At 44.8% G+C, this 72,089-nt stretch overlaps 1 protein-coding gene across 1 annotated transcript; it reads left to right on the top strand.

The window, feature by feature from the left end:
- Positions 1-28,888: 28,888 nt before the first annotated feature.
- ADRB2 (adrenoceptor beta 2) lies at positions 28,889-30,913 on the top strand. The gene has a single exon (XM_078652998.1). The coding sequence runs from the start codon at positions 29,348-29,350 to the stop codon at positions 30,662-30,664; it is 1,317 nt and encodes a 438-aa protein (XP_078509124.1). The 5' UTR covers positions 28,889-29,347; the 3' UTR covers positions 30,665-30,913.
- The last annotated feature ends 41,176 nt before the right edge of the window (positions 30,914-72,089 follow it).

Here is a 72,089-nt window from a genome sequence, read left to right as displayed (position 1 = left end):
TAAGGCCATAAATTACTACTCAACTTTTTGTGTGATTCAGTTTGCATCACATCAGGCTCAGTGGCAACCCCCACTTAAACTCTTCGAGCTGGAGATTCACAACACTACTGGGGTGCAGGTCAAGTTGAGGAAGTCACACTATGGGAATAGCAGTTCATTTTGCAGGTCAGATTAGAGGCACAGTGACTAATCTATGCCCTCATCTGGGATTTTCCAGCAGTTTTGCAAATGTACCTCAGCCATGACCTATGACGATGCCACCAGTCAAGAGTATTGGGACCTGTATACATGTGGAATTTTAGTTCGTGTACTGAACATCATCTACGCCATCTTGCAGACTCACGTAGGAACATACGTGAGCCATTTTAGGTACCATGGTCTCCCTGTTCACGATCACCCGTCAGCGCACTTCCCTGAACCTTGCGAGCCTCCCCCACGCACCCTGGCTGTCCCCGCTCTCACATGCACAAGGCATAAGCTCTCCCCTCCCGCATGACTCTGTCTCTGAGAATCACACCCCGCGCCTGACCAACACCTTCTTTCCGTCCATGAATACCCCTCCTTTGATGACCCCTTCCTCTGAGCCCGATTGCCTGCACGAACCGCTGGTCATCCCTTAGCCTGAGGATACAGTTTATTGCCCACTACTTTATGCACCCGCCTCTCTTGAAAGGAGCCACTATTGATCATGACCTCCCCACCCTCTGAGATTCGATCAGGCGCACACATTCCGAAGGAATCGGCAGAACACTCAGCTGCGTGATAGCCCCCTCCCATTGTATGAGGGGCAAGGGCCTCTACTGTTGTCATGTGTTGGAGGGGGCCAGAACTGGGGGGTGCCGGGGATGTCATCCTCATACTTCACAATGTCTTTGTTGTAATAAAGAGCGTTCACATGTCTTGAACCAGTGTATAAAAGACCAGGTCTCAGAGAGGTTGGGAGAGCACCTCGAGACGATACCTTGTTGTCCGATCTGACGTGTTCTGATCCGTCGGAATAAAACTTGTTTCCTGTCTTCCTGTCTCCAGCGCCTGCCTCTTTATTGGGTAACTTCGTATGGTATTAGAGGCGTTTAACGCCGGGCAAATTTAACTTAGGAAACATCAACTAAATCGCCTGACCATTTTGAATTGATCTTTATCAATTGGCGTCCCTAACGCGGGGCCCATCAGCGACACGTGGATCCAGTGGGAGAGGTCCCGACGACAGAGTGAACGACTGCAACGATCGGGAGAGCTCCTGTCCGATAGACCCTCGTCTGACAGCCGATCATCTGAACTTCACTGATTCCGAGCAGACATCTCCCGAGTGATCTACGGTCCTGACTGGGAACCACCAGGAGTGCCGCGATAGCAACAGAGAGTAGAGGACGATCGGGCGCTGGAAGCGGAAGACGAGAAACTGTCCATGCGGTCCGGGTAAGGTCGTGACACACGACAAATTGCGAAATTGATTGTTTTGATTGTTTGAAAATACTAGTATTACTCATTTTATTGTCTCTGAGAGATTCTCTATTTGCAAACAAGCACAGAGTCGCCATACTCTGTTTAGTCTTTGCAGATAGTGAAGGGTAGGTAACGCAGACTTTTGTCCCCCATTGTAATCTGCCGTGCCTACTTTTCTCCCCATTGATTGATTGTTTGATCGAGCATTGAATTGTTCGAAGTTGGTTCTCTTAAGGATCTTCTCTGCCTGCAAACGGGGAAGAATAGGAATATTCTCTCTCCCTTTGCCGATAGTGAAGGGTAGGTAACGCAAGCTTTTAACCCGTCGTGCCTATTTCATTCTTCATTGATTGATTGTTTATCCAAACATTGACTGTTTGGAATTGGTTCCTTCTGGAGATATTCTCTGTTTGCAAACAGCGTAGAATAGAATATTCTGTCCAGTCTTTTGCAAGTAGTGAAAAGATAGGTAGTGCAGGCTTTTGCCCCCCATTGTAATCCGTCATGCCTATCTTCTCCCCATTGGTTAGTAGTTGGGTCAACCCGGACCGCTTATTAGAGATGAACCATACAGCTCCATTGGAAGGCACCCCTAATAAGGACATGTTTACTAAGCAAGGACTAGTCGCTATAGCTTATAGTAAGTTATGGCATAAATATACAAAAAAGAATCCCGAAAGTCAGTGGCCACTGATAGGTTCTTTGGATGAAAATAAAATAAAAACGTTAGAAGCAGCTGTAAAAATAAATAAGGCAACGCCCACTATGCTCGATAGTATTGGCATGTGGCGCAAAGAAGCAGAACAGCGAAGGAAAAGAGAAGAAGCAAAAATAGTGAAAGAGTTACGAAAAGCAGCCCATCTGGCCGCAAAAGAACTAGATGAAGAAATAAGAAGAAAAGAGGAAGTTAAACAAACACAAGAATCAGGACTGGCAGGCCAATGCCCTGTCAGGACCCCCCCTACGCTCTACCCGGAGATGCCCTCCAAACAGCGGGCAAATGACGAGTTACTGCTCGGTCCTCCATTATCTACATGCCCCCTCCTTATGCTCCCTGCCAACCTCTAGCACAACACTCACCAGTTCAGAGTGCGGTCGAGGGTAACCCTAGCGCTAGTACCCCGACTCTTAAAGCCTTCGCACCGGCCGCATTGGTAGCAACACCAGATGAACTCGAGACTGACAAACAGCTAACAGCCAGACCAAATAGGTTGAGCAAAGATGAGCGGGATGGAATCGACAAGATAGCAAAAACACTGGTAGAACGGAAGGAGAGCGAAGAATATACGATGAATATGCACAACTCACATGCCGGTAGTCATAGACGGCATTTCATTCTGCGGTTCAGCTACCACACCCTGAACGCATATGAGGATAGGTACCAGAATAAGGGTCCTGCAAAACTGACGACTCTATATAGAAGGGTCGATGTTGGAGATGGGACTGAGAGCGATGTGACGGACCTCTTCATGCAAACGCTTGAGGTCTTCCGCCACCTCGCGGAACAGAAACCAGAGGTCAAGATCACAGTCCCTGAGACGATTGAGCCCTCATTAGAAGCAGCCAACACTATGATGCCTATCAGAGAAGCCGCCCCCTACTGGGTTCCCCCAAGAGGTCAGGGAACAAACGATGATATCAACCACGCAGATGCAAAGGGGAGGGTTGTGTATAATTGGGTTTACCAACCATGGGATCGGCAAGATATTTTAACTTTAAGGCAAACCCTGCCCGATTTAAGAAAGAACCCTACAGCATTTTATACCGAACTAGGCATAGCCTTGGGCTCAACTATAATGACTCTATCGGACATTGATTTGTTTTTCGGGTTGTGTCTGCCGGCCGATGTGTGGAAGCAAATCCGGAAAGCCGACCACACGGATCTGTTCGGTCACACCTGGAAACAACTCTATGAACTAGATGGGCAGCGAGAACCCGGAAAGAAACCTGTAAAAGACATACTGGAACTCCCAGACAAAATAGTGCAGAAACTAAAGACATTGATCCCAGAGAAGAAGGTAGACTGGTCGGTAGTCACGGCTTGCCGTCAGAAACCCCAGGAAGACGTATCAGAATATTTCTCCCGATTTGAAACAGTGTTCTCCGACTACAGTGGCCAAGACATGACCACTGCAACCGGACAACACCTATTCGTGCAAAACTACGTAAAGGGGCTATCGCAAGAGGTCTCCCAAAAGTTACAGACGAGCGAGAATAGTTGGGGAGCCTCCAAACCTGCAGCTATCCTTCAGATGGCTCAGTATTACGAACACCAAAAGAACGAGAACGAGAGGGCGAATGAGAAAAAGAAAAAGGACTTAAAGGAACGAGTGATGATTGCTCAATTACAGGGAGTGACTACAGGAAGGGAACGGTATAGGGGGAACTACCAGTCGAATGCCCCTAGGAATCCACCCACTAGAGACCGCAACCCCACACCCGGTGCTCCACGAACTGACCTCGATGAGAACCAGTGTGCATTTTGTAAAGAATTTGGACATTGGAAGTCTCAATGCCTGGCCGTTCGGGAAATGATTAAAAATAAAGAGACAAGGGACATGACAAATGGCCCCAAAACTGGAGGGCAGGGGCGAGGGCAGACCCACGACACCACCAATGACCGACCTGGCAGACCAAACACATTTGACCGCCCCCGACAGAATCAGTGCCAACAGTCCGACGGCAACAATACTGAAACATTTGCATAGGACGGCCAGGGGCAAGGGAGGGATCCAGTCGAGCTCTGTGTTGACCAGCAAGGTCCTTACGTCACTGCTAAGGTCCTGGGTACAAAGTCTCCATTTTTGGTAGACACTGGAGCGACACGTAGTGTATTATCAAAGCGACTGATTCCAAGGGCACCCTTGTCTGGCTCACACATTACATCGATAGGTTTCGATGGAACACCCTCCACCAACCCCCTGTCTGAACCTATCTCCTTTGACCTAGGAAACAATCCCACTGACACAACATTTCTGCTCTCCTCCAACTCCCCTGACGCCATTATGGGTATTGATTTACTGAAACATTTCCGAGCCACTATTAGGTGTTCCCCGGATGGAGTCCGAGTCATCCTGTACGACAATCCAAGCATGTCCAGACCCTACCCCACACGACATATGTACGCCATAACAGATGCTGACCTATCCTCGCTCGATACCCTACCCCTCTACCTATGGGCCAGAAACGACTCGGATGTAGGACGAATGATGATCGATCCCGTACACATAACTGTTCGGCCAGATGCAATACTCCCGAAACTCCCACAGTACCGGATATCGCCCGAAGGCGAGAAGGCATTGGTAGCGATTATTCAGTCCTTGGTAGATGCAGGAGTGGTAGAGGAAGTGGTTAGTAATGTCTGCAATAGCCATATCCTGCCCATTGTTAAAAAGCAAGGTGAGGGAGATGAGAAAGGATACCGCTTCATCATCGACCTGCGAGAAGTCAACAAAGTGGTGGTACCACAGTACCCCGTAGTCTCAGACATCGCCACCATTCTGACTCTCATCCCGTCCACCGCCACCACCTTCACCGTTATTGATCTTAAAAATGCATTTTTCTCTATCCCCATCCATCCAGACAGCCGCTATCTCTTCGGCTTCACTTTAAAAAACCGTTCATACCGATTTTGTAGAGCTCCCCAGGGCTACACTGAAAGTCCCAGCATTTACAGCCAGGCCCTCAAAAGACAGCTGGACGCCGTCCAGCTACCAGATGGAGTGGTGTTGATCCAATATGTCGATGATATCCTTTTGGCGGCCGACACCACTCCGCTTGCAATCACAGCCACTATCCAACTCTTGCACTTTCTTGCGGAGAATGGGCACAAAGTCTCCAAAAAGAAACTGCAGTTCTGCCAGCCCCAAGTAACATACCTAGGCCATCTCCTGTCCAAAGAAGGGAGGAAACTTACGCCCGACCGAATCCAAACCATCCTAGACACCCCCATTCCCAAAACACAGAAACAAGTCCGTTCATTAGTGGGCCTTACCTCTTTCTGCCGACAATGGTTACCGAATTTCAGTCTCATCATAAAACCCCTACTTTCCCTGTTGGCCAAAGATGTCCCTTTCCCACTCCCTTGGACCCCCGAATGCCAAGCGTCCTTTAAGGAGCTGCGGGATGCCCTTTGCTCGGCACCCATTCTAGGAACACCAGATTACTCCAAACCCTTCTCCCTCTTCACTCACAAAAGGGAGGGATGCGCATTGTCTGTGCTAACTCAGCCCATCGGCGCCAAACAACGCCCTTGTGCCTATTTCTCTGCCACTCTTGATCCAGTCGCCAGAGCTCTACCTGCCTGCCTTCGAGCAGTAGCCGCTGCTGCTGTCTCTATCCGCCAGAGTGAGGGAATTGTACTTTCGAACTCTCTCACGGTATTAGTACCCCATGCAGTCGACACCCTTTTGAACCAGACCAAGACTCAACACCTGACTAGTGCACGACTGACAGGGTACGAATTGACTCTACTTGCACCCCACATCACCCTGAAGAGATGCACGACATTGAATCCTGCTACACTGCTGCCCTTGCCTGAAAATGACCCCGATGTGCCCCCTATACACGACTGTGTGACCCTCACGGACGAACAGACCAGGAGTAGAATTGACCTCCGAGACGTTGATTTTACAGACCCTGATGGAGAACTATGGGTAGATGGCTCTTGTATCAAACTCCCAGACGGCACCACTTCTGCTGCCTATGCGGTGACGACAGCTCGAACAGTAGTTGAGACAGCTCGCATCACACAACGATCCGCACAGGCAGCAGAGCTAATTGCCCTCACACGAGCATGTATCATAGCAGCAGGAACCACGGCGAACATTTACACAGACAGCCAGTATGCCTTCGGGGTGGTTCATCATTTTGGGCTCTTGTGGAGGGAAAGGGGATTCCTGACGTCCCACGGCACGCCCATCCTTCATGGAGATCTAGTCTCCGCCCTAATTGAAGCAGTTCTTCTCCCCAAATGATTAGCAGTAATCAAATGCCAGGCACACAAGAAGGTGACGGACTTAGTTGGACAGGGAAACGCACTGGCCGACATCACTGCCCGAACCACAGCTGAGAATAGGGCAATGACACGCATGTATGTGACTAGGTCACAAGCAGAAAAATGGACTGACGCTAGGGAAACGATTAAGGACATCCAGTCGGCCAGCACACCTCACGAACTGACTGAGTGGGCACGGGTGGGTCTAAGGGACGATGAAGGCTGCTGGCGGACAAAAGACACGAACAAATGGTTGCTGCCCGATGCATACTTGATCCCCATACTGACAATGGCACACTCCCCTGCACACATAGGTTCTGCCCCCATGATTGAACTCATTTCCAAAGTCTGGCACAACAACAAGATCCCCGACTCAGCCAAACGCCTGGTCCAGCAGTGCCTTATTTGCCTACAACACAACCCCGGGAAAGGAACTGTAGTACCCCGGGGAGGGTTTGGGATCCCCGACCACCCCTTTGAGGTCCTCCAGATGGATTACATCCAGCTAGAAAGGTGCCAAGGCTTGAAGTACGTATTAGTCATTGTATGTGCCTTCAGCAAATGGGTGGAGGCCTATCTGACCCGAGATAACACTGCCATGACTACTGCCAAAGTACTACTGAAAGAGTTTTTCCCTCGCTACGGTCTTTGTCGAATTTTATGGAGCGACAATGGCCCCCACTTCATAGCTGAAGTTATCCAACTAATCCTGAAGGGGTTGGGGGTAAAACAGAGGTTCCATGCGGTCTTCCACCCCCAATCCGCTGGCCTGGTTGAGCGACACAACGCTACACTGAAACTGAAACTGTCAAAGATAGTGGCCACCACAGGACTTAAGTGGCCAGATGCCCTCCCACTGGCATTACTATCGATGCGCTCCACTCCCACTAAGCACCACTTGACCCCCTACGAGGTTGTGTTTGGGCGACCGATGAACCTCTGGACTGCCCCCAAGCCGACCTCCATTCACGACGTCCCCGACGTCCTGCTGTCAGATTATTTATACAAGTTAACTAAAACGTTGTCTGTCATTCATCAACAGGTGCAGCAGGCCATCCCCGATGCTTCCAGGGGTCCCGGTCACGATATCCAACCGGGAGAGTATGTCCTAGTCCGGAATTTTCAACGGGCAAAGAGTCTGGAACCCCGGTGGACGGGCCCCTGGCAAGTACTGATCACCACTCGGACGGCTCTTCGAGTGGAGGGGAAAAAGCACTGGCTGCACGCACACCACTGCAAGGAGGTCTCCTCGACCCTGGCCACGACAGACAACGTCAGCACCCAGGAAGAGCTCCTGAACAAAGACCGACCATCACTGAACTGTTATCCTGATACCGAGGCACTTGAACTTGCAAAACACTCTGACCCCACTGTGCCATCCCGAGAAGGGTATTTCCTGCGTCGAAAGGAGAGAGCTTCGGCTAAGTAGGCCACTGACTAAGTTAAAAATCTCAGAACGGTGACCCAAAGCAACCAAGGGTTACCCAGAGAGAAACTAAACAAAGTCTGTGGTCCTGCCCACTACCGAGCACCTTGAAGATGAAGATGATGGAAGCGCCAGATAAGAAGACGTCGGAAGCAACCGGAAATACCCACTACAGGAACCCAAAGACTGACAATTTGCACCAATCAAAGAAAATCGCCTACTTCATCCTTTTCCTCTTTTGCCTCCTCCTCATTACCTCCTTCTGGATCTTGGAGGACAGCACACCCGCTCACCAGACATTGCTGGCCACCGTACAGCCAATCACCGTGAAAGAGCATCATTTGATCTCCCTTTCGCCTCAGCTCCGAGAGAGGCGCAGGGAGTTCTGGAACAATTCCTCGTGCAACTGCTGCACCAGCACAACCTTGCTACAAATGCCACGAACTGCTGGATCTGCGGGTTGCTCCCGCATGCCACTGAACACTCCATACCTTTCATCCCTTCTCCTTTCTCAGTTCACGGCTCCTGCCTCGCCTGGCTGATCCTCTTGCAGGAGAGCAACAAGGACAACGCCGCTTCTGGTCAGACAGTGTCACACTTCTACTATGGGTTCTGGCTGAACAAAACAGGAAGAACGTCTGCCCCCATTTGTCCTGCGGTCTCAGGTTCCGCCTTCCTTATGAACATTCCTGCCAAAGAAAGAGTCGAAATGCAAGTACTCCACAATCCAGCCAGACCCACCTTCTCCCACCCACGGAAGCAAACAGCTGCCACCCTGACCGTGGCTCTGTCTGTCATCAATGTCACAGGACTCGTGTGTCTTGAAGGCCAGGGAACACAGCTGGTGGGTCACAGTTCCTGCCGCACCACCAGAACACTGGTCTCAGTTGATCCTCCTTCCTTTGTTGCTTCCCCGAATATGTACTTTGTTTGTGGCACCAAAGCTTACACTTGGCTCCCAAAAGGATGGAGGGGTACGTGCTACATCGCCTTCATTCTTCCTCCCACATACGTGGCCCCAGCCTACCATCACCGGCAAAAGCGCGCCGGAGACATTGGACAAGCCGACTCCACCGGAGCACAGTTCCTGGATGCGGCAAAGGGACTTGTTCCTCTGTGGGGCCCAATGGCCAATAGCCGCGCTATCCGACACCTGACACAGGCAGTAGAAACAACCATTAACATCACCGCTGGCATCCTTGCTAACAACACGGCTGAGCTTCAGGCAGTCCGCCTGGTGGCCCTTCAAAATCGCCTTGTTCTAGATGTGATTCAAATTCCTGTCGAGCAATCTAATTTCTATTGCTGTATTTCTCAGCAACAACAATTCAATTATATAAACCCAATCACATTGACAGTAAAAAAATATAAATGGACACTTTCTCAACTGGGCAGTAATCAAGCACTGGGATCAAAAGTACATAAATAGGCTATTATGCATCAGATTCAAAATACATCAATCCAAATAGCATAGGAAATTTCAATCCAAAGTTCTTTTCTGTTTAACGAGTTCTTTATTCACTCGAGGTTTTCCAAAGTTCCACGTTTCTCAAAGGTCAAATCAAAATTCAGATTTCACAACTTCATTGTACATCAGCACCAGCCAACACGTGTTTCGTTGGGCAATTATCAATGCCAACCAACTTCATCAGGGCTGCAAGCCAAAGTAGTACAATATAATCAGGTATAAATATAATGCCACTAATTTAGAATTTCACTTAAGAAGAATTAAATTAAGTTCCAAAAGAATCACCACCTAGGTGAAAGTGTACACAGCACCCTCATTAAAGTGACATATCTTGTGTGCTTAAGGTGGATCCCAGTGTAAGAACGTAACACACAGAAAAACATTCTGTCATTGCGCCAAATTCGTACCACAAAATCATATTACCTTAATAAAAAAGATCAATGTCCTTCTAATATCTAGTAGTTTCAGCACTTATTTGGCTCTGAAAGCGTCAATGCCTGGAATGATATAGGGAGGTTCTAAGCAATATCACCACTGTAACATGATATATATTCAATAATACCAAAGACCATGTAACTACAATCTATATACATCTATTTAAACCATGCGAAACAAGTTAGAAATCAAACAGGGAAACCTTTCCCAATATCTCAAGTAGTAATAACCACAACTTCAAAAACGGTAAGTAATAAATTGTACCTCTCTCCGTTCTCACTCCCATCAATATTTAATGTTTTGGCAGTTATTTGCGCTCTAATCAATCTAGTAAGAAAAATCAAAGCATACATATTTTTATTCATCTATTTTAAAATAAACGTCTTAATACTAGTGACCCAAACTATCCCTTACCTAATATTTAGCTTGATCAACGTCCCGCACTCTTATTACGAGGTGAAGGTTGACGTGGTATCGATACACAGGGTCTGCGGGAGAAGAGCCACTTGTTACGGGGTCTTCCAGCGGTAAATCAATTTTATTAAGAACAACAGCACAAGAGCCATTCTTACCAATATCCCTCTCCGGTATTACATTAGGTGGCTCCTCGCGTGTCAGCTATCGGCGTGTTCAGTATCCGCCATCTTTCTAAAGTAGTATCACGTAAGGCGCTTCAATTACTACTCAAAGTAATGATATACGGCCGCCATCTTTAAACATGTTTTCGGCCAACAGTATTCTGCTTTAAATATACAATACGGGCACCCTCTACCTTATATTTACACTACATTATTGTCCCCATGAGTGTGTAGACAGAACTACCATATTTATCAAAATAACAAGTAATCACCAGCATAAGGTGCCACAAAATCGATCGCGGTTGCCGGCTTCCCACCGCCATCTTAGAACAGTTAGTGGTTGCATGGGAGAGATAAATAAGAAAAATCACAATTCTCTAAATTATAAACAAACACCGTATTCCTTACAGTATTAATGGAAAAAAGTATTAATCATTACTAAACGATATAATATCAATACAATAAGAATTAGAAGTAGTACTAACGTACACTGTTCTATAATTTAACCACAACTATTTTTAAGAAAAGGGCCATGTGTCTGAGTAGTAGATGTATATTAACAGATTAAATGATACATATTGAGTTCACTTGATTAGTTATGTGGTGATAGTGCGGTGAACTTCCCGCGTCATTCCTTACTGAACATTGATAGAGTTCACACATTGTCAAACATATGGGATCGTAGCATAAGCATTTGAAGTCCCCAGGTATCATTATACAGTAACAGGTATAGTATTTACAATATTTTAACACAAAAAATATAAAAGAAAAGAAAAGAGCCAGATCTATCACATTATAGTCAAAACAGTTATTATACACTAAATATAATTATTCTCCTAAGAAATATTGAAGTTCAGTATCAATATTAAGTCCTTCCTCTACAGCCCGAAGAACCATAATCCAGCGTGCCTCTCTTCGTCTCAGCTTCAGTGTTCTATCTCCTCCACGTTTGTCTAGAACTACCTGTTCAATACCATGAAAAGAAAATCTATGATTCTCTTTATCATTGCAATTTTGTATAGAATGCGACGCTATCGGATATCTGGTGTCTCCATTTTTAAGTGCCCGATAGTGTTCCACCATCCTGTCTTTGAGCCTCCTCACAGTGCTCCCTACATAAATTTTTCCGCACGCACAGGCAATAACATAAATCACAAAATTGGAATCACAGTTAATAAAGGTATCTATGTGATGGATACCTGTGTCATTATATTCAAATGTCAAGACTTTCTTCTGTGCCCACCAACACGAACTACAGTTACCACAGTAGTGAAAGCCTTTAGGGCGAGCACGTAACCATTCACTATATCCTGGATGGAAACAAGGCTTAGGGTAACTCGGGCTTACAATATTAGCAATCGACATTCCCTTTCTAAAAGTGATACTTGGGTTGTCTTTGAGATAAGGTTTAAGATCTTTATCAGCATAAAGCATGTGCCAGTATTTTTTCATAATACCGAAGATCTTATTACTACCCACACCAAAGTTCGTGATCATTCTAATGGTCTTATTTTCTGTAACATTATCCCTCTTAATTTTAGATTTAAGAGTCTCTGATCGTTCCAGTTTATGTACCCTATTAACAGCCTTATTAATGACACTGTTCGGGTAACCTCTATTCTTGAACCTCATCTTCATATCCTTGATATTATCATCAAAATCTGCATCTCTGGAGCAGTTTCGCCTAGCTCTGATCATTTCCCCATAAGGGATAGAGTTGATCTGGCTCTTAGGGTGGCAGCTGTCCGCTCTTAAGAGGGAATTACAACTGGTTTCTTTCCGGAACATACGACTGTTGAGTTTCTTGCCCTCCACAAATAATTCTATATCAAGGAAAGTCAACTTCACTTTGTCATAATGTGTCGTGAATGACATATTAAGGTCATTAGTGTTAAGAAATTCCAAAAACATCTCCAATTCATCAGTAGTACCTCTCCAAAATAACAAACAGTCGTCTATGAACCTTCCCCAATAGTATATATGATCTATCCATTGACTACCTTTAGGGCCCCAAATCCACTCCGCCTCCAACCTCCCCATAAAGAGGTTCGCGAAGGACGGAGCAAATTTGGAACCCATCGCAGTCCCAGTCTTTTGCTTATACCAGGAAGATTCAAAGAGAAAGTAGTTGTTTGCCAAAACCATTCTTGTCATTTCTATTAACATAGAGGTATGATTCAAATATTCAGCTGGTCTTTTGTTCAAAAAACTCTCAATTGCTTGTATACCATGTTCGTGTTCAATATTTGAGTATAAAGATACTACGTCAAGAGTTACTAGGATCATATCATCATCCCACACTACATCATTCATAATATTCAGGACATGTTTCGTGTCTTCTATGTGTGACGGTAAATTATGGACAAAAGGTCTTAAATATGAATCTACAAATTGGGACAATCTCTCCGTTGGCCCACCAATACCCGAAATTATCGGTCTACCCGGTGGTTTCTGTCTGTCTTTATGTATTTTAGGTAAGCAATACATACATGGGGCCTTAGGGGATTGTATCTTAAGGTAGTGAAATTCATCATTATCCAAAAGGCCTTTGTCATACCACTCTTTCAGTTTTGTGTTGATTGTACCTTTAATCCTTTCCAAGGGATTCACAACTACTTTTTCATAGTATTTATCATTTCCAAGTTGGGACAAAACTTCATTGTTGTAGTCGATACGATTCATAACAACAATGTTGCCACCCTTATCAGCACTACGTATTATTAGGTCAGGGTGATCAGTCAGTTGTCGTAGTGCCTCCCTTTCATCTATTTTCAAATTGTCTCGATGGAATGTCTTGTTTCGTTGCCCTTCTTTTTTGATTAGATTGTCTATTTCCAGAGTAACTGATTTATAAAAGGCATCAATAACATTGCCCGAGGACAGTTGTGGCGTCCATTTTGATTTATCTTTGAACCCACTAGAAGGTGTAAGACCAGGATTAATCTCAAGATCTCTAAAAAGAGAATTCATAGTCACAGGATCATCTTCTGATTCAGTCAAAGACAATAATAGTTTTGTATCATAAAGATCTTGAATAGTAATCTCAGTCAATATCGGTTTATTTGGTATTTTTGTCCTTATATTGTCTTTCAAAGAAAAAAACTTTTTCAATTTCAGTAAACGTACAAACTTATACACATCAATTTTAGTTGTATACCAATCAACATTCTTGGTAGGACAATATCCCAAACCTTTTTTCAATACATTACACATACTTGTAGACAATTCAACAGATGAAAGGTTGATCACCTCAATTTCCTTAGAATTGGAATCTATTTCCTCCATGACCTCAGTCTTTCCCTCATTCCTGGGACCGCCTCTCCTGCGTTTGCCACGGCTCCCTCTCCTTGCCTTCCTGTTTGTGCATTGCCAAATCTCCCTCCTGTATCTCGAATTCCTCTTTTGAACCTCTGAACCTCTACTAAAAAATTGTTATTATTAGTGGTATCTCCACCCTGCGCCGCAGGAGCTCCTACACTACCTCCATCAGTCGATATACTGCTAGATGAGGTATTTACAACCGAGCTTAAAGGAGTCAAGTTTCTCTTGTTGTTGTAATTTTTTTGAAAAAGATAATCAAATTTGCGCGCAAAGGTAAATACCCTGCCTGATGTATAGTCTAGTTCGTCCCTTTTCAGTTTACGGGCTTTTCTCCTTTTGATATCTGCTTGTAGGTTAGTCAAGATCTCATCCAACATATTATAATTCTTAATGGTTGCTTCGGGTAAATTTAATTGTTTAATTTCCTCTTCACATGTTTTAATTTCAATCAGAAGTTTCTCAATCTTACGTTCTGCATTGTCTATAAGTATCCTTATCAAATTACTAGAACTAGAAGTAAGCTCCTGCTCCCATTTATCCAATAAGTCAGGTTCTAAGTCTTCATAAGTTGGAATGATAGTTGATCTTAGACCTCTGGGGATGCGGTTAAGGGTAATATATTGTTTTAATGTAACTGCATCCCACCACTTATTCAGTTCTGCTCTTTTAAGTTTCTCAAGTTTTACAAATTTGGCCCTCAGACCTTCCTGTTTTACTGAAGAAGTAGAGGCTACTGCTACATTTACAGATGAGCCTGTATTTAAATTATTGAAAAGATCTTGAGCTTCTTGTTCTCGATTCATCATTATTCGTATTTACAGCCACTTGCGGCAGCCCAACCCAAGAATTACTAACAACAAAAAGGCAACTAGGACTTGGGGCGCTCAACTGTGAGTATGGCTAAGTTATAGTTTAAACGTTATTTTTCTAAAAGATTGCTACAAGACTGGGAGGAAGGTTACCTAACTTCCTCAAGTAATCTCGGATAACTCCAAGATATAAGACTAAATTCAAATTCCTGTCGAGCAATCTAATTTCTATTGCTGTATTTCTCAGCAACAACAATTCAATTATATAAACCCAATCACATTGACAGTAAAAAAATATAAATGGACACTTTCTCAACTGGGCTGTAATCAAGCACTGGGATCAAAAGTACATAAATAGGCTATTATGCATCAGATTCAAAATACATCAATCCAAATAGCATAGGAAATTTCAATCCAAAGTTCTTTTCTGTTTAACGAGTTCTTTATTCACTCGAGGTTTTCCAAAGTTCCACGTTTCTCAAAGGTCAAATCAAAATTCAGATTTCACAACTTCATTGTACATCAGCACCAGCCAACACGTGTTTCGTTGGGCAATTATCAATGCCAACCAACTTCATCAGGGCTGCAAGCCAAAGTAGTACAATATAATCAGGTATAAATATAATGCCACTAATTTAGAATTTCACTTAAGAAGAATTAAATTAAATTCCAAAAGAATCACCACCTAGGTGAAAGTGTACACAGCACCCTCATTAAAGTGACATATCTTGTGTGCTTAAGGTGGATCCCAGTGTAAGAACGTAACACACAGAAAAACATTCTGTCATTGCGCCAAATTCGTACCACAAAATCATATTACCTTAATAAAAAAGATCAATGTCCTTCTAATATCTAGTAGTTTCAGCACTTATTTGGCTCTGAAAGCGTCAATTCCTGGAATGATATAGGGAGGTTCTAAGCAATATCACCACTGTAACATGATATATATTCAATAATACCAAAGACCATGTAACTACAATCTATATACATCTATTTAAACCATGTGAAACAAGTTAGAAATCAAACAGGGAAACCTTTCCCAATATCTCAAGTAGTAATAACCACAACTTCAAAAACGGTAAGTAATAAATTGTACCTCTCTCCGTTCTCACTCCCATCAATATGGGGACTGAGATTACTATTCAAGATCTTTATGATACGAAACTATTATTGTCTTTGACTGAATCAGAAGATGATCCTGTGACTATGAATTCTCTTTTTAGAGATCTTGAGATTAATCCTGGTCTTACACCTTCTAGTGGGTTCAAAGATAAATCAAAATGGACGCCACAACTGTCCTCGGGCAATGTTATTGATGCCTTTTATAAATCAGTTACTCTGGAAATAGACAATCTAATCAAAAAAGAAGGGCAACGAAACAAGACATTCCATCGAGACAATTTGAAAATAGATGAAAGGGAGGCACTACGACAACTGACTGATCACCCTGACCTAATAATACGTAGTGCTGATAAGGGTGGCAACATTGTTGTTATGAATCGTATCGACTACAACAATGAAGTTTTGTCCCAACTTGGAAATGATAAATACTATGAAAAAGTAGTTGTGAATCCCTTGGAAAGGATTAAAGGTACAATCAACACAAAACTGAAAGAGTGGTATGACAAAGGCCTTTTGGATAATGATGAATTTCACTACCTTAAGATACAATCCCCTAAGGCCCCATGTATGTATTGCTTACCTAAAATACATAAAGACAGACAGAAACCACCGGGTAGACCGATAATTTCGGGTATTGGTGGGCCAACGGAGAGATTGTCCCAATTTGTAGATTCATATTTAAGACCTTTTGTCCATAATTTACCGTCACACATAGAAGACACGAAACATGTCCTGAATATTATGAATGATGTAGTGTGGGATGATGATATGATCCTAGTAACTCTTGACGTAGTATCTTTATACTCAAATATTGAACACGAACATGGTATACAAGCAATTGAGAGTTTTTTTAACAAAAGACCAGCTGAATATTTGGATCATACCTCTATGTTAATAGAAATGACAAGAATGGTTTTGGCAAACAACTACTTTCTCTTTGAATCTTCCTGGTATAAGCAAAAGACTGGGACTGCGATGGGTTCCAAATTTGCTCCGTCCTTCGCGAACCTCTTTATGGGGAGGTTGGAGGCGGAGTGGATTTGGGGCCCTAAAGGCAGTCAATGGATAGATCATATATACTATTGGGGAAGGTTCATAGACGACTGTTTGTTATTTTGGAGAGGTACTACTGATGAATTGGAGATGTTTTTGGAATTTCTTAACACTAATGACCTTAATATGTCATTCACGACACATTATGACAAAGTGAAGTTGACTTTCCTTGATATAGAATTATTTGTGGAGGGCAAGAAACTCAACAGTCGTATGTTTCGGAAAGAAACCAGTTGTAATTCCCTCTTAAGAGCGGACAGCTGCCACCCTAAGAGCCAGATCAACTCTATCCCTTATGGGGAAATGATCAGAGCTAGGCGAAACTGCTCCAGAGATGCATATTTTGATGATAATATCAAGGATATGAAGATGAGGTTCAAGAATAGAGGTTACCCGAACAGTGTCAATAATAAGGCTGTTAATAGGGTACATAAACTGGAACGATCAGAGACTCTTAAATCTAAAATTAAGAGGGATAATGTTACAGAAAATAAGACCATTAGAATGATCACGAACTGTGGTGTGGGTAGTAATAAGATCTTCGGTATTATGAAAAAATACTGGCACATGCTTTATGCTGATAAAGATCTTAAACCTTATCTCAAAGACAACCCAAGTATCACTTTTAGAAAGGGAATGTCGATTGCTAATATTGTAAGCCCGAGTTACCCTAAGCCTTGTGTCCATCCAGGATATAGTGAATGGTTACGTGCTCGCTCTAAAGGCTTTCACTACTGTGGTAACTGTAGTTCGTGTTGGTGGGCACAGAAGAAAGTCTTGACATTTGAATATAATGACACAGGTATCCATCACATAGATACCTTTATTAACTGTGATTCCAATTTTGTGATTTATGTTATTGCCTGTGCGTGCGGAAAAATTAATGTAGGGAGCACTGTGAGGAGGCTCAAAGACAGGATGGTGGAACACTATCGGGCACTTAAAAATGGAGACACCAGATATCCGATAGCGTCGCATTCTATACAAAATTGCAATGATAAAGAGAATCATAGATTTTCTTTTCATGGTATTGAACAGGTAGTTCTAGACAAACGTGGAGGAGATAGAACACTGAAGCTGAGACGAAGAGAGGCACGCTGGATTATGGTTCTTCGGGCTGTAGAGGAAGGACTTAATATTGATACTGAACTTCAATATTTCTTAGGAGAATAATTATATTTAGTGTATAATAACTGTTTTGACTATAATGTGATAGATCTGGCTCTTTTCTTTTCTTTTATATTTTTTGTGTTAAAATATTGTAAATACTATACCTGTTACTGTATAATGATACCTGGGGACTTCAAATGCTTATGCTACGATCCCATATGTTTGACAATGTGTGAACTCTATCAATGTTCAGTAAGGAATGACGCGGGAAGTTCACCGCACTATCACCACATAACTAATCAAGTGAACTCAATATGTATCATTTAATCTGTTAATATACATCTACTACTCAGACACATGGCCCTTTTCTTAAAAATAGTTGTGGTTAAATTATAGAACAGTGTACGTTAGTACTACTTCTAATTCTTATTGTATTGATATTATATCGTTTAGTAATGATTAATACTTTTTTCCATTAATACTGTAAGGAATACAGTGTTTGTTTATAATTTAGAGAATTGTGATTTTTCTTATTTATCTCTCCCATGCAACCACTAACTGTTCTAAGATGGCGGTGGGAAGCCGGCAACCGCGATCGATTTTGTGGCACCTTAAGCTGGTGATTACTTGTTATTTTGATAAATATGGTAGTTCTGTCTACACACTCATGGGGACAATAATGTAGTGTAAATATAAGATAGAGGGTGCCCGTATTGTATATTTAAAGCAGAATACTGTTGGCCGAAAACATGTTTAAAGATGGCGGCCGTATATCATTACTTTGAGTAGTAATTGAAGCGCCTTACGTGATACTACTTTAGAAAGATGGCGGATACTGAACACGCCGATAGCTGACACGCGAGGAGCCACCTAATGTAATACCGGAGAGGGATATTGGTAAGAATGGCTCTTGTGCTGTTGTTCTTAATAAAATTGATTTACCGCTGGAAGACCCCGTAACAAGTGGCTCTTCTCCCGCAGACCCTGTGTATCGATACCACGTCAACCTTCACCTCGTAATAAGAGTGCGGGACGTTGATCAAGCTAAATATTAGGTAAGAGATAGTTTGGGTCACTAGTATTAAGACGTTTATTTTAAAATAGATAAATAAAAATATGTATGCTTTGATTTTTCTTACTAGATTGATTAGAGGGCAAATAACTGCCAAAACATTAAATATTGATGGGAGTGAGAACGGAGAGAGGTACAATTTATTACTTACCGTTTTTGAAGTTGTGGTTATTACTACTTGAGATATTGGGAAAGGTTTCCCTGTTTGATTTCTAACTTGTTTCGCATGGTTTAAATAGATGTATATAGATTGTAGTTACATGGTCTTTGGTATTATTGAATATATATCATGTTACAGTGGTGATATTGCTTAGAACCTCCCTATATCATTCCAGGAATTGACGCTTTCAGAGCCAAATAAGTGCTGAAACTACTAGATATTAGAAGGACATTGATCTTTTTTATTAAGGTAATATGATTTTGTGGTACGAATTTGGCGCAATGACAGAATGTTTTTCTGTGTGTTACGTTCTTACACTGGGATCCACCTTAAGCACACAAGATATGTCACTTTAATGAGGGTGCTGTGTACACTTTCACCTAGGTGGTGATTCTTTTGGAATTTAATTTAATTCTTCTTAAGTGAAATTCTAAATTAGTGGCATTATATTTATACCTGATTATATTGTACTACTTTGGCTTGCAGCCCCGATGAAGTTGGTTGGCATTGATAATTGCCCAACGAAACACGTGTTGGCTGGTGCTGATGTACAATGAAGTTGTGAAATCTGAATTTTGATTTGACCTTTGAGAAACGTGGAACTTTGGAAAACCTCGAGTGAATAAAGAACTCGTTAAACAGAAAAGAACTTTGGATTGAAATTTCCTATGCTATTTGGATTGATGTATTTTGAATCTGATGCATAATAGCCTATTTATGTACTTTTGATCCCAGTGCTTGATTACTGCCCAGTTGAGAAAGTGTCCATTTATATTTTTTTACTGTCAATGTGATTGGGTTTATATAATTGAATTGTTGTTGCTGAGAAATACAGCAATAGAAATTAGATTGCTCGACAGGAATTTGAATTTAGTCTTATATCTTGGAGTTATCCGAGATTACTTGAGGAAGTTAGGTAACCTTCCTCCCAGTCTTGTAGCAATCTTTTAGAAAAATAACGTTTAAACTATAACTTAGCCATACTCACAGTTGAGCGCCCCAAGTCCTAGTTGCCTTTTTGTTGTTTGTTCTAGATGTGGTTCTGGCCGACCGTGGAGGTGCATGCCGCATCATCGGCTCCAGCTGTTGCACCTACGTGCCAGATAACTCGCCTTCAGTCTACAAGGCAATCGAACACCTTCACAGACTGTCCTCAGAGGTTCACCAGGAGCAGGAAGGATGGTCGCTTGGAGGCTGGTTCTGGGACACTTTGAAGGACTGGGGATGGAGATTGTTCACGTTTATATTGATACCAATCATGATACTGTGTGGGTGTTGCTTAGGTATTCAATGTTTACCATCTTTGTGTGCACTCATTTCCAACTGTATGTGCCCTAAGACTTTGGACTTTAAAACTGAGCACAGGAGTCCCCTGTACGAGATAGAGGTACGGGGTCTCATGGGGATCGATCCAAACTGACAAGCTGGCGAGACATGTTAAAAGGGAGGACTGTGGAATTTTAGTTTGTGTACTGAACATCATCTACGCCATCTTGCAGACTCACGTATGAACATACGTGAGCCATTTTAGGTACCATGGTCTCCCTGTTCACGATCACCCGTCAGCGCACTTCCCTGAACCTTGCGAGCCTCCCCCACGCACCCTGGCTGTCCCCGCTCTCACATGCACAAGGCATAAGCTCTCCCCTCCCGCATGACTCTGTCTCTGAGAATCACACCCCGCGCCTGACCAACACCTTCTTTCCGTCCATGAATACCCCTCCTTTGATGACCCCTTCCTCTGAGCCCGATTGCCTGCACGAACCGCTGGTCATCCCTTAGCCTGAGGATACAGTTTATTGCCCACTACTGTATGCACCCGCCTCTCTTGAAAGGAGCCACTATTGATCATGACCTCCCCACCCTCTGAGATTCGATCAGGCGCACACATTCCGAAGGAATCGGCAGAACACTCAGCTGCGTGATAGCCCCCTCCCATTGTATGAGTGGCAAGGGCCTCTACTGTTGTCATGTGTTGGAGGGGGCCGGAACTGGGGGGTGCCGGGGATGTCATCCTCATACTTCACAATGTCTTTGTTGTAATAAAGAGCGTTCACATGTCTTGAACCAGTGTATAAAAGACCAGGTCTCAGAGAGGTTGGGAGAGCACCTCGAGACGATACCTTGTTGTCCGATCTGACGTGTTCTGATCCGTCGGAATAAAACTTGTTTCCTGTCTTCCTGTCTCCAGCGCCTGCCTCTTTATTGGGTAACTTCGTATGGTATTAGAGGCGTTTAACGCCGGGCAAATTTAACTTAGGAAACATCAACTAAATCGCCTGACCATTTTGAATTGATCTTTATCATACAAATCAGCTGAATCAATGCACCTCAAAAGAAACATATAGTAGCACCCAAGTATGCACAAGTCACAGAGACAGATGACTCTCCCTTTCTCCATTTCTCCCTCTCCACTTTCTGGCTCTCCCTTTCTCTCACTCTTGTTCACCTCCTTCTGTCTTATTTTTCTATTTCTCATACTTTGGTTACTCCTCTCTTCTTCTTTTACCTTCATTTCTCTTAGCACCCTCTATTTTACCCACCTCTGCACGCATTCCTCTTTATTGCACATCTCTTTTGCATATCCCACTGTCCTCTTTTACGCCTACTTTCTCACTGTTAACTCATTATTCCCTTCTTTTTTCACCCTTTTTTTTAAATCTCAAACACATGTTCTGTTACATACCCCTATCACTTACTTTTGTTTCCCTCTTCAGCTCCAAGTGGAAGAATTGTTGTCACTCTGCAGAGGTACCACTCCGTCTACTAACCAGGCAAACATGTTATTCGCATTGGCAATGAAATATCTGTTAAAGGAGGGCCCCTAGGCAACCCCACTCCATTCCCCCACAAATAAACCTCCATGCTCCTCCATCTCACACATAATTTTCCCTTTCCCACACCTCCTCTACCTTGAACTAACATACACACACCCTCCTTCTTTCGCACAGGCTTTCCACATCCTCACCCTTCTTGTCCCCTTTCTCATCTCTGTCTCGCATACTCTCTGTTCACTCTTAAATCTAATGTGTTTTTTAATCACACATCCAAGTTCTCTCCATCTTCTGGCACCCTGATTTTGCTTCCCCCTGTCGCACTCTTGTAGTGCTACTGGGCCCATTCACTTTGTATCACTTTATTTCCTTTCACTACACCTCAGGATCATTTAGGTTGTCATCTGATGTACCTTGAATCATGCCGAGAGGGGTCGGATATAGGGGAACCAATCCATTTATTCAATGAGGACCAGGAATTGGGTAATTGACCTACAAGCTTGTAATTAGATTCATATACATAATTCTCAAATATACACTATACAAATACAAAACTATCACTGCTAGACCAAATCTCCTGAAGAAATTCAGTCGAACGAAAATCATGCAAACTAATAATTTAGTTAGAGCTATACAGAATAGTAACATTAGAATCTGCTGTCCAGAGATCTCTCTATTAGAATTCACACCCCTCATTAATGCTCAATTGGAATGCACTATCAATTATTGGAGACAAATAATGGCCAGAGGGAAACAGGATTTTTAGTTAAGGTTATATTTTATCAGTAAATTAAGAAGGGTAATTACATCAATATAAGGCATTTAAAGATAGGAGTGCAGAATAATCAAGTGTATCTCTTGCAGGCCATCAATCCATCAATTACCAAAGCTCTAGAAGAGTTCAGGAAAGGATTTGAACCTAATCAGTTCAAAGATTCTCTCCCATGAGGGAAAGGTGCCCGGGAGTAGCACACACAGTGTATGCGTCAGCCAAAGGAAAGCCAATAGAGTCCGAAAAGAAATGAATAATGAGTCTCTCAGTCTGCAAAGTGGCAAAATCTCTGTGGTGTGCGTGTGTGTGTGTCCTTTCCGTCACTCCAATGTATAACTTATTTTCTCAGGTTCCGGGTCGATACCTCCTGGGTCACCTCATCTAGTCAGACCACTCAGTACATTGGTCAGTTTGTATAGGGCGATTGTCATGCAGCATAAAGAAGACCAACTTTATATCAAAAATGGTGGTGATCATCACGTAAGCTGTTGAACCATCCAGTATGTATAATTTCTAAACAATAGTCTTTTAACAAAGGCCCATTAATGAATTCAAGAAGACAGTTTCTAATGGCAGATGTTCCCAAAGTAACGAAGTTTGTTGAAAGCAGTCCTAGAATGTGCATGGGAAATCTCTATATGAAACATAGTTTAATTTCTCATTGTAAGTTTACAAAGCCTGTCAATGAGAACAGAATCAAGCAAAATAGGGGAAATGCAGGCCTGAATTGAAATTAGTTCACATAATATGGAATATGAAATAATGAACATATATATTTTATGCTACAATCCCAGCCTTTTTAGTACAAATTCTCATATTGTTAAGAACTACCACTGAGATTGTAGCCTTCGATTTGATGAAGCTTGGGTAATTATCAAAGAGTTGGAGACTGCAAGCCAGAAAGGGAAAATTAGCAAATTCTTCTAAAAAGAAGGATTGCAATGGATGATGATATCATTTTGGGGACATAGCTTCCTGTGATATACAGAACAATGCTATATAAAGCGGGGATAAACCAATCCAGTGGTGCTCTGCCTCAGTGGTATCATTCCTTTTCATAGGGAATTTAACCAAAGCAAACATTGGTTAATTATAACATGGTTTAATAGACATGCCAAACAATATATCTTTATGCAGTACTCTCCGATTTAAATACTTCAAAGTATCTGGACAAAGCAATGAAATCACAAAGAATTATAAATCATCACATTCTTTACAAACAAAATCATGACATAAACATTACATTACAGGGACTAACTTAAAGCAGTATTAAACCATGTCCATTTATTCAAATACAGGGATTAATGATTGCCTGCTACTCAATGCGGTCAAGCATTCCACACTGGTGTTTCTTGAAGAATGATCCTGGTGAGGAAACATTTGCTAATATGGTGTACCAATGCATTTTCTCATCATATGTAATTTTACATGTTAGATGCAGTATTGTATTCTTGTCTTTCTTTTTGTCCTGAGAAGGCTACAAACTGTTATGGCCAAAACGCGTCAATTTTAAGGTTGGATGAGTATAAGAAGATAAAGGGTTTTCCTTGAAATTATCTAGTCTTTCAGAAGTGGGTATAATATTAAGGGGTACAGACCTCGCAGGACTACTAACTAGTGCAACTACCTCCTGGTGGACTATGAACTAAATAACAATCATACAAACACTTACTATGTTTTTATTGCCAAGGAGGGACAAGGCAAAACCAAAGGGGATGATGGACGAAGTGTTGAACATTGCAAGCACCGACCCTCAGTCACCTGATCTGGTTTAATCTATCATCATTCTTGAGCTCACTCTTTTATCCCAGTTCAGACATGGCCATATGCAAATCAGTCTGACCCTGTGCCTCATGGCTACAGTCCAGCCCGAACTGCCAAGCCATGTCTTACCTGGACCAGAAACAAGCAACCTGGGACCGGTTTCGAGTTTATAACCATTATCAGCCAGGCTAACTTTAATCCAGTGGCAAAGTTAGCAAGGGACCCACGTCTGGCGAACAAAGCAAAACCAAAGCGGATGATGGATGGAGTATTGAACATTGCAAGCACCCACCCCCAGTCAACTGATCTGGGTTTAATCCATCAACATTCTTTAGCTCACTCCGCCACCCCAGTTCAGACATGGCCATATGCAAATCAGTCTGACCCTGTGCCTCTTGGTAGCAGTCCAGCCCGAACTGCCAAGCCATGTCTTCCCTGGACCGGAAACAAGCATCCTGGGACCGGTTTCGGGTTCATAACCCTCAGCAGCCAGGCTATCTTGAATCCAGTGGCAAAGTGAGCAAGGGACTCACGTCTGGGCATACCTTGCCAACATAGGGAAAACAAACGGAGTGTTGAACATTGCAAGCACCCACCCCCACTCAATGGATCTGGGTTTAATCCATCATCATTCTTTAGCTCACCTCGCCCCCCAGTTCAGACATGGCCATATGCAAATCAGTCTGACTCTGTGCCTCATGGGAACAGTCCAGCCCGAACTGCCAAGCCATGTCTTCCCTGGACCGGAAACAAGCATCCTGGGACCGATTTCGGGTTCATAACCCTCATGTGCCAGGCTATCTTGAATCCGGTGGCAAAGTGAGCAAGGGACCCACGTCTGGGCCTACCCTGCCAATTTAGGGCAAACAAAGCAAAACCAAACGAGGGACAAGGAACATATGGACACAGTGTAATCCTACTTTCAGCAGGTCCCTGGACTGTAATGTCTGAGTCTTGATTTTGTTTGTTAAGTAGGTGATTATTTATTTTCCTTTGTGATTTCGCTTTCTTTTTCCAGAGACTTTGAAGTATTAAACTTGAACAGCAGTGCATACAAATATATTGTCTGGCATGTACAACTAACTATGTTATAAATAACCAATGTTTGATTTAGTCAAATTCCCAGTGAAAAGTAATGTTAACATTGAGGCAGAGAACCACTGGACCAATGTATACCCACAATATACCTCGTTTTTTCTGTATTGCATGTAGCCCAGGTAATGTGGGGTGATGTGGGCAAACCCCTGTGTATATTACATCGCTTTCAGAGATGTTGTGTTGTTTCATACCACTGCACATTGCTGATGCTAATTTGTTTCCCCAACACACACACACACAACTATTTAGGACGTGTTCCCCGATTTGCTGGCACAGGAAAGAAATAACCATCAGCTTCTGTTTCATAAGTTCACTTCTGTGGGAAAATGAATTGGAGATTTGGGCTACAATCTCAAAATGTCTACGATAGAGCAGGTCTATTAACTCCTGGACAAAGGAGAAATACTTCTGTCTGTATGATGTTAAAACAGATATTGGAGCTTGTTCGTCGACACCAAGACCAGGGCTATTCCATTTTATACTATTTTGGGAACTGCCCATGCGCAACTCAAAAAATAGAGAAATAACCTACAATTTTGACTTAGCTCTCATGTTTCAACTAAAAAAAATTTAATTATACAAAAACTCTACTTGCTCTACGAAACGTCATCTTATTTACAAATAAAGCAGAGCATAACACCGTTTTGGACACAGAAATACTGAAATATAATCTACATCTGGACCCGTGTGTACTTAACACCTTGGCCGCGGCTGTAATTCCGCGCTGGTGCTGGACATTCCGATTGCGGGCGTGGTCATGACGGCTCCCGGCCGTCATCAGCACACGCCCACCGTGACCCATGACGGCCGGGAGCCGTCATCAGCACCGAAGGGGTTAATATGAAAAGGGCATATTGATGCAAGGTACTCTTTGCCATTCAAAAAGCCTAAAGAAGCATGGGTCTCGATTATCCTCAAAATCCAAGCCACACATATGTGGGTGACAGGAATTTTAAAGACAAAAACCGCAACATTTCCCAAAAATAAAAGGACTACAATTTTACTTCAACCAAGCGCACAGAATGATAGTGCTCCTTAGCAGAGAATTGCAGAAGAGGCAGTAAGAACATATATACAATGCCATTTTTAAAAAAGCCAATAGCATGTCTGTTAATTAAATTGCTTTCTTATAACAGCTGCTAACTATTCCTGCTTTGCAAAACATAAAAAGATACCTCCTACCGTTTTCAGCTGAGCCTCTCTAAAAACCAGGACATTGGCTTAATTTCCTGAAATCTGACAAGACAGCTGGTGAAAAACCTGGGACTGTTCGGGCAAATCCGGGATGCCTGGTTACCCTACACATATGCAAGCTAGGGACCACTGGCAGCAGGGCTTTTATTACATCAGGCAAAATTCCCCTGGTGCACTGGCGCCACCAGAGGCTGGTTTTAAAAGCCCATGGCTGCTGTTGGCGCTGTCACTTTTCACAGCTCCACGATGTTAACTGTGCTGCAGCCAGCATCCGGGGGTCTCCTAGGTAGAGAGGAGGTGGAAGATGTGGAAGAGGAGAGGATGTGGCCTGGGGAACCAGGTTCGAGCCTCTGCGTTGGCTCAGCATCCAGTGATTCTGGGCAAATCACTTAATCTCCCTGTGTCTTCCAAAAATGAATGTGTCCTTGCAGGCAAGCAACACCCATTGGGCTCAAAGGGCTTTAGCCCCCCATCTTGTGTGTCAGCCCGCTGAGACATCTTCCCAGGCTGGCGATCATCTAAATGCGGCTGCACCCGAGTACTTCACAGGTCTTTAACCCCTCCGCTGCGCCGAAAGTTCCGTGCGGATGCGGAACGTTCTATTGCGCGGGCGGGGCCGGAACGTTCAGCAGACGTGCGCCGCACTACCGAGGTAGTGCACGCGACGTCCGCTGAACGTGCGCCGCACGGAAGGGGTTAAAAGACCATTTACTTATTAACGAGGCTTTGTTGTGTTGTCACCCTTTCTTATACCCGCTGCAGCTCCACTCTGCCTATTGCTGGAAGACTTAGCCCCCCCCCACCCCAACCCGAAATTTGGCTGCAGTTGCGACTCTGTGTCCTTGTGTGTAGTGTAATTGGGTGCTCATGTAAAGCGCTCCAATACCTTCGGGTCGAGTTCGCGCTATATAAATCTGCAAAACAAAAGAAAAAGAAAGGTAGAGCGATCGTAAGGAGAGCTGGAGAAAGATACAGCATGACAGGTTTGGGAGCAGGGCGGGTTTGCGCATCTTTGAAGGGCTGCTTTTGATTCCTGAGTCCGGCCAAACAGCAAGCGCTTCACCAAGGTTTAGGAAGCATTCGTCCTGTGGACAGGTTAGAGGCGAGGGCTCTGGAATGATAAATATCTGCGGCACGTGTCTGTCGGCTGGGAATGTCGCAGAACTCCTTTCCACACGCTGCTTGGGAATGCCCAGGAAGTAACACAGATTTGCCCCCGCATTTGCTTCTGCTCACGAAGCCTGTAAAAGATTCAGCGGCCCCTCATATAATCAGGTTTTTTACTATTCTTCAAATAGCTGCAGCACTACATGACTAACCAGCAGGAAACGATAAAAACAGAAAACAGTTCCATCTAGTGGCCAATAAGCGACAAGGCAGGCATTTTCTTACCTCTATCGTCATTTGTGGGGTTCTGTGACGATGGTGTTACAAGTGGTAGGTTTATCGTGCAGTCTCTCCCCGCTCAGTAGTGAAATAAATACGATATACGTCTACCTGCATTAATTAAGCTAGTACCTTCCGTTACACGGTTTAAATGGTATAGGTAATCGTATTCGCTGAATTATGATTTAGAAGGATTTTTTTGTCTCACCTGTCGGGCGAACACATTAACTGAGGTTATTTTCGTTCTGAAAATTCAACTGAATACACCTGCTCCCGGCTTCCAAATCATGTATGTTTGCTGGCAAAAGTCTGCCTTTAACTTATTGAAGTTGACGCATAGACACATACCCCTAATTAACAAAATGTTTTTAACGCAAAAATATAAGAATAGGTTGAGAAAAATAAGCTACTATCAACCAATGCCAGCAAGTGCGCAGAGTTCGCATACGGGGCAGATTTACAATCCCCTTGCGCCACCGATGGGTCACTTTTAATGGTCGAAAAAGTGACGTACCGGCAGCGCAAGAGCCTTGTAAATCAGCCCCACAATCTTTAGCTAATAGCTCCTATGGTTTTGTGCGAAATTAGCATATGTAAAGGCTCTCTCCGTCGTACAAATTTTCGATGGGGGATAACTTTTGTTACTTCACCCCCTCACAAGCAGCAGAGGCAGCATCAGCGGCGGCTCAACATTGGACTCCGTCAGCCACGCTCGCGCAGCTTACAAGCGCTAACGAGTCGCGCGCTCTGTGATTGGCCGCCGGGCAAGGTGACGTCGTGTTCCGCTCTTACAAACACACGCGCTCGCATCGCCATTGGCCAGCCTGTGACGTGTCGTCACCCAGGGGCTTGTTTGAGAGCGGTTTATAAAGCCTGGGCGGGCACACCGGGGAGGGCAGATTCGGGAGCTGAGTTTGCCGAGCAGCACCAGCGGCGCCAAGAGAGGCAACTGCAAGCAAGTGCAGCGCCGTCGCAACGAAAACTGGCGCAGAGGAGCAAAACACGACAAGTAGAAACGGAAAAAGAAAAGCCTCTTGAAAAGTTGAAATACGTGCTGAAACGATATTTGAGTTAAATAAAATATCGTTGCCTGGCTGAGACAAGAAGCTTCTGGGCTGGAGCCAAGCCACTGGATTTACCTGTATTTTTTTAATGGGTTTGAACCACCAAGTTCTGAGTAGCTGCGCTTCTTGTCTTTCGAAAGGAGCATACTGGCACTTCTCTGCAAGGACTGTGGTACAGTGAGTTACCTGCACTCCGGGGTTCCGCCCCCAAGAACTGTCTACATGCAAGGCTGCGGCGTTGGAGATCATAACTTCTGGAGGAGGGGATCTTTTCTTGGCTTTGCAACCATTCTTCAGACATGGGGTCCCCCATGGGCACGACCACCTTTGCCAGCTCACTGGTCAATGTGAGCACCACAGGAAATGTATCCACTGTCCCGGACAAGCCCAGCGACGCCTGGATGGTGGGCATTGGCATCATCATGTCAATTATTGTGATGCTCATTGTCTTCGGGAACGTGCTGGTCATCACGGCCATTGCGCGGTTCCAGAGATTGCAGACCGTCACCAACTATTTCATCACTTCACTGGCCTGCGCTGACCTGCTAATGGGGCTGGCTGTGGTGCCCTTTGGTGCCATCCACATCATGCTGGACATATGGGAATTTGGCAATTTCTGGTGCGAGTTCTGGACGTCTCTCGATATCCTCTGTGTCACGGCCAGCATCGAGACCCTGTGCGTCATCGCTGTGGACAGGTACTTTGCCATCACCTCCCCTTTCAGGTACCAGAGCTTGCTGACCAAATGCAAGGCAAGGATCGTGATACTCATGGTCTGGGTGGTTGCGGCTCTGACCTCCTTCTTGCCAGTACACATGCACTGGTACAGGACTACTGAGAAGGAGGACTTGCGCTGTTATGAGGAGCCAACCTGCTGTGGCTTTTTTACCAACCGGGCCTACGCAATCACCTCCTCCATCATCTCCTTCTACCTGCCTCTGGTGGTCATGGTCTTTGTGTACTCCAGGGTTTTCCAGGAGGCCAAGAAGCAGCTCAGGAAGATTGACAAGTGTGAGGGCAGGTTCCATGCTCAGAATAACAACCAACACGACCAGAACGGCAAGGCGGGCTCTCGGAGGTCCTCCAAGTTCTGCCTGAAGGAGCATAAGGCACTCAAGACCCTTGGCATCATCATGGGGATATTCACCCTATGCTGGCTGCCTTTCTTCATCGTCAACATCCTGCATGTGATCCGGAAGAACCTGGTGCCACTCCACATCTACAACTTCCTGAACTGGGTGGGCTATGTCAACTCTGCCTTCAACCCCTTCATCTACTGCCGCAGCCCAGACTTCCGGTACGCTTTCCAGGAGCTTCTGTGCTTGCGGCGATCTGCCTCCAAGTTACACACCAACGGCTACTTCCAGAGCAATGGAAACAGTGGCTGTAACGAAGAGCAGGATGGCTACCAGCCGGCCAAGGAGAAGTCCTGCGAGTTGGTCTTCGAGGAGACTGGCACTGCCAGCGAGGCCTTGTTAATCTCAGCAGGGGGCCTGCCCAATGGCTGTGCACGGGAGTCCCAGCAGGGCACCCACCATCACCATGTGCACCCAGAGGAATCCCCTTCTGTAGGACCTATAGACATTGGATACTCTACCCAGAGTATTGACAAGTGAACTTAATGTAAGATAACTATACAGTATCTATATATATTGCACATGGGCTGTGCCCACAATTTTCAGGATGTACAGTGTTCTTTAAAGTGTTTTATCCTTTTGTTTATCTGTGCATTGGAGTTTCAGTTCCTCTTACAGAGGGGTTGTTGAAATGGCCACTCAGCGAAACAGTTGCAGCTTTTTTGTTGCTGTCGTTTTCCTGTTTTTATACCTATAAAATCTACCTCAGTGATCTGCTAACTTATAAAACGAGTATTTGTTTTGTTTTCTGCGTTGCCGCTTTAGGCAGTCGACCCAGTGGCTGCTTGCATTGCACCAGTATCACCTTCAACGGCTGGGTGGAAGTGATTTGTGTTTTTCTGGGTGGATTTCCTACAAGAGGGGCGCGATTCAGCTCAGTGGCATATTGGAAACTGACTACACCCAACGTCCAATGCAGCAGTCTGACAGCTCTGATTGGGTGGGGCTGGGGTTGCAAGGACAGTCTTATTGGACAAGAGCGGGGGAGGATAGCGCAATACAAATCTCTTTTAACATAAGGTTCCAAATGTAGTTATTGGCAGAAATCAGGTGTTAAACGGGTCGTTCCTTAATCACTTCACAGCATCGTTTAATTCCACTAAATTAGTAGATGTCTCTGGAAGGCAATTGTTTGATTTTCCTAATGAAAACCATAAGCTGTTTTAATGCCTTGGGTCATCTGTCTGATTTTAAAGCCAGCAGCGCATGTTACATTTTTGACTGCACCAACGCTACATTTCGATGACTGACACCAAAGTTCCCGTGCCAAGCGCAACACAGTCTGAAAAGCTGCGTTTAAAATGACGGGGCTGTCTGTGGAAGGGCTGTGTTAGTGCCCTGCAGAAGAGTATTCGGTAGATCGGGGCAACCCTTGTGTATGTTTACCTGTCAATACACAATAAACTTTTTGGTCAGACGCACGTGTCTAGTGGCAGGTGTTAGTGAATCACCGCAGGATTCGCGGATACTTTGAAAAAGTTCACATATATTATTTGGCGTGTAAATAGAATAAGCTCCACGTTCCTATAGAAACAAGGTTAACAGGACACGAGACCACGCACAGCGATGGGGTCACCAACAGTTCACTGCCCCTCGGGGCTAAGGTCCAAAAGTCACTGTCCTTGGTCACTCTTTTGTGTAATGAATGTCCAAATACCCCCTTCCCCTCCCCTCAGCTCCTGGGGGCGGCCATTTTATTGTGTTGTTAATCAACATCTTTGTAAATAGTTTTGAGACGTGCACTCCAATGACCCCTTGTACACAACGAAGGCCATTGTGAATGTGGTGCTAAGCATGCTTAGGGTGAGTGACAGCCCATAAATACTGCAGAACACTCGGAAAGGGATCTCGTTCCTTCCCAGGTGTACCCCGCTTTCCATAAGGATAGAACCAGGCTGCACTGGCGTGAAAAACACGGGCAATGATGCAGCAATGCTGCGGTGGGCAAAGGGTGCATCTGAAATGGGACTCGCACTGCCCCAATTGTACCGGTCTGTAGCATACTTCCAAGATTAAATATAGTGCGAAAAGCACGCGGGTTTTTATTTACAAGCCTCTTACGCCGCCGATGCGTCACTTCTAATCCGGAGCCGCAAGGGGTTTGTAAATAAGCCCTGCGGTTTCTTGCCAGTGGCAATCAGGAGGGGGAAGAAATATGGGCAGCGGCCAGAGCCGCCGACTTTGAAACTGCGGAACCAGGTCCAAAGCGAAACCGACGTCGGCTTAATATGTAGTGATTCTGGCCAACTCACTTAATCTCCCCGTGCAAAATACATAAAAATAAATTAATGTAACTTCGTGCAATGTAATCTGGTGCTCATATAAAGCGCACTAACCACCTTGGGCAACGTTCGGGCTTGATAAAACAGATAAAACAGATAAAACAAAGTTACTGTGAGACCTAATTCGAGCATTGAAAATAATCGACCTTACCCCCACCTGGCCCCAGTTAGTTAGCTATAATCGGGGTGAAGTACCGCCTTTAAACCTGGCGCCGCTGCACCTGCTGCACTGTTGATACATTCACTCCGTGTTCACGTCACTTTACAAGTGTATAACTGATTTAAAACCTCTGCCGCGCAGCAAATGTGCTCCCGGCTGGCAAGCATTTGACAGCGTTTCTGCCTGCGTTTGTGTTTTGGGGTGAAACCCCTCGGATTGAGGTCTGTATGGACTATGTGAGGCAGTTTCAAAAGGTACACTCGGGAGGGGGCGGAATCAAAATGTACACGTTGCGTTGCACTCACAGTGGAGGAACGCGCAGGCATTAGAGACCGTTTATGATTGTGATCTTGGACATAAACAAGGGGAAGGCAGAATTATAGGCAAGCCGGACGCTGATTTGATTAAGCGAGCTACACGCGACACAAACTCCCAGAATAGATAAATCGGTGTTTTGCCGCGAATGTCCCGAAAACATGGCACGTTTTGCTAGAGCTTGCCGCTGGCACTGTGTCGCTTCTCAGAACTGTAAATACCAGGTGCAGCCGTGGGTCAAATGAAAGGTTCTGGATAATATCCACCGCGGAAGGATGACAGGCTGGGTTACCCCTGCACAGATTCAGGGCATTAAGTGCTTAACTCACCGAGCTAGTTGAGCGACTTACAACCGACTCAACTCTTCCTAAATTGATATTCATACTTGAGAGTGCGGATAAACATATTCAGCGCCTTCTGAGGCGGTTCCCTTGCAGTCAAAATTGGAAACGCCTAGAAACTTAACCGAAAAGCACTATTTCCCTCTGCGCTTGGCGGGTAAGCGGCTGTCACGCTGCCGGGCTGCCAGTGTTACTGGACTGTCAGGCGGTAAGAGTATCCGCTGACACCAGTCAGCAGGTGGCAGAGCTAGGGTGAGGCTGTGGCGTGACTCTGGCAGTTGCGGCCGGGCATTGAGGGTGGCACAGCGTCCCGTTGGCGGGAAACCAGCGATCGGATTAGTTACTGCACATGCGTCCAACGTTTCTGTGTATCTAATTCTGTAAGTTACTACTTCTCTGACCGCGTTAGGGTCCTGGCCAGAAAACGAGAGCCCGGCAGTCATTAATTACAGTACAGCTCATGAAGATAACTCAGTGGGTGGAGCAAAGTCTGCCAAGATCTACTTGGCACTTGTTGGTTTGAAATCTGACGAGGCGGAGTCTGCCTTTAAACCGTGTGATGTAACCACATTTAGTGCTTATGGAGTGAGTTGACATGATTGCTCTGGTTACACGACTGTGGCCAGGGAGCCAGGTGGAGGGATGGCATTTCCTCTAAAGAAGTAAGCCTCGGCTCAGCATGTGGAGTTAAGAGAGAGGGTTCGTTGTTAGGATTACCAGATGTGCGCTGCCACCAAGGACTGCACCTCCCAGTGCTAACTTTGCTTTCCAATCGAAACAAGCTTTATTTAACATATTAAGTCATAAAAGCACATACTTTGCTTTCCACACGTTGAGATGTTCATGTTTGTTACTCCAGCGAACCAAGGCTATAACTACCAGAATGCTTTGGAGCTGCCACAGTGATTCCCTGGAACTTGATTAGTTTACTATTTTATTTTATTTGTAGTTTTTGTAAAGTGCTACTAACCCCCAGAGCATAGCTTCAAGCCGCTCAGGGGTGTGGGTGCATACACGCCCATATGTGCCACCACATTTAACCATTGTCACAGAATGATAGATCAGGATCATATTTTATGGAACCCATTGATGCCAGCCAGGTAGCCCGTCCTTTATGTGAGAAGTGTACCAGCCGCCTGCTATCATGTATGTCCCAGAACGACGACAACGCCTTAAAAGAACGCACCCTGAAGGCCAAAGGTGGAGCGGGCTTGCTGGTCACAGGTGTCTGATCAGCCAGTGTTATGAGGACCAACTTAGGATGCATGACTTGAGTGAAATGAGCATCAGATATTGATAGCCACAAAACGGTTGAATGATTAAGCACTTGTTGCCGACATCCTGTGTGATCTGCAGCTCACGATAGTTCAGAGCAAGGCCAACGTAGTCTTCCATGATTGTTATGGTTTGCATTTTTAAATGGCACACAACCACCTATATCGAGTCCCTTTTGCACTTTTTGGCGCATAATCTATTTATGTACTTGGTTATATAGAGTCTTTCATGGGTCTGTCTGAGGACAGAGATTTCTCCATAGATAATGTTGTGTTAGATGCTGGGTGTTCCCAGGGCCACTGGAATTATGCGGTAAGAGAAGGCCAAATTGTGCTGCAGGGTTTGCTAAATTATGCAGCAGGAAAAGGTAAATTATGCCCCCTTAACACAGTACATTTTGAAGCAGTTACTTCACGATTTTCTGATTTTTACACATCTTCACACTGCACGGACAATGATTTTACCTAATTAATATCAGTTTAACACCTAAATATAGCAATCAGCAACTGAAAGTGTTACGTAAGGCCTGCCACTGTTTGCAATAAATCTGGTGGCATTTTTTGTAATGTTTGATCCTTATGAGCTATAATCATTTTTTATGAACATCTGGAAATTATGAAGAATATGATGGATTATGTGTAAAGTGTGTCAAATCCATAATTATGAAGAGAACACCGCAACTGAATAACCACATAATTCATGTGGCCCTAGATGTCGCTTATGTTTTTATTTTGCTCTTGCAACTTGCCCGTCATGGCAGTTCATGGCAAGTATGCCTTCTGAGCCACTGCCTAACGACTGCAAGATGTGCAGTGCAATATGACACCCAAGGTCTTGTGCAACGTTATACACCACTGATTAATACGTCACTTTACCGCTTATGACTTTTTTTACAAGGTAAGTGTGCAGTGCTTGTGTCAGTGAACAGGGATGGAATGTCTCTGGCTGGCTGCCAAATAAATGTTTTCTCTTATTTAATATATATATATATATAAAAACCTGTCTCTACTTGCTTTACTACAATCTTACGTGATACTTCTAGTCAACAGGAAAGAAAGTTACATGTCTACTCAATCCATGTTACTCATTCTGAGACATTTTTTTTAACCTCACGGCTCAGTTTACATCTGGCGGACACGCTACAAACAGAAAATATTTTACAATGGTAGACAGAACATCTCTAACCAAGAATACACCTTCCTGGAGGAGGGGGTACAGGGCTCACAAGCTATAATTGCCTGATTTGATGTCAAAGGGACACCACTTTTCCTTAATTTTCCTTCAATAAATTTTTGTTTCACCTGAAAGGGTTCAATGAGTCCACGTAAATAAACCCTAAGACTACAAGTCCCAGAGTACACTGGTGTGGCAAATGAAAGCCTGCTACTGGTGTTGGCGTGGCACCGTACCTAATATAGAATATGATGATATTGCTAGCAGATTTCAAAACTAGTCTTTGCAGCTCAGTAGCAGAAGTAACAAAGCACAAGTCAAAATGCATTCTAACACGTAATAAAGCAAATCTCATTTAGGCATTGGGTTGGGGAAAATACTCTTTTAATTGCGAGCATATTTTTTAGATAATATATCTGTCAAGTTTCCCAATACCATGTGTAAGTAGTTCTTCTTGTCTATTTAGTCTTTGCAATTCTGGGATTCACTGTCTTCAAGATTCCATTCAAACACCCAGATTACGATTCAGAGAATGCGAAGAATGAGCCGCGACTGGATGAGCTGGATGTATGACATTACCACGCATGCCTTTACATCGCAGTTTTTACATTGCAAACCTTTACAACGCATAGCGCTTTGGGGTACTGGATAGTGAATAGTTTAATTTACTATTCCAACTCCAGTCCCCGTGGACACTAGGGAAGGTGTTGGAAGTAAATTAAATCTATTCCCTATCCTAGAGCGCCCCCCAGCGCAATGCGTTGTAATGGTTTGCGTTGTAAAAGTTGCGTCGTAAAGGCACTGCGTGGTAAAAGTTGCGTTGTAAAGGATGTTTCCCGATGAGCTACTTGCCCACAGACAATGAAAATTTGAGAGCTATGAGCTAACTCTGTAATTAAAAAAATCAGCTTTTAGTATTGAAACCTAAACACATCTATTCTCAAAAAGGGTTAATGAAAGCATTTAAGAGATTTCTTAGTACAGATCTTGCAAAATCACAGCTGCTAAAAATCACTGTTGATGGGAGGGCGTGAACAGGGGGGGCAAGGGCGAGCAGGCAGGCAGTCAAGAAATCCCTTAACAAACCGGTCAATAATGCGAACACCAGCAAATTAGCCCCCTTCAGCCCTCCAGGCCTTGAGATGAACAAGCAATCAGACAAAAACAAGCAGCAATCCGATGAACTCAAAGTCATCGTGTTCTGCCTCCTCGCGGCACTGCGTTTATAAAGTGAGCACCCTGATGTTTTCTGATCAATGCTCCTGATTCTCCTTATAGTAGGTTTCTCTCCCAGTCCATCCATCAATATAGGATTCATTCGTTTGTTTATTTATTCATATATATTTATTTGTCTCAAAATTAAGGTTGCTCCTTAGCTTTTAGGTCAAAATTACTCCTCTGCAAATGCCTGCGGTACAGACAACTCTCCTGCAGAGAGGTGGCACTAAAAGAAAGTGAATGCAGAATGCTAGCCTTCTATCTTGCCATAAAATCTTAGACTGGGGCTAGCTGTACCCCATCCTATCAACCTTTCACAAGCATTGATCACCATGTGACTGGCCTTGCAGATTCCTACTAGTGTTTCCGAGACACCGACTTTTAGGGCAGTCCCCTAATTTCCTATTGCAGTTGTCTTCAAACTGTGGGGGAGGTGGAGACAGGAGGGTGGTAGGAGGACTGACAAACCTCGCACCACACATCCAATGGCCCACAATCATGTCTAGAGTAGTCTGAGCATCTGAAGCTGTCCTAGCCATGTGACGATTGTCTAGAAAAATCATTACCTTTTGCGTAGATGCATGATAAGACGTGCTTTTAAAAGGAAAAAATTGATATTATTACAATATTTTAAAAGTTGAATAGCTTATATGTGAAAATATAAAATGTAACATTGACTATGATATTTTGGGGGGTTTTGGAAAATGGTTTTGGACATGTTTCTGCCCTCCTTCCCGCTTACGTCCTTTTTCGGGTTTGGCCCTCTTGCTTACAAAATATATCTTTAATTTCATATGCTCAATTTATTGTAAATAAAAAGCAACACAGAGCTAGTTTTGGGTGTCCCTTCAAGATGCCCCTTGTTGCAAGTGCAACCACCCTCCCCCTTTCCTGTCTCTCACTTGAAATCTAGGGCATGCTTGTATTTGTTCACACTGCATACACGTATTATGATCAATTAAAAAACACAGTTGAATACAACTTTTTGGCTAAAGGTCTTAAATTAAATGCCATCAATCCCCTCTTCAACGTTTTACCATGCTCGCACTATTTAACATTGTATATGATTGCGAGAATTTACTCTCACTCCTGGCATGTGGGCACTGGCCAAATTAGTTTACGGAGAGGTGATGGGGGCTCGGCCGAAGAAACATAGGCCCACTCCTCCAGAAGCCAGATGACATCTCTGCCTGCATAGTGAAAATACCAAGGGACTCCGGTAGAAGTTGCATTTTGGCCTGCCATGCACGCAGACATGTCCCGTATGGTCAGGAATAGCCACTAGCCGGAAATAGAAGCCTGCTAAGGTTTGAAGCACCCTGCTCTTGTGACCCAAGGTCGTGCTGGAGGGATTTCTTTACTGGGCAAGGAAAGGGCCCCAGACAGCTCTACAGGCACTTGTAGCATCCATTAGCACCCATGCTCTGATAGGCCTGTACGCTTTCATGGGTGAGCCGGGCAGATGTAAGGCAGTTGGCACCAGGTCAATCCACACATCTGGCTTTTTTCCCAGTGGTAGCTGAACAGACTCCTTTTCACTGCTCTTGCAGAGGTGCCAATACCTACTTCGCTGTAAGTGATCCTGAATCGTGTCCTAGGGCACGCGTCCCTGTTCAGTGCTCCTTTGTTCTACAGTTTCGTAAGTGCTCTATAAGGACTCTCACTTACTTACAAAATAGGTCCGTGCTCCTGCCAAGGTGGGCGTGGCGGGTGAATTCCCGAGGCTAAGAATGCACTCCAACCTTGATTTTGTGGATGCCCGCGTAAATCATATGGGGTTAGCTAGGCCAACTGCCAATACGAGCAGTGGGACATAAGCTACCAGTATGCATTGGGAGGTGAGTCTCAAAGCCAGCAGTGGAATAAACCTGTGCCCCAGCTGTCGCTTTGGTATGGACTGCACCATGAAATCCTGATTTTTTTGTCACTTATTTTAAATACCAATTTGTTCAGTTATAATGACCTCTACGGTTAGCCGAATGGATAAAAGCCAAATCTGGCCTAGCTAAAGGCATAAACCTTTAATACTGAAGCTGCACATAGATCTATGCAGTAAGCGCATAGACTTGCTGAGCTGCCTTATCCGCATATGCCCTGGTCACTTGAATGTAGAGGCTGAGCTCCACAACCTGTGCTTTTTTTTACCCCTTGGGATCTGGGCGCTGATGGGAGTCCACACTTTCTTCTCAGATGGGTGGTCTTCACATTTTGGGGAAACCAGCATGAGGCTGATTCTCGGTTCGAAATATTAAGCCACCCACCTAAACCTGGCCAGTACTGAGGTACACTGGAGAGATAATCCGTTTGGCCTCAGTTATTATCAATTGATTGGCAGCACTGCGCTAGTATAATCAACAAATGTCTTCAACACAGCGCGTGAGTCAGCATGTTACATGCATTTTATATAAAGCATAGAAAGGAGAGGTGGTATCAAAATAAAGGATTTCACAGTATTTTTGGGTTGTTTTTTTATTGCTTAGGTTTTCGTTTTTTGTTGCGCGTTTGGTTTGCGTTGGGTTTTGAATTAGGTTTTCAATTCATATCACCATGTTATTGCCCCCCATCCTATCCTCAACACTAATTACTCCAGTGGTGCTGGGATATCCTGAGGGGAGTCCTGGTTGCAAAAATGCTGATTTTCCAACCTTTTCATGCTGAGCTTCCTCCCCCACCTCGAAAAAAGTAATTAGGTCATTACCCTGCCTAAAGCAACACGATGTTTTCTCACAATCGTTGTGAAAAATGTTAACTATTTCGAGCAAGTTAAAACATCATTTTGGGGCTTCAGGGCATTTACTGTAAGAACCTTAAACGAAAATTGATTTTCAGGAGCGCTTCCAATTTATCATAACAAACAGGCAGCGTGCCAACGTTTCAAGTTCGGTCAGAAGGAGGAGACTAGGGTAAATCTTGAAATGAAAACCTAAAGTATGGCGTGTGCGGCTTTTTTACTTGAAATAAATCATTTAAATGCAATTAAATATATATTCTTTCATTGGAGCGCCATAGCATCTAAATGACTTAGGGTGCAGGCTGTAAATATTGTTCAAGAAACATTTAGGAAAATGTATGTTTTATTTTCCTACGTTGATCTGTTTAACATTTTAAATATGTTAGCATTCTCCTGTTTTCCCTTTTAAAAGAAAGCATATTTTGCCAAGCACCTGGGGGAAGACTGTGTTGTAGGGAGAGATCTTACGTACTGAGGAACCTTCATTCCTCTTTCGCCAGGATCCACGCTCACTGGACACCCTTGTGGGTGCTTCAGTCTGAAAACCACAGTGCAAGGGGTTCTAGAGCGAGAAACTAGCAGATGTTCAATAATGGAGAGATGGTGTGAATTGTATGGCTCTCAATATATGTGTTTCTTACTGAGTAGCAAGAAAAGGCAGTTGTTGGATTTCCTCTATAATTGTGGTGAATCAGAGGAAAGATCCCTGTCTGCAGATACCGGCTGGTCCTTTCCCACAACCCCCCAAAATACGTCATTCGTTTCGTAGCCACCTCAATTTGAGTTGATTCTCTTCTTATTTTGATGTATGAGCCATCAAAGTGATGACTAAAGAACTACTTGCCTTTCCACCTCACAAGGGACCTCAGCTTTAGACACCTCTTTGAATTTTGGAGTTTGGCAAAGCTAGAATTGTGGTTCTTGGCCTCCCAAGCTTGAGTGGCCTCCAGGGAGGCCTGCAAGTGCTTGCTTGAACCACTGCCGTGGCCTTTGACATGAGCACATCCAATGACAACAGGCAGAGCAGCCGCGGTCCATGCAGCTAACAGAGGTGGGACAGTGGGACGGCGTGAGGGGATATTTCGAGGGACAATGCTGAGGGAAAATTAATTATTTATTTAATCATCTCTCAGCATCGTCCCTCGAAATCCCCCCTCGCATGGCCCCACAGCTGTTAGCTGCACGGAGAGTGATGGAGGGTGTCCAGTTAGCAACTTCTGAAGATAAGCAGACCGTATGCCTTAGTCTGCTGAGTGATCAATGTTAAATAACTTAAAGTTAAAACGTTTCACCCAGTGTAACCAGTCCAAAAGTGCAAGACAGTTCTAGATCTGACAGTCTTGGGTTGAGTGTAAAAAGGAGCTCCCGCGCCAGCGTAAGAGTTAACAGAATCTGCAGTGATTGTATGTTTGCCCTAATCAGAGTAGGTCTTCACTAACTGTGCAGTCCATTTTTTTGACAGTTGGTGGTGGTAATTGCAAGCCTTGAACAACTTTGTTGGAAAATATTGTGAACAGTTGTTAAACCCAGGCTTTTCACTGCGCCACAATTGCAAGGCCCACTCACCAGTCAAAAATTGAAGGCCAGGGTGTTGCTGATGATGCTAACATAATCTCTGTTTTCATCTCATTCGATCTAAGGCTGAATGCAGCTCAAGGTGGTATTGGGGAATAGGAGAGATTTTTTTCTTTATTTTATGTTATAGATTTTTTTTGTAAAGCACTGCCATATTGGGCAGTCAAAAAAGACCTCCGAGAGAATAACCAAGGAGCAAATTGAAAGAGTTAAATTACTGATTTAAAAAATCAATTGTTTGATCGCATGAGACTGATGTTAGTAGTCCTCCATCACTTTAGCAGATGTTGTGGATATGTGGCGGTGCCCTTTTGTCTGTTACATCAGCCACAGGGCTGACAGCACCGGCCACACAGCCTTTGGCTAGTCATCTTTGAAATGCTTATTACACGTAGATGAAGTAGATCTCCACCGCTGGGGCTGAGAATGTGTCGCAACCTTGGTTGAGTATGCATCTTAATGTACATCCAGTAGCTTATTTGAGCTAGCAGGTGCCAGTGAGCCACGTATTTGGAGACTGACACTTATTCCACCAATCTTCTTGTGAGCGCAGTCCGGATGTATGACATTACAACGCATGCTTTTACATCGCATGCTTTTACAACGCGGTTTTTACAACGCATACCATTACAACGCATAGTGCTTTGGGGCGCTGGATAGTGAATAGTTTAATTTACTATTCCAACTCCAGTCCCCGTGGATAGTAGGGAAGGTGTTGGATAGTACATTAAACCTATTCCCTATCCTAGAGCGCCCCCCAGCGCAATGCGTTGTAATGGTTTGCGTTGTAAAAGTTGTGTTGTAAAGGCACTGCGTGGTAAAAGTTGCGTTGTAAAGGTTGTTTACCGCGCAGTCCTGTTGGCCTGTCTGTTTCATCTGCCTGATGTCACATCCCAGCCAAGCCCAGGCATTTGATTGCGCACTGTAGGCAACACTCAGTGTTGATGTCACTTCCTGGATTGAGTGTCACCCATGCTGCACTCACACTGGCTCATATCATCACAGTGTAGACCAACTGTGCAGATGCCAGTCTGCCAACGTTAGTTCCTTGTGACTGACCATGCTACTTTCTGCCTTCTAGTTTCCTATGTACATGCGTGACTAGTTAGGGTAGTCACACATTTTTCTTAAATTCTAGGATTTCTGTTCTGATTTAACCCCGCATACAAGCAGGAATACAGCTTCCAGAATTCTAACAAAAAGCAGGAATACAAGTTCCAGAATTTTAACAAAAAGCAGGACTGGCCTAACTAGTCGGTTCATGGATCTGGGAAACTCGACAGCTATGCGCCAGCTCTGCCCTTAAAGAGGAGCAGCTAGGCAGTGGCAGTGAGCCATCCACCCTGCCCCGGAACACAAGACAACAGCACTCAAACATGCTGGCTATAGCCTTTACATACCGCAGTGCCTAGATAGGGTAAACACTACCTCTGCTCTGCCCAGGCACTGACAGGAGGCCTCCAAAAACATCAGGTGAAATTCTTCCAAATTTTAAAACTGTAATTTCTTTATCTAGTGCTGGGGAAGCATTTCACTTTAGTATATTGGAATGTTTATTGTACACAAGTGAAACGCATCTGCTGCACATGTTTAAAAAAATCATTATTTATTTCATAGATTAGACCATTGATACTCAAAGTACGGCCCTGGGTCGCAGGCGAGTTGCTAATAATAAGAATCATGTTAACCACTTCCGTGCTCATGACAAGCTGAGCTCGTCATGAGTTGCGCCGCTCGCATGCTCATGATGAGCTCAGCTCGTCATGTAACGCGGTTTTTAGAAAAAAGCCGCACAGCGCAAAAATAAACGCCGCACGCATGTGGTTAAATAAAATTGCAAGCATTTATTTTAAAGTTAATTGGTGTTAATGAAAGGAAGTCATTATTGAGCCCTGCACCACTTAACTTTAGGAGCACCTTCATTTTTATAGCCATCTTGTAGCAAAAGTATAAAAATATGATGAAGTTTGTTCAAGATTCAAAAGTGTATTTCATTAACATAGAGAACCTTTTCAATTTAGTACATCAGAAAATACCAGGGCATTGAAAAGTATAATTATAAAGTGGACATTTTCAAACATGAATTTAGAAACATTAATTCTTCCCCCCACCCTGGCAACAATGCCAATAATGAACTAAAGAGGCAAATTAGTTGTTATGTGCACTGTGTGTGGCCTGGGTCCCTATAATACAAATAAAACATTATAGTTTATTAGATCAAACACAGGAGAAAGTTTTGTACAGCATGCATCCTGAAGTCATGTATTTTGTTGTCCTCATATTTGTGATAATGAAGAAAAAGAAGGAAAAGTGAAGTAAAACTATTGCCTAGTATCACACAATTTGGTAAAATGGGGAAGTCGGGATTAATCCCAGTGTTTCTAGTTTCACATTGTGCAATTCAGCAGCTAGGTGCATTGTCTTTACTTTCCCTACAACCACCTTACGGCCAATGTCACCCACCCGCCCTAGTACTCGGATGGCATCAATGCGGCACTCAGTCACATCACAGATCACACCTTTTGGCCTCTGAGAAAATGTTTGCGAGTACCCATGGAATTAGATTATCTAATGTATGTATCACTCAATTCAAGGCTTTAAATGGAGAAGTCCTGTCAGGTAAAAAACTGAGGACCCTATTTATCAAGAGTTGCGTCGTATTTGCACCACGTAACATGGTGCATGTGCAACGAAAACCCTAAAATGCGATTTATCAAGCCATTCAGGGCCACATTGTATGGCTTGGTATATCAAGAGCAACACAATGCAGCACAAATCTAATTCTGATTCTAAGAGAAAGTGTGTGAAGGAGGTACATAGCTTTTAAAATACTGACAGAGGCAAAGGAAAAGAACATGCAGTGCTTACAGATGTGTTGTGAATGTGGTTTTGGTTAAGAGAGGGAGAGGAAATGAAATATGTGCAGGACAGAGTGAAAAGACAAAGGTAAGAAATGATGTTTGAGACACTTAGAGAGAGGATTACAGAATCATATGTTCTTATTTATTTGACAGTGATAATAAACATTGGCTAAAGTCAATGGTTCTGGCTTTTTTCGGACATATGTCTGTTGCAGTGTTGGATACCTGGAGGCAATAACAGAAAATTCAGATGGGCACCCAAGTATTGGTCAGGAGGCATTCTTTCTGAAGCGCAGGGCTACATGTTTTAGTCACTCCCTAGATGACATTGTCCATGACTCTTAAAAAACATGCTTAGTTATGCTTTGTCCATTTCTTTTTAGAGACCTCCTCACACCTTTTTCGGCCCATGTAAAGCATTGCCTACATTTAGTGGCTTGGTAATGGATTTTTTTTCATCCTGCAGGATTTGCAGTAAATTTAAGTGAATGTTGGGCTGTAAAATGCACTATGTTATACAATTTGTCTGAAATGTTTCTTAAGGCAATCCTCTGCCCTATATTGAACCAGCCTTGCTTTGCTTTGCTTACCTGCTACACTTTGATTTAGGCATTACACATGCAGGTAGCCGGTGGGACAAGTATTGGAAGAAGCCAGCAAAGGAATTGTTGGTGTCAGTGGGGAAGTGGGTAGCTGCCTCCTAAATATCATAACAATAACATAAGAATAGGGAACCTGCACTTTTTTCCTTACAAATTAGGCACTCCATACCGTTTTGTCAAAACGATATACTCAACATGGACAGGGAACTCCCACACACACCCCATTTACCTGCGCCTGTCGCGGGGCAGCAAATGCATTCATTGTCAGCAAACCACTCCCCCCCTTTTACATGCGCCCGCCACAGGGCGGCAAACGCAGGGACCGCCATGGGCGGCCAAAGGTCTAACTACACCACTGGACAGGAGTTTGTATCAAAACAAAAAATTGTTCTAATGATGGAAAGGAAACACACCTGGGAGCCCCCCACCCCCTAGAATTCAATACACATTCCTCTTTGGAAATGCAGTAAAGAAATAAATTACACTGACTCTCCCATTAAAGGTGTACACATTTCCGACCTCTCTGTGAACGCCAAAGATTCGATATCTTGCATTCTACTTGATACTGACCATTGATTTCTTGCGAGATGGATGGAACTATCTCAGATATTTCTGAAATCAATAAAACCTTCAAGAAACAGAAGTAAATATTCCTAATTAGAAATGTATCTAAGAAGGATTTCATTGAGTGACATTGGTGCTGAGTAAACCTAGTCAAAAAATTTTTTTCAAGGTGAACTCTGATGATATTTGCAAATTTTGTGTTAGTCAGCTAACACGATTTTGCACAGGTGAAATTTCACATTATTTTCACATGTTGAAAACTGGTAGAATCAGAAAATGTCTTGTGGGAACAGTAAAACCGAGACATTGATACACTATCCATGTGTATTTCTGCTGGTGTGTGACATGGCCTGTGAATCTGAGATATTCCCTCTCCTTCAGTTTGCCGCAAGATTTCAGTAAGTACTGCTTATGATTTTACAACTTTTAGAAATGTTGAGATTTGTTTTTAATTATAGCAATGTCTTACTGGCAATCGCTCAAATAGCATTCAAACACATCATTTTTCACCACCTGTGTCACTCTAAACGCTACCCTATACAAATCCATGCTCATGGGAACAGGTCATCCCGAACTGCCTGATGAGGCCCCCTCCAAAATGAAAGACACCCCCAGCCCCATTTCAGCCTTGTTAGGCTTTGTCAGTGAGGGGGAACATCACTTACAACAAATTTTTTACAACGCACTACCATTACATCGCAACCATTACAACGCAAACCATTACAACGCAATGCGCTGGGGGGCGCTCTAGGATAGGGAATGTATTTAATATACTATCCAACACCTTCCCTGCTATCCACGGGGACTGGAGTTGGAATAGTAAATTAAATAATTCACTATCCAGCGCCTAAAAGCATTATGCGTTGTAATGGTATGCGATGTAAAAACCGCGTTGTAAAGGCATGCGATGTAAAAGCATGCGTTGTAGTGACACCAATCCGTCAGTGAGGTATAGATTGGTTCCTATGGTACAGTGAGCAAAGGACCCATGTCTGGGCATACCCTTGGCCACTTAGGGCATTACATCAATCACAAAAATGGTCACAGGAGGAATGCTTGCAAAAAGACTGGGTAGTAGATAATTACATAGCCTTCTGTGGGAAATTGTAGACATAAACATTCTTTGTATTTCATTTTACTAAACTTATACTGCAATCCCCCTAACATGCAACCCAAACGGTGCTAATACTAACAGCGAAGAGGAAATGTCTCTTAATAGGTGAAAAAAAGCAATACAGTTTGGAGGCAGAATGAACAGAAAGAGGAAATAGACATGACTGCACACAATAAGGGTGGGGGCAAAGGCAAGCTAAATTGGAAATTTTAGCTGATTTTACGGATAGAGATTTTCCGTGGGGAAGAAAAGAGAGATTGAAGGTGTTTGGGTTGGGAAGAGTGTCCACATGGGTACAGTTTGAAACAAAAAATGTCAAAGCCTATAAGTTTGACATTTTTATGACGATCTGGTTGGACATACAAACACCAAACAAACCTCAGTTCTGTTGGCTTTAACAATGCTTGTTTGTTCTGGATCACTAGGGAGTGAGTGCAGAAAAAATAATCTGGAAAATGTATGCTACAGAAAATAATGCAAACCTTTACTCTAAAGGATGTATTTTTTTTTTATGATTTTGTCTTTTGTTAGTGTTCACTCCTCAATGATACTTAGGTACTCTCCGACAAAGGCCTTTATGAATCAATGCATTTCCTCATAGACACAGATTGGGTAAAACATTGCCGTACATCAGTCCGTGTATAAAATACTCCTTCATGCGATGTAAGGCAATGGCAGGGCACGGTCAAACAGCCAACAGAAAAATGGTAAGAGTAAAATTCACTTGAGGGCTGATGGAAGATGTGGGTAATAGAAGAACTGAGAAGAAATTGAAACAGATGACGGTTAAAGACTTTTTTTTATTTCAGTAAATTTTTATTGAAATTATATATACACGGTGCATTACACTTACATGGGTAGCAAAAAAGACGCCCCGGGGGGGCACAAAGGTTACCATATCACATAACATAACATTGGCTTTTGGCATTTCTGACTGGCTGCATAGTCCTGGCATTGTGTCCTCTTGTTCGTGTCTTCTTGTGGTTTACGTCTCGGCTCTCTGCCCCGTCTTCCCCGCCCTCCCCGCATTTGCGGTCGGGCTGTGTATACATTCGTGTGGCCGGTGAGATTGTCCCTTTCGCGGCCATTGAATTGTCCACCCCCTCAGTGGCAGGAAAGAGAAAGAGAAGGAGCAAAAGGTGGGAGGTATAGGGAGAGTTTAGTTTTGTTGTGGTCCTGGAGGGCATGTGTAACTATTCTAGACCGGATTATGACTCTGCAGGAGCTTCGCTTGCTCCGATGTTTACGGCGGCTTGTGCGAAAACAGGTAGTTGTCCAGAGAGAGCCACATTTCGCACTTTGTGCGTGTCTTCGGTGTGTGGTTGGCCGTTATGGTGTCTGCTCCCCTTAGAAAGGTGACCCAGTTGAACCAGGTTTTGAAGGAGGCCTTCCCCGTGTCTTTCTAGTTGTTCAGTACTGTCTTGACCGCTGCTGTTAATAGTAGGTCAATCAGGTCCCTGTCCTCTCTGGAATTGATTGTGTGGGTCATAAAGCCTGTGGCTAAGCTGTGAAACTCGAGCTGGAGTGGGGTGCCTGTTATGTCATTTATAAGTTCGCCTATCTTGCGCCAGAATTTTTTAACCTTGGGGCATTGGAAGATCAGGTGTGCTAGATCGCCTTTCTGTCTGTTGCAGTTCCAGCTTCCTACGGAGGCTAGGCAGGCGGGGGTCCAGTATGCTTTGTGTATCAGCCAGAATTTGGTTTGGTTTAGGGTGGTCGTTACTTTCTTTCTTGACAGGTCGATGCCCAGAGTTCTGACTTTTCTTTCTCACTGAGTTCCCTTCCCATTAGTGACTCCCAGTAGGCCGTGGCCTTGTTGTTAAGTTTGGTGGATATTGGGCACAGGGCTTCGTAGAGGTATGCCACTTGGTGTCCTGTTCTATTTAGGTTGGTAGCATATTGCAGTATTGAAGGTGTTTGTTTGTTTAGGTCAGCCTTGCTAATCGCTACTTTGATCTTGAGGAAGTTGTATAGCTCAATGCTGTCTAGTTTGTGTTCGTTCTTGAGTGAGTCAAAGGTGGTATGTGTGCCATGTGTGTATAGTTGACTAGCTGTGGAGATTCTGTGCTTGTACCAGGAGTGCATGTCTTGTGTTCTATCCCTATATTTGATCTTGGGGTTGTGCCATATGGATTCCCACTTGTGTCCAACATCTTGTCTATCTTGAGGAGGGCCGTCCTTGTGTTCCTCAGTATGGGGTTATGCGTGATTGCGGTGTGTTTGGTTGCCGTGAGGAGGGCGATGGGCTCCATTCCTTCTAGGAGTCTACTCTCTAGTGAGAGCCATGCTGGGGTGTAGTCTTGTTTATGGCTGACCCAGTACAGCCCTTGTTTCGCTTTGCATGCAGTTTGGAAGGTCTTGAAATTTGTTATATTTAGGCCCCCCAGGTTCCTGGCTAGCCTGAGTTTTTGCAGGCTGATTCGGGGTTTTTTATCCTTCCATAAGAAGTTATTGATTAGTTTATCCAGCTTTTTGTGGAAATCCGCTGTGTTGATCAGCGGGAGCATGTTGAGCATATAGGTCACTATCGGCGTGAGCATCATTTTGACTGTCTCCACTCTCCCCCACCATGTGCTGAATTTGGGTGACCACCCTTCTACTCTCTCTTTCAGTTTGCGCAGTATCGCCTGCTCATTCTGGTCTAACGTGGACTTGAGATCTCTCTCGAAGAGCAGGCCCAGGTATTTTATGGATTTTTTCTGCCATGTTAGCCCTGAGTCTCCCAGGACAGTCTTTGTGGTGTGTACATTCAGAGGTTTACATTCCGATTTTTCTCTGTTCAGTTTGTATCCTGATACGTGTGCATACTGCTCTATGGTGTCCATAAAGGCCTTTATTGACTTCTCTGGGGTCTCTGTTGTGATAAGGATGTCGTCAGCATAGGCTGCTAGCTTCACCGCCTCTCCCCCTTTAGGAATTCCTGTTATGTCTTTGTTCTTTCTTATCATATTGAGCAACGGTTCTATCGCCAATAAGAAGAGGGCCGGTGATAGTGGGCATCCCTGTCTAGTGCCGCGTTCTAAGGTGAGTAGTTCTGATGTCCCTCCGTTTACTACAATGCGTGCTTTGGGCTCGTTGTAGAGTGCAAGTATCATTCTCCTGTAATTAGGTCCCAGGCCAAATTTCTGCATGCACTGGTCCAAGAATGGCAAGGACACTCTGTCAAATGCCTTCTCTACCTCTCCACTTGTACTCTCAGACTAGGAGGGAGCATAGGCAGCTACCGACACGCAGAGACAGGCAACACCATCGCACGCAACAGGGAGCACACTGCACAGAACAACGACATCTACAAGAGGGAACCAGTCATACCGCGAGATATACAACACACAAAATGACACCCAACCAACACAGCCACCTTTCCACTGATATCAAAGTAGTATCCCTGAACGTGAAGGGTCTGAACCACCCAGTGAAGAGAAGGAAAGTCCTTGAATACCTGTCAAAGCTCAGGAGTGACATATACGTCCTACAAGAGACAAAACTAGAGGCGCAGGATATAGGCCGCCTCAAGGCAAGCTGGATAAGCGAAGTCATAGGCTCACCCGCACAAAATAAAAAGAACGGAGTTATTACAGTAATCAGCAAGAAATCAAAGCTAGTATTGAAAGAATCACAGGCTGACGAAGAGGGCAGAGTCCTAGTGACCAGTCTAGCAAGAGGGGAAGAACCAATACATGTAGCCAATATCTACGGCCCCAACACAGAAGACAGACTCTTCTGGGACAGGGTTAGGTAGCAACTGAACACCTTACCACTAGAAGAACTCCTAATAGTAGCAGGTGATATGAACCAAGTCCTAGACCCAGCCATAGATAAACACCCACACAGACCGAGCCAACAATCACAAAGAGGGAACATTCTGGGGAATCTCTGCACGAAACTCAAACTCAAAGACCCCTGGAGACTTCAGAACCCGGACGGCAGAGAGTACACCTTCTACTCAAACCCACACAACTCCTACAGCAGAATAGACTACATCCTAATAACAGATTCACACACTCACCTCATTGACCAAACAGAGATAGGCCCGAGAACCATCTCTAACCACTCACACATCAGCCTGACGCTGACGGGCAAACACAATGAAAGACCAACACGCAGGTGGAGGTTTGACGATGACCTGCTCAAAAGCACAACAGCCAAGGCAGAAATAGAGGCTGCTATAAAACAATACCTTATACTTAACGACACCCCCGATATAGACAGAAACCCCCTATTGGATGCCCTAAAAGCAACGATCAGGGGCAAAATACTCTGCATCAAAGGCCGACTCAACAGAGAGAGGAATAAAAAGATTGAAGACCTGGAAAAGGAAATCAAAAACCTGGAGGCTGGACACATAGCCAACCTAGAAGATAGAAATACCCTCACAACACTAACGAAAAAGAAGTACGAGCTAAATAGAATTCTTAGTGAAAGGGCTGGAACTTGGATAAACAAGTACAAAGCCATAAATCTATGCACCGCAAACAAAGCGGGGAAGGCACTGGCTTCCTACCTCAAAAGCAAGCAGAAACAACACTCGATAGCAGCAGACACAGATAACACAAACAAATCACAGACAGCAAACAAGGAGATACTCAATGTCTTTAAAGACTTCTATGAGCAGCTCTACAAAAAAGACACCACCTTAGGCAGTGACGGAGGTAAGGCACTCCTTGAACATATCACAACGCCAGCACTCACTGACGACCAGCGTGAAACACTGGAATGAGACATTACAGGCGACGAAATAGAAAGGGCAGTAGGCAGCCTCAAAGATAATAAAGCCCCAGATCCAGATGGATTCACAGCGAGATTCTACAAGCAATTCCTAACCACACTCAAGCCCGTCATGACTGACGTGTTCTCAAGCTGCATCCAACAAGGACGCATGACACCAACAATGGCAGAAGCTAACTTTATAGTAATACCCAAAGAAGGGAAAGACATGCAACACCCCAAAAACTACAGACCAATCTCCCTCATAAATGTGGATTGCAAAATAGATGCTAAAATACTAGCGACCAGGCTCAATGCACACCTACCCCAACTCATACACTGCTCACAGGTAGGCTACCTCAAAAAACAGAATGTCCCACGACAATACTAGACTGCTCTGCCACATAATCAACGACGGTTAAAGATTTTAAAAACAAAATGGTCGGGGGGAGAGGGAGTATGCACAGGGCTGGCTTTAGGGCGGTGCGACTGAAGCGGCCACACTCGGTGCTGACCTGAGGGGCGCTGACCGCAGATGTGTGAAGCGTTTAGCAATAACTTACGTTTTCAAATCACCTGCTGCAGAGTTCCTTCTGGGTCCAGTTTTCAGGCAGCAATAAAAATGTCAAGATAACTCTTGTGATTATTTTTCAGCTAGAGAGAGAGATCAGAGTTTGTCTAGTGACAGTTTTGACTCACCATAAAGTAGCAGAGGGGGTTAATGTGTCATTTGCACAGAACAGCTCTGCATATTATGTGGGTAGCTGAGGGGATTAGTAAAACCATCCTTTACAGCACTTTAACACAATGGAAATGTGTGTGAGAGGGGGGCTATCGAGAGATGAGGGGCACTTTGGCTCAGTTGACGGGGGTGAATCCCAGAAGTAGGTGATGGGGTCGCCAAAAAAGATTGTCGCACTGGGTGCCACCAGCGCTAAAGCCGGCCCTGAGTACGCAACTTGGTAAATACAGAGAGATGAGCAGTATCTGAGTGCAAAAACAAAGAGGTGGAGAAGTTCTCTAGTTGCATGAGAAGACAGAACTGACCGGATGTGATCTTATGGAGATTGTGTAACTGGTTAGGGCAAGGAAAGAGTTAGCGCCATTTAAGGTCGGTCATAGGAGGGAAGGGAGACAAAGATCTATGAGTCATCTGCTTTAAAGTGATAAGCCAGTCCACAAGAAGAAATAAGATACATGAGAGGCAGTTGGAATCAAGCAACACTGGGGGAGGGAGGTCCAAGGACTGAGCCCTGGTTCATCTCCTGCGCAGGGCCGGACTGGGAACCAAAACCGGCCCTGGCAAACTGCTCGGCCAGCTCCTCCTGGGGTGGAGGGGGGGTTTGACGTTGCAGCCGAGTGATTTGGTAGGGCCGGTTTCAGCCGATTCTGTTACAAGGGGCCGATATTGCCGACCCCCGGTAACAAAAAGGGTCCACCTGGGGCCCAGAACCAGCACCACCATAGCGGCCCACCGGGGATACGCCCGGTGCCCGCTACGGCCAGTACACAGTAATCCCCCCAACTCTAGATTGCCAGCATGGTGGCAGGGGCTAGTGAAAGTTTTTCCTCTTTACATTTTACATTTACAGCGCTTACAAACAGCAGACGTGTGGCACACAGCGCTGCATAAAAACAAGCTATTATTTAATATTATTGAAGCTGGCTTGATAGGATTGTGTGTTTAATCGGTGTTGTGTTTAATCAAAGTGCTGGTTGGCGCCCGTTTGTGTTAAATAGCTCAAATAACAGTATGCGGGACAAAGTCTGTCATCCTTCTCTGTAGAGTGAGCCCTGGGCCTGTGAACCTGAACGCCAATCTGCATCTGAGTGGGTGATAACATATCCAACCGACGTACTTAATGAGCCTCTCAGCTCTTAATGAGCGCGCGAATAGACGTGCGAGTTGAGACGAGGTGATGCATAATAATTACTCTCCCCGCATCAGCTCTCAGTTCGCGTGGTTTTAGAAGATCCGGTGTAGGGAGTCACACTTCCGGGTCGCTGAAGTACTCCTGGTGCTTGTTAAAATCATTGGTCTGTGAATATCTACCCACTTAACGTAGTGTCAACAAGCGACAAATGCGAATCGTGGTCTGAAAAACTTGCAATTTTATCTGCTTTGCAACGCATGCGTCCAGCCTGAAAAGACACTTCATGTCATACTTGGTCTCCCCACATTTAAAATTTCTAAATGTAAACAAACACTTTGGGAATTATGCATTTTAGTCTTGGTAAATAAAACCCGTGCTTTGTTCGCTTGTTGATCCAGTTATCCAAACATAATTTATTTTTATTCAATCATACCCAGGCCTATGTAGTCGGAATCAGACTTAGAGGGCCCGTAGCGGACCCCCCTGCACTTGGAGCCTTCCCAATTGGGCCTGAGGGGTACCCATGGGTCCCCCCTTACCAGCCATGCATAGTGTAGCAGGCACCAGGGGGTGCCCGCCACCGGTTGCCCAATTTCCCCCAGCCACCCCTTTCTTCAATGGGAGCCTATGAATTTGGTCGGAACATAGGATCCCATTGAAGTCGACGGGAGTGCGACCGAATCATATCTGGAAGCATCCGGATGCATCGTAATCAGTCGGTCGGACTCCCCCGATCTGAGTCGGTCGGAAACCATTCCTGAACCAATTCCGTCGGAATGATTTCTGAACTACATCATGCTCGGGCCCTCGGTCGGAAAGACACGTTCCTGATCCAATTCGGATAGAGCAAATGCTGTTAGGAGGCCTTCCAAACCGCATGGTAATCGGCCCCAAAATTATTTACACATTTTCTCTAAGTTAAGCCTGTCTGTTCTGTGCCATAGCTACCAGAGGTTGAGCTCCGGTTTCAGTTCTGTTCTATTCTATTCTATACATACATTTTAAAGGGTATAGCTACCCTTAGGCATTCCAGCACTGACTTAGGCATCCCACACTGGTTCAAATAACTGAAACCTTTTTCTGGACCTAACAGCTAGTAACTTTATACTTGTGGAAGACTACCATCCACCCCAAATAAAAACTAACTTTTTTACAGCTACCCACATTCATAGGCCACTAATTACCTGTAATATATCAGCAGCACACTCACAAGCTTAACACACATACACACACACACAATCATAATCTCACTGTCTCTCTTTCACACTTTCTATTATCTACACAAACACACACACACATCCACACACATGCACTCTCAAATGCACTCAAACACGCACACACTCACCCCCACTTGCACTGTTTCACCTTCTTTCATACTACCACTTTCTCACAAATACATATATACATAAATTCCCACACACTTGCACTCACACTCATTTAAATACTCATTCACTCATATTCACTGTCACTCATAGACATTGAAACTTTCATGCACTCAAACATACTCAGACATATGCATATACTTTCACTCCGCCACACACTTTTACACACTCATCCTCGTGCAGACACTCACACACATATGCACTCACAGACACATTTATTCCCACTGTCTCACCCTCTTTCACGTTTTCACACACATGCATCCACTCACATACTTGCTCATATGTGCTCACGCTCACATGCACTCAGACTTTCACACACTCTCACACATATACTTTACCACATTCTTAAACACTAATACTCAAACACACTGACACACACTCACACTCTCTCACACTCACTTTCATATAAACATAGACTCACACTTTCACATTGTCACACACTCACTCCCACATACACGCTCACACATTATCACAGAGCAAAATATCAAACTTTTTTGCATATCTTGCTTTGTCTGCTGGTGGATGCTTCAGAATGCTATGGTCTCCACTTCCCCATCACAGCAGCATCAAAGAAATCTGGCACTGGGAATAGGATCAGGTATTCCTGAATCCCTGTGCTGTCAATAGGGAGACAGACAGGGCAGCAAGAGTAGGACTAAGAGGAAGATCTCCCTAAAACCCTATCCTAGGTTCTGGGAGGGAAATTCTATCAGAAGGTGGGATTTAGCTTGAGATCCCATTCCAACTGCTCTGGCTGGGTAGGCCAGAGGACCTGCCAGCCCCATATGAGCAGATCTGCGGCACTATCGGAAGCAAGTACATTATGTCTGTTAAATAATATGGATTGTGCTTATGCAACAGGACAACGCTAAATTATGCTCTTATACATGGACAATCAAGACATCCATCTGCAGAGTGCCTTGTTCTTAAACAGCACTCTCGGGCCCCCTCCTTCCTCATTCGTTGATGCTAGTGCTATCAAGCAGAGCCTAGAGGGCTGACATGCGTGCGGCAGCATTAATGACTACACCACGTTTTCATGAATGGAAATGCAGAAGACATGTGGGTATAGACCAAGGGCTATATGTGCCACCTCACACACCCTAATGTCCCTGTTGATGAGCTGCCTCTGCAAACAGATCTTGTTCAAATACGCCTTTGGCCCTCTCTTGTTTAAAATTCAGATTGCAAAGATATCAGTGTGTTAATTGATGCTAAAACTTTGAAAGCTGAATTCAATTTGGTTAGCAATGTGCTTCTGGCAAAATTGCCAAAGACAGAATTTAAGCTGGATCTTCACTCCAATACGTTGAATACTCCTACAGCCTCGACATTGTCAACTTGTGGTTATGCCTTGGTTGATAAGCTGCCTGCTACACATCTACCTTAGGTGGGTGTCAAGTATGATCTCTTCCATGTGGTCCTATAGCTTTCATCCACCTGTTGCCTGGGATTAAAGCCAAGGAGGAGATCCCCATAAGCCAAACAAGATGTTGCTTAGCTACGGCAAAAACAGAAGGCTCGAAAGCCGATCCCAGTGTAACCTTGATATAAATGTTGGAACATCAAAATAGTGGAAAGAAGAATTTTTACTTTCACAGCAAGGTTTCTTTCTGGTATCAAGAGGAAAGAATGCAGAGAAAACTCTATGCTCCTGGGGATCTGCTCCTGCCCTAATCTCTGTTCAGTGTGGCTTGTGCACAGCCACAACCACTTTAAAGTCTGGGTTATCAAAGTGTGTTAAAATTTCACTCAGAAGGAGAGAAAGCTATTTAGTGTTTGTTGTACCAACCTCACTTGTTCCAGAACTAAACACACAGAGGTATAGCAGACAGTTCAAAAGTTGAACTAATTTGTATCTTATCTTCACAGGCTTGGATGCAGGTGGGAATAAGATGGACAGGAAATCTCGCCCACTTTTTATTGCATGCTTCATCATTGGTGACCCGTCCAGATCCTGCAGCTGATTGTCAGGGTGACCTCAAGCTGGAAATACAGGCTTCCTGAGGGAAAATCTCCATTTGGCCAGTTTTTAATACTTTGAAAGAAACTGCTCCAAATGGACGAACTTCAGGAAACATGCAGATATACTTGCACAGAAGATGCAGAATCAAAATTACCCTGTAGGCATCACAAAGAAAGCATTTAAAAGAGCAACCAATAACAATCGAGAGGTTCTTCTTGAAAATTGCAATAAACCTGAATTAGATAAACTGATATGCATTATAAATTGGAGTACTCTGCAACAATAAATATTAAGGCATCCTTTTATTCAGAAAATATATCCCTGGAAAAACGAATATTTTCATTCAGAAGAGGTGCGAGTTTGCGAGACTAGCTAGTGCATACACGAACAAAGACTAGCATACAGAATAATACCTCTAACACTCTGTGGGCTTTACCACATGTCACAGGGCATTTTCCCTGTGGAAAGAGCAGTGTACATGTCCTCATATAAAAGCCATGAAAACTATCGCTCTAGGCACGGATAGTCCTTAGGTACTCATGAAACACACCAACTTTAATTCTAGTAACATGGCGTGTATTTGATCACCTGTCTCTGTTGTCTTAGATATATTAAGATTATGTCTTAGAAGGGATGCACACACATCTGTGAACACAAATGCACCATTACACATAAGAAATTCTCTAAAAAAATGACAAACCACTTTCTGGTAGATGGACATATTGAGTATGACATTCAACTGGTTGTCATAGAACAACTATCTGGAAAGTGCATTGACATTTCAAGATTCCTGCAGGACAGGTAACAATAGTGGATATATAGACTAGGTACACTTATAACAGGAATGAATAACGACATCCCATGGACGTGGATAAGCAAAAAGTTATAAGCACAAGTCCCATTCTTGATAATATATATTTTGGACCCAGAGTAACAATTCAGGTTTCCAAGTTCAAACTGCATCTCAGTGTTTGTCTCTGATTAGAAATACACAAGAATGAGTTTTGTATTTGCAGATAATCAATCACTTGTTGTGAATCAATATCACAGGGTCTATTATAATGGCGGGCGGATCGCCACCGCCCGTATGGCGGTGGCGATCCGCCAGCCATTATCCACCGTCCGCATGCAATTTACCCCCGCCTGATTATGTTGGCGGGGGTACCGCGGCGGTCGGGAAGTCCATCTGCCGCTTTTCCGCCCGGTCGATGAGTCGACCGGGCGAAAAATAATTGAATATGGTGGCAGTGTCTGTTAGACACTGCCATCCATATTACTATGCATGCGGGGATCAGCCTTTCCGCGGTGGCATTGCCGCCATGAAAAGGCATGCTGATTTTGCAGTTGGAGGCCTTTAGCGGGCCCCCAGGATGTTGGGGAGGGTGAGGGGCACTTGCTGGGTACCTATGGTGCCCCCCTGCATTTGCATGCACAATCTGGCGGGCACCACGCCTTGTGGCCTGCGGTTCTGTGTGCACCGCCCGCCACAATGATGTGAATGGGGGATTCCACTGCCACCGTGGCGGTGGCATCCTAATTGCCAGTGCAGGACCCAGCACTGCAAGGGCCATCCTAATAGGCCCCCACATGGTTTAAATATTTTTTCCTCTTCTTTCGGAACAATTATAAATGCTTGACAACTAGATAAGAGTTATTAGCTGCAACTAAGTTACTGATGAGGTCTAGATAAAGGGGACCATGCACACCATAGTTGTCTCGATGACAAGCAAAGTAACATGATAATGTCACACGTATGACGCACACTCTGTCATCATGATGACTTAGACACCATCTGAAGATTCAGGCAGTGTATTTAGCTGTTGTTCCATCTCAAGCGCATACAGATCTATGGCGACAAAGGGCAAATACGCGAAATGCTGGCCGTTGGTCCTTTATAAAGTCAATTATATCTGATACACAAACTGATTTTTTCCACCAGGCTTAGTGATTCCTGGAACTGCCACTTTCCTCATTCTCTTGATTTCTGTGCCTACAGCGTTTGACTATGGGAGGCTGCTTCCTGTGTGCCCCCCATGAGGCCAGTTAACAGTGCTATCTAAGATAAGACCAAGAATTCTAATATGTCAACGTTCTAATACCTAAATATGTTTGCGTATGTCATGCATGTGGGTTTTATCACTGTGTGTTTGCAGTGCTTCGCAAGACTGCACGTGCATGCTAGGGATAATTACTCTGGACTTATGCCTGTGAATAATTATGAATGTACTAATCTCTTCCCCCACAAGGTTGCTGAAGGAAAGGCAGTCATGTTAAGTATGACAAATGCATGCCTGGCATGCTGTGAATGAATGTCGTAATATGAATGATCGCTTTTGAAATAGGCAAAGACTTTATAGACTGGATTGCGGTCTTGAAGAAACTTGTTAACATTTTATGGCACTTACGTTGGCTGAAACATGTAGACCACTTTTGATGTGGAAATAATAGAAACCTTTGGGCAGCACGACTGCTTTTGAACTTATCCCTGGGACCCACAATAAAGACAGCCAGGCTACGGATACCTAGAGATAATTTTAATCTCATAGAGGTCCTGTTCCCATCAAACAATGTATCTTAAGTGCTAAATGACCAGGCTGAACCCACCCTAACAATAAATTGCAGGATGTGGATGGGTTACTAGTGATAAAGCATGCCACAGAATGTGGGTTTAGGTAGTTGGGCCATAAGAGTTACGCATCTAAGCATGATGCAGTGAAGCAGATACCAGTTAGTACAACTTCTAAACTGTCCGATGTACCTCTGTATATTCAATTAATTAAAGTGTACCCCCAAGAGACACTGGGGCTCCACATAAACACTTCAGAGCTATGGAGAGATCATGCAACCACCTAGTTCCTTGCTACTTGATCCAGAGCTGCTGAATCACTACACCTTGCTTTGTAGTTGGGTAGTCTTCAAACCCACTCACCACCAAGAGGGAGTGCCATAGGACCATCACCTGGGGTGCTAGAGCTAAAACAATCCAAAGCAGTCCTTAATATAATAATAAAGCAGCACAAACCTCCTTTTTTCCAGGACAGTAACCAACCTGTGATTTGTGGAATAGGGAATTAACCTTAGGGACATTTCCCTTAATGCCAAGGCTGCCGGGGGGCCACGTAGGGGACCCTCCAACAGAGCATCTGCCTTACTGCCACAAGAAGGCACAGGAGTCAGCAGACTAGGCTCCCTGGGCTAGGGACCAGGGGGACAGCTGGCCGCATCACTTCGGGCCGGATCACTGAAAAAATATCGAGGGACATAATATCGACTGGAAAAAATATCGTTGACAAAATATCAGCTGACAGAATATCGAGTTTGTATCTACAAACAGGTAAGTACAAAAATATCGAGTTTAAAATATTGTTTACAAAAATATCGTTGTAAAAATATCGACTTTAATAAAAACAATGTTTAATTACATTAATATAAAAAATTAATTTCTAAAATATACTTAACTATACTTAAAATAACTTTTAATAATTAAATAATTAATGAAAGTAAAAAAAAAATATTTTTTTATTCATATTTCTTAAAACATATATATATATAGTAACAAAATTTAATTAAATAATAGCCAATATTATTAACATACAAATACAAAAGAGTAAAAAGTACAATTCTATTGGTAAGTATATAATATTTTTTTTTAATTTAAATTATTTAAAATTAATTTAATATATTTTAGTTTAATTAAATTTCATTAAATTAATTTAATGTAAATTTAATTTTACTTTATTTTTACACTGTACCCCTGTACCCCAAAAACCCAAAACTGACCCTGAACCCTAAAAAAACCCTTTACCCAAAAACCCAAAACTTACCCTGAACCCTAAAAATACCCCTTTACCCAAAAACTAAAAACTGACCATGAACCCTAAAAATACCCCTTTACCCCAAAACCAAAAACTGACCCTGAACCCTAAAAATACCCCTTTACCCAAAAACTAAAAACTGACCCTGAACCCTAAAAATACCCCTTTACCCAAAAACCAAAAACTGACCCTGAACCCTAAAAATACCCCTTTACCCAAAAACTAAAAACTGACCCTGAACCCTAAAAATACCACTTTACCCAAAAACTAAAAACTGACCCTGAACCCTAAAAATACCCCTTTACCCAAAAACTAAAAACTGACCCTGAACCCTAAAAATACCCCTTTACCCAAAACTAAAAACTGACCCTGAACCCTAAAAATACCCCTTTACCCAAAAACCAAAAACTGTAAATATTTCAGTTAGTTACCTATTAATACTAATTTATAACTAATTACCAATTATTTATTTGATAATTAAAATTTAATTTACAATTATTTTATATTAAATACAATTAAATAAATGTTATTATTTCATTAATTATTATTAAATTACTTCCCACTCTATTCCCCTATAAACCCACAACCCGCTACAGGAAATAAATAATTTAATTTAACATAATTAGCAAGTAATCAATTAAATTAAATTAATTACCAATTACATTTTAATTAATTAACAAATATTTTTTAATTAACAATTAATTAAATATTACTACCAATTATTAAATTTACATATTTAATTAATTATAATTAAATTACTTCCCACCCTATTCCCCTATAAACCCACAACCCGCTACAGGAAATAAATTATTTAAATTTACATAATTAGCAATAAATCAATAAAATTAAATTAATTACCAATTCAATTTTAAATAATTAACAAATATTTTTTAATTACCAATTAATTAAATATTACTACCAATAAATACATTTACATATTTAATTAATTATAATTAAATTACTTCCCACCCTATTCCCCTATAAACCCACAACCCGCTACAGAATAAAATTACACAATAATTTAAAAAAATCATTAATTAAAAATAATTATAACATAAAATGACACTTTTCACACATATTATAACATGAAAAAACACTATAAATAATTAAATATTATTTAAAAAACGATATTTTTTACTATCTAGATTATATACTTGGATATTTTCACTTTCTATATTATTTACAGTCGATATTACTTCACTTACCTTAAAAACGATATTTTGGCTGTCTATATTCTGTCCTGTCGATATTTTGTCCAAACGATATTTCAAACTCGATATTCTGTCCAAACGATATTTTGGAGTCGATATTATGTCTGTGCACCCTTCGGGCCATGGGGGGGGACAAGGGTACAAATGCCTTCCCCTGTCCACTGTGCAGTCTCTTGACCGCTGCCCGTCTCGCTGTTTCCCGCCCTACCGCTTACCCTGCGGACTGCCAAAGGGTGGTATAGGGAGGGGAAGAATCTAACTTATTGTTTTGTGTTGCAGGATTGTTGTACCAGCAATCATTTTCAGTTTTTCGTTTGGTATACGTGTATTATGCTTATTGAAATGTTACTTCTTTTCAAGTAACAACCCTGGCTGGACATATTTTTTGTATTATGTTATACCGTATCAGGCTGAAGCCTGCACACCGCCTCTCATGAGCTGGACCTTGGCTGGTCATCCAAACTAGCCTTCGCAGTCTTTGGAAGCCCTTCTTTGTTGTCACCCAAGATAGCTTTCATCTTGTGAGTAGGAATCAAATGCTCCCATTGTACTATACAGCTTCATATATCTGAGAAAAGGACTGATGTCATGCCAGTCATCGTGGTGAGGAACTAGCCTCAGGAGCAACGCAGCTGGGACACCACTACCTCCCTTGAAATGTGTCCGCCCTCAAAGGTGTTTTAAAGTTTTTTACAGAATTTAATAAAACACAAAGCAATTATATCTTCATGCAGAATTTGGCACATTTTAACTGTATTTGACTTATTATCAAATTGTTAAGTCACCGTAACTCAAGTGTGCTCTCAACATGGATTTCTCCCTTACATTCCACCTGTCCTTTATGATTCAGAACTTGATTCCTTGTTAAATGGGTTGGTAAATGGATCACTTTTGTATGTTATTACCTCTTCACCCCTTTCTTTGTCCTACTCCGCCTGCAGATGAAAGGCTGGGAAGAAAAAGGAAAAGTAGTGCAATGAAAGTAACCAGGCCAATGGAGGATGAATGTTGAATGATTGGGCAGAGCTAAGACGATAGAATACTTCAGCTGAGATCTGCTTTTAGCTCATCAATCACTGCACCAGAGATTTTGGCGTTCTACCAATTTATAATATATTTATTGCCCACCTGTATTAATAACGCATCCGGGGTATTGAATATCAACGTACCACCAAGGAAGTTCGGGACAGTGAACATAGTAAACATGCTCTCCCCTTTGTAGGCTTGGCTTGGCGATAGGTTGGTAATTTATTCTATGGATATTATATGAATGCAGGTCGGTGGTCTACAACTGCAGATGTCTGCGCCGCCCCTCTAAATACACATTACTGCATTTGTGTATGTCTTGGGATTTCACACTCCCCTGCTCTGGGCACAGGCTGTGTTTTCTTTCCGCCTTCGCTGATAAACTGCAGCTGTTATGGAAACAGCAGAGGCCGGGGGCTGCTGGAATCCCCGCCAATACCTCTGCGCCAGCTGTCAGCCTGAGAGAAGGAACTGTCACCTGTTCCATCCTCTTCCGGCCTCCTCTACCCTTGTCGTTGCCTCCCCCAGCCGACCCATCTCGAAGTAGAGAACCCCTCCCCGCGGTGTTTTCTACCCCCCCCCCCTTCTCTCTCTATCCGGATGTACCTCGACTTCCCCGTACCTCATAGCGCCTCCGGTATATTCGCTGGTTTCTTAATTACCTTTCTTGACGACCATCTACCCTCATTGATCTCCCCCAGCTGCCTCGCCTTGGCTTACTCGTTCGCCACCAACATACTTCAAAAATTGCTTAACCGTGGCCCTTCCTTCATTTCGCGTTTTCTCTCTATTTCCTCTCCTCCTTCGAATTCTTGTCCCCCAGAGCCCCAGAGTCGCTCCGATATTTCAGTGGGCCTTACTGTGGCCGTGAAACAGGCACATGTCTGTTCAGTGCCTCAATGAGCATTTGTCTCTGCATTGACAGAAACCAGCGCATCGTTGTAGTGGAGTTGATTTTAACAAGCGTCACTGAAATGCATAGCACCTGCACAACATGGGTAAAAGCAGTACAGTAAAGGCAGCGGCAGCTCTAGTCTGTCCAGGGCACAAGTCCTCTACAAAAGAAGTGAGGAGGCGAACCAAGTTAGGGAGTATGCAAGTGGCATCATGATGCGTGACATCAGAGCATGGCATCAAGGCACAGCATCACAGGAAGTGGCATCGCAACCTATTGTAGAATGGTGAGGCGGGGCCCACCACGTGTATGCACCTACAACGAGTAACCACACAGACTCTATTATACACTTAGCCGGAAAGACCCCGAGCGGTCTTCCGCTTGTTTATTTATACCGAGGGGCGAGCCCGCCCCAAGGTTGCGTGTGCGTGCGTGCGTGCAAGGATACATTGTAGGTGAGAGCCCGGATGGCTCTCTACATCCCTCCTTTATTTTAGTCTCTTTCTGCAGGCACATTCATAGTCTCTTGCTCATGGAGACGAACAAGCAAAGTCCAACAACCGTTGACTCGGCCTTGGATTGGGCCGCAAGTTGTAGCGACGATCCTGGGTCCGAGGTAGTTCGACAACCCCGGCCGGGGCTGTCCTCGGACCCTCGCTCGCATCTTCGACCCTTGGCTGACTCCGCCCGACCTCGGGGCCTGGTGACACTGGCCTTGGTGGAGTGGCCATTCGTGGCAGAGTAGGTGTTGGACCAGAACAGTTATCGAAGTCCATGCTTTCTTGGTCTCCATGTTCCATTCTCTCGGTCCGTTGACGCACATTGACATTGTCCAGTATCTTCTTGAAACACGAGGCATTCCTCGTCACGGTTTGGCCATTCCTCCTAGCTGTAACCATAGTCCCTTGCACTCGCTCCACTGTCCACACTTCTGGCTCAAAGGGAGTCCGAAACTTCCACCCAGGATGGCGATCCTTGACAACGACTGTGTCCCCCTGCCGGAGGGCTGGTTCTTTGGCATGCCGATGTGCACTCGCTTTGATGTTGGTGGCCTGTCGCCGGGCCTGTATGGCCTCAGCGTCCCTTTCTCCCGGCGCCCACGTGTTGGCGGTGGGAATGCCATCCCTTGGAGCTCGCTTGAACAGAACATGAGAGGGAGCACATTTTGTCGTTGAGTGAGGTGTCTGCCGATAGGCTCCAAGGAAGTCGTCCAGGGCGGCCTCCGGGTCTTCACCGTTATCAACCGCAATCCGGAGCGCTCTGTTTAATGTCCGCATCAGCCTTTCGACTTCCCCGTTGGCTTGGGGCCACAGGGGTGTGATTTTCCGATGTTTGATCCGGAGAGCCTCCAAGTAAGCCTGAAACTCTCTCCCTTGAAAGGGGGGCCCATTATCGGACTTGATTTCTTCAGGGAGCCCCATCGTAGCAAACACTCGGTTTAGGACTTTCTTTACTTGCGGGAATGCAGTGGATGCGATGACTTCCACAACTGGGAATTTGGAAAAAGAATCTACCAGCACCAGCATGTGCCGACCGTCCGGAAAGCTGCCAAAGTCAATGCTGAGTTGAGCCCACGGGGCCTGGGGCGCTTCTTCCGTGAGCACGGGCGCTGGGGCAGGGTCTCCGCCCGTGATCGTGCATGCGTGGCAGGCCTGTATCATGGCTTCCACCTGGCTGTCCATCGCGGGAAACCATACCTTACTCCTCAAGCGGGCCTTGGTTTTTGCAATCCCTTGGTGTCCCACGTGGGCCAGGCTCAGGGCTCGTTGCTGGAGGCTTTCGGGCATGACGATGAGGTGCCCGCGCAGCACCACCCCCTCATCTCCGACGCTAAGTTCACTCCGTATCTGCCACAGTTGCTGCCTGGCATGACGCACCTCCGGCCGGAGGCACGAAGCGCCATCAAGAAAATGGGCCCAACGATTTCCCTCGAGTGCCTCTCTAACTTTCACCAGGGTCTCGTCCGTCGCAGTGGCGTCGCTAATTTCCTGGAGCGACATGTTCTCGGGGCACGCCGCTTGGGTGATCATGTGCACTATCTCTTCCACTTCTTCCCCTTCGTCAGCGAGGGCCGGTGGGGGGGTGACATCCGGATGACGCGACAAGTAGTCGGCGGGGTTGTGTGCTCCTGGCCTGAACACCACCTTGAACCGGTAACCCTGCAGCTGGACAGCCCACCGCTCGATGCGTGGGGGAGCAAGCCGGGACGTTCCCGCAAAAAGGGGCAACAGGGGTTTATGGTCTGTGACCACCGTGAAGTCCTGCCCACAGAGGTAGAGGTGAAAATGCTGGCATGCCCATTTGATGGCCAGCGCTTCTCTTTCAATTTGGGCATACCTGGTCTCCGTGTCGGACAGGGCCTTGCTGGCATAGGCGACAGGCTTCCACTCTTCCGGCCCGTACTCCTGCAGCAGAACGGCTCCCAACCCCACTGGGCTGGCATCGACAATCAATTCGGTCCGTCTCCGAGGCTGGAAGTAGGCCATGGTGGTGTTGTCAAGTAGACAGGCCTTGATGGCCTGGAACGCCTTGTGTGCAGCAGCAGTCCAGTCCCATTTCTGATCAGCACGGGTGAGGGCACGGAGGGGCTCCGCTAAGTCGGCTAGGTTCGGGATGAACCGGCCACAGTATGTGGCCATGCCCAGAAAACTGCGGACTTCGGTTTGACTCCTAGGTGTGCTGGCTGCTTTGATGGCTTCGGCCTTCTTAGGGTCAACTTTAAGGCCTTCCCTCGTAAAGATATATCCAAAGAAGTCCACTGACTCCTGATAGAAGGCACATTTGGCGCGGTGGAGGGTGAGGCCGCTGTCGGCGAGTCTCTGCAGGGTCGCCCTCAAGTTGGCGTGGTGCTCCTCGAGGGTCGTTGAGTATACTAGGATGTCATCACTCAGGTTGATCACCCCCTTTAGTCCGGAGAGCACCTCGCGAATGGCGTTCTGGAAGACCTCGGCCGCCGACGAGACCCCAAAACTGAGCCGAGTGTAGCGACGCAGCCCCACGTGCGTCGAAAACGTGGTGATGTACCTGCTAGCCGGCTCTAGCTCCAGCTGGTGATATCCGGAGTTGAGGTCTAGTTTAGAAAACCATTTCGCCCCGTTGAGGTCAGCTATGATATCGTCCATAGTGGGGGTGATGTGCCGTTCGCGCTTGACAGCGGTGTTGGGGAGCCTCATGTCCACGCACAGACGTATGGCTCCCGGCTGCTTCGGTTTGGGGGCAACTACCAGGGGCGAGACCCAGGGTGTCGGGCCCGACACTTTCTCGATCACTCCCAACTCCTCAAGCTTGCGAAGCTCTTCCTCAACTTGGGGCCTGAGGTTAAAAGGCACTCGCCGGTGTCTGAGAGCGACAGGTTTCACCGTCGCATCAATGTGTAGCTTAAACTTTTTCCCCTTGAGCTTGCCAAGGCCCTTGAACAGTTCTGGGAAGTCCTTTAACATGAAGTCCGCGTGAGCCTGGTGTACTTGGTTGGCGAAAAACACCAGTCCCAGATCCTCTGCTGTGTGGCAGCTCAGGAGGGTGCCTTTCTTGCCCTCAGTGATGTGGAATCTGGTCACAGTTGAATATTCTCCGTTGATCACGGTGGTTTGAATCACTCCACGAAGAGGCATGGGCTCCGTCCCGCCATAGGTGTAGATGCGTGCCGCGGACGGTGCCAGCGTCGGTTTTGGGGACATGCGCTCATACTGGTCCGAGTCCATGACGTTCACGGACGCCCCTGTGTCTATCAGCGCATTGACACTTGTCCCATCCACTGAGACGGAGCACATTGGAGGCGGTCGTCTTTTCGTGGATGCCCGGCTCACGTAGGAGATGACATACACCTCATCGTCTTCGTCGTCCTCGTATCTGGGCCGGCGGTCTTGAGCCTCCGTGTCGGGAGGGGGTCTCTCCTGGTCGAGAGACAGTTGTCGGACCCGCTGGGTCACGGTTCTGGCGCGCGGGCCTGCTGCCCTGAACTTCCCTCCCCGGCAGACAGCAGCGAAGTGATTCATGCGCCCACACTTGAGGCACGTCTTGCCTTTGGCACCACACGTGGCCGTGGAAGGGTGGTCCACACCACAGTACCCGCATTGGCTGTCCCGTGGCGGGCCACCTCGCGGCCTTGCTGGCGGGAATCTTCTTTGGATCGCCTCCACCCGCTCTTCTTTGATGGCCGGGGCCCTTGCTCCAGACGGGGCGATCACCGGGGTGCGCAGTGCGACCTCCATCTCTTCTGCCCGGGCATCCGACAACTCGTGCGACCTTGCCAGGACGAGGATCTCGTCTAGGGTGATCCCTGGCTGTCGGAGGATCAGCTTTCTCAGTAACTTAGATTTGCAGCCGACGATGATCTGGTCCCTGATTTCGTCGCGAGGGTTGGTGAAAGGACACGTGCTCGCGAGCCGTCGGAGTCGAGTGTAGTACATGTCGACTGACTCGGAGTCCAGCTGCCATGCGCGCTTGAATTTGAATTTTTCGAAATCATTGTTCAACTGAGGGTCAAAGTGCGCGTTGAGGGCCGCGACCGCGGCGTCATAGTCATCCTCGGCTCCGGTGTTCGGGAGCGATTCAAATAAGTCATAGATCTCCTGGCCCCCATAGAGAATGAGGAGCGACCTTTTCACCGTACCGTCGGTTTCTCTTGTGCCCCTGAAGTACAGATTGAGGCGTCCGACCCATGCCCTCCAGCGGACGGCCGCCGTTGCCGGGTCTGCTGATTCGCTGAACGGCGGTATGGGTGCTGCGCCGGCGTGCTGATGCGCATGGGGCGCGGGTGCGGGAGGACCTGCTGGGGCACCCGCTCCGGCTTGTGCTTGAGCCTGTGGTTGAGCGGCGGGCGCAGCTGGTTGCTGCTGGAGAGCCTGCTGGGGGGGCTGGCCAGCCCCGTCTTGGGCCGCTCCTGGTGCGGCTTGGTTCATGGCGAGGCGTCACTCTGGCCTTGCTGGTGCTTTCCGGGATGGCGGCGGCGTGAGGCGCAGGGCAGGGGCGCAGGCCACGCCGCGTGTCGAGGCGCCTCAGGGCGTGACGCAGGAATAGGCAGCCGTGGCGAGGGTTAGGAGCTCAGGGACCAGCCGTGATGGCAGGGCTAATGTCAATTGAGCTGCCTCCTTGCATGTGCCAATGCTTGCTTGATTTTTTTTTTTTTTTTTTTCTCTCTGTGCTTGATTGTAGGTGCCAGTGCTTGTTAACTTTTCATCAACTACTTATTTTTTTTGTTTCTTTTGTAGTAGTCCGTGAGAATGGCCCTTTGCCCACCCTAGACGGTCTCAAAGGCAGGAGCACAGCAGGAGGGGGCCTGGCGTCGTGCCTGGCGCGCGCCTCAGCAAGGGCGCCTCATGCGCAGCAACTCTGAAGAGCGAGGGCGGGCCGTCACGTGGTGCTCGCGGGCCTGCAGCCGGCAGGCGCGCCTCCTCCGCGGTGGCAGGCGGAGAGCGGCAGACAGGGGCTGCGCAAGCGGGGCAGACGATCACTCACCCGCTGGACCTTCACCCGGCTGCACGTTGGCTCCCGCCGGTCCCGAGTCCCGCCAGCTGAAGGCGCTCCCTCACGGGAGGCGCGTGGGCGGGTCTCAGGCGCACGGGGAACCGGGACAGCACAGCGGCATGCACCGCAGCGCGAGGCAGGCGTCGGGCAGGCGACCCGGGGCACCAGGCACGCGTGGATGCAGGTAAAACACCGGCCTCGTCGCCAATGTAGAATGGTGAGGCGGGGCCCACCACGTGTATGCACCTACAACGAGTAACCACACAGACTCTATTATACACTTAGCCGGAAAGACCCCGAGCGGTCTTCCGCTTGTTTATTTATACCGAGGGGCGAGCCCGCCCCAAGGTTGCGTGTGCGTGCGTGCGTGCAAGGATACATTGTAGGTGAGAGCCCGGATGGCTCTCTACACCTATGACCTCACGGGAAGTGACATTACAAAAACTGCCACCAGATCTTAGCACCTCACACTTGTGTTTCACAGGTCTATCATTAGTACATTTAAGCACATTATAGAGCATATTTACAAGTACTTTGCGCCACCGGTGAGTCACTTTTGGGACGCACTGGCAGCATAAAGTCACCCTGCTTGACTTTTCATGGCCTTCTAAAAATGGGCCCCATTCACACAGTACTCTGCATGTGTGTTGCTGTGGGTGTTCCCACACATTATCCATGGAACCTGACACATTCTCAGATTTACAACGTTTTGTAAAACTGAATGCGTCAGAATCCTACACCTCCCTAGGGGAGGCGTAGGAGTGGGGCAACGATGAGGAATACATTTCTATCTCCTTGTTTTTTCCTCTTTCTATGTGTGCTGCATTCACACTTGGAAAGAGGAAAAGGGCTTTGATGATTCTTTTTGCACACTAGGTGTCCCTTTCTGCACAAAAACAATCATCCCTGCAATGTATGCATCCTTGCACCATGATGCAAGGGTCCTGAGCTGGTGCAGGGCAACCAATTGGGCACCTGCACAGGGGAAAGCACATGGATGCCTCGTATTGTTGTTAATACGATGCATCCCTGTGTTTAAAATGACACATCTCCGGGCAGCAAAAAGTGTTGCACTTCATCATTTTTTTGTAAATTAGGCCCTACGAGATTTAACAAATGAGATTTTGCATTGGGGTTGTTTAAAAAAAAATGACACAACCTTGATGCAAAATGTGGCCTTAAAGTGTATCTTTCTTTTTTTTAAACTCTACAACAGAAGACATTGGCAACAAGGAAAAATGTAGCAGTAAATATAATCTGCTTAATTGATCGCAAAGTCTGCATTTTAAAAAAGTAATGGGGTTAGGGCACCTGCTGCAGAGATCTTTGTGTGCCCAGTAAATCCCAGGGAACAATAATAATGGTAATTTAACTTTGGAGGGTAACACATTTGCTGGAGAGAGCTGCGTTTTGTCTTGTCCCAGTTTTGAATCAAAGTAGCATAGAGGGTAAATGTGTTTCATGCAAAGCACATCATCTAACATGTAGATGATAATATATTTTATGTAGCTAGGTCAGTGGGTTACTGCTTTTAACCCAGGGATACTTTTCTTACTTGTGGTTCATACATTTAATCCTTCTAATGTAGCACAGCAAGCTATGAAGGACATGTGAATCCTAAAACTTTTAACACTCACTTTCTTATGTAACACATCCTGTGCATTGACTCACACATTTATATGATTTACTATCAATTTATAATGTGTAAGTGTGATGTAAAGTGCTCTGACACCCAGAATTGGGATGAGTAGCACTATAAAAGAAATCAAACAAAATAATGGTATTTAAATTCTTATTTGAATAAATACTGGGACAGACCAACTCATCTGACATTCTCACAGTATAGGTACTGAACAAAGTCAACAGGAGGCCTTTCTTAATTATCTGTGAACTGATACGGTGTGTGCCTTTATTTCCCCTTCCTTGCATTTAGGTGTGAGGCTCCAGATAGCTCCCAGCCAGAATAGTGGGACAAACAGAGGACTGATTGCTCCTTTAAATTCAGCCTTTGTTAATGACCCAGCTGAATTCTGAAATATGAAAGCCCTCCCCAGCCTGCACAGTGCTACACAGAAGGAAACCAGACAAGGTGCAGGTGCTGCTGAGTTTGTCCTGGTGTCTGAAAATTACACCGGGACAAGATCAGCACCATTCAGTGGGGCCCACTTTTTACACGGTGGACGGCATCTACCCTGTAAAAATAGTGGGTGGATGTCATCTACCCTGTGTACTCACGGCTTTTGCCCTTAGCCTGCCTCACACAGAAAGCAGCTAAAGACCTGGGGTCAGCAATGCAAGCGTCTCTTATGAAATTTACAGCATAAAATGCACTGCATTGCTTAATTTGGAAAATAAAGTGTCGCTGCCCAAAATGCTATTCAGAAGCCCATGGTCGGCACTATTAAATGTTGGTGCAGCATTAATTTGTATTACTGAATCCATCTGAGTCTCACCCTGGCAGGTCCCGGCTTCCTTCCTTTGTGAGAGTTTTCCTTTTTACTCTTCCTCCCTACCCGTTTGTGTGCTTTTCCCTCTCTTGCTCTCAGGAAATGTCTGGTAAAGAAAAATAAGTGTTGGTCCCAAAAAAATGAGTGCAGCGGCAGGCTCAAATTAAGCACTGGGTGGTAGAGGTGCAAGCTTCATTAATTACAGCAGTACAAGCTTCCCTCACACAGCGATAGGTTAAAGAACAGGCTTCAGCAATGCACATCTATCCTACAGATACAACAACCACAGCATGGGAGGTAGCAGAGCAATCTCCATAATAAAAAAGAACATTACAGCAGAGGTGGCATCAGTAGTACTAGTTTCCCTCACACAGAGAAAGGTTAAAGAACAGGTGTCAGCAGTTCATGCCTCTGCTATGCACGTAACAACAGAATAAGAGGCAGCAGCGCAAGATTCATTCATAAATAAAAAAAAACAATATAGCAATGGTGGCATCAATTGTATAAGCTTCCCTGACACAGAGAAAGGTTAAAGAACGGTAATCAGCAGTGCAAGCCTCTCCTACACACACCAGAACTACAGCATAGGAGCTAGCAGTGCAAGCTTCAATAACACAAAGAACAAGAACAGCCAAGGCGCCGTCAGTAGTACAAGCTTCACTCACACAGAGGACAGTTACAGAAGAGAAACCAGCTGTAAAGTCTTTCATACACACTCAATAGTTACAGCATAGACCAGAGCAGTGCAAGCTTCCCTAGTCCACTTTGAATTTCCTTACTTGATGACCTGAAAGTGGCTCAATAACAAAATGTTAACAGGACAAGGCCAGAGGTGACAGGAGGAATATCAGGGTGTAATGTTTCCTGGATGCAGGATGGGATGTGGCATAACGGCCAGAACTGCAGAC

Source organism: Lissotriton helveticus, chromosome 7 (genome assembly GCF_964261635.1).
Source record: "Lissotriton helveticus chromosome 7, aLisHel1.1, whole genome shotgun sequence".
Classification (NCBI taxonomy): Eukaryota; Metazoa; Chordata; class Amphibia; order Caudata; family Salamandridae; genus Lissotriton; species Lissotriton helveticus.
Note: the sequence above shows the minus strand (reverse complement) of the source record. Positions and strands in the feature narration are given on the sequence as shown.

What these genes read in the sequence shown, in the direction of transcription:
- ADRB2 (XM_078652998.1), top strand. Translation starts at nt 29,348, where the DNA reads ATGGGGTCCCCCATGGGCACGACCACCTTTGCCAGCTCACTGGTCAAT.